Source organism: Engystomops pustulosus, chromosome 6 (assembly GCF_040894005.1).
Source record: "Engystomops pustulosus chromosome 6, aEngPut4.maternal, whole genome shotgun sequence".
Taxonomy (NCBI): Eukaryota; Metazoa; Chordata; class Amphibia; order Anura; family Leptodactylidae; genus Engystomops; species Engystomops pustulosus.
In genome coordinates this window covers 148,809,659-148,871,694 of record NC_092416.1, presented here as the reverse complement: position 1 = coordinate 148,871,694, position 62,036 = coordinate 148,809,659, and the positions used below count along the sequence as shown (strand labels likewise).

Genomic DNA, 62,036 nt, shown 5'->3' with positions numbered 1-62,036 from the left:
GTGCTATTTTGGTTGGTGGTGTGCCCCAGGATTTTCTAAGTATAAAAAGTGTGCCGCGGCTCAAAAAAGGTTGAAAATCACTGGTTTAGAGGACTATGCAGGAGGAGCACACATCATCCAGCTTACCTGCTCACACGTATTTCACAGACACTGCATCAGTCACTGGATGAGGGAAAGACATACCTGCCCGTTGTGTAGAGCAGACATGGTATTTATGCCGGCCTGGATGGATGGTGTTGGATACATCGAAATCCGCAGAAGTTTGACAATACCTCAGCAAGGGCCAATAATGATGTACTATGATAAAGAATGGCGAAATATCACCTTGTTGTGAACGACCAATTTATAATACAACACCTGTATCTATTCATCTTACTCTCTCTCCTATCTACCCTTCCCCTATATTTTTACCATTCCTCTATCTATCTATCTATCTATCTATCTATCTATCTATCATCTTTATCTATCTATCGTGTGTAATACAATATATAAATATGTTTTGAATTCAGAATTCTGTAGAATAAACTTCTGTTATGTGACTATGATTCTGTTTTAGTCTTTTTTCTCTGCTCTGTAATAAATTACAAATATTGCAAAAGTGGTTAACCCTCTATTAATTTTACCAAAGACTGGATTTTTAGCAGTAAATTTGCTTGAGCATCCATCTTAAAACTGGTACTAACATAATTGGTCCCATCATCTTTCAGCCAGGCCGGCACAAGCTGCTTAAAGGGTTGGCCATGTTTAGGCTTATTTTAAAACGGGTTCGAGAGGGGGGAGGGAGACTACCCATATACTGGAAGGGGTGGCTGAAGTGTGCCGGGACTAACTATATATTGGGTGGGCTGCATTGTGCTCGGGCTAGCTATATACTCGGGTGGCTGCAGTGTTCTGGTGCTACCTATATACTGGGAGATGGCTGCATTGTGCTTGGGCTACCTATATACTGGGGGAAGCTGCATTGTGCTAGAGCTACCAATATACAGGGGGGAGGCTGCATCGTGCTAGAGCTACCTATATACTCAGGGGTGGCTGCATTGTGCTGTGGCTACCTATATACTGAGAGGGGGTGACTTCAGTGTGTTGGGCTACTTATATACTGAGAGGGGGTAGCTTCAGCGTTCTGGAGCTACCTATATACTGAGGGGGTGACTGCATTGTGCTGGGGCTACCTATATTCTGGGGGGTAGGCTGCAGTGTGGTGGGTATACCTATATACTGGGGGGTGGTTGCAGTGTGCTCATTCCTATATACTGGGGGAGGCTGCAGTGGGTTGCGGCTACCTATTTACTGGGGGTGGCTGTAGTGTGCTGGGGCTACCAATATACTGGGGAGGTGGCTACATTGTGCTGAGGCTACCTATATACTGGGGGGGTTGGCAGTGTGCTGAACACATATATACTGGGGACAGTGTACAGTGCAATCGGCAATGAAGTTTGGTTCTAGTATTTATGTATTGTACTCTTCAGCTATTAGTTGCTTGTCACTGGTGGAAAACATTGCTCATTTACATACAAAACCTGCAACAATTTCAATTAATATGTCATTCAAATACATTGTAAAGCCTGATGGAATGGATGACGTATATGGGGGTTATTTATCATTGGTTTTCTTGGCCTTTTTGGCATAAAAATCAGTCGCATTGAGGTTTTTTTGAGACTTTTCACTGATAAAAAGTCTCACAGGACTATTTATGCCGCCTCATTAATTTGGCGTAAACACCGAACTACTGCTAATGCAAAGCCGGATTTTGCAAAAAGTCTCATAAAAAGTCTCACAGTTACTCCAGTCCCCTGCTGGTCTATGTGCTGGGATTTTTAAGCATTTTGAAACTATTTAAAGAAAAATCTCAGACAGAAAATAGACCATAAGAACATGTATTGTCCCAAGGAGCAGCCTAATGATAAATAACCCCCTATCTGTATATTTTGCTACTGAAATATGCAACATCCCCCTCCGGGGCCTTGCCTTTTCTTTGGGGCTTGGAGGCAGCGGGGGCCCAGAATACCGGAGTGGCTGCATTGGCGGTGGTGTTGCAAATAACTGGTTCTGGACACATAGCCACGGTTTGTCAATAGGGAGGACAAATGTTATTTAATTTTAAGTAATAATAATAATTCCTTTATTTACATAGGTCACATGCCAAATCGGTCCCTGTCCCCAATGAGGTTAACAATCTAATCAACCTACCTGTATGTTTTGGGGTGTTTGAGGAAACCGGAGGACCTGGATGAAACCCACAAAATATGGAGAGAACATACAAACTCTTTGCAGATGTTGACCTTGGGACTTGAACCCAGGACCCCAGCGTTGTAATGCTAACCACTAAGCCACCATGCCGCCCTCAAGAAATACAGTATTATTTCTTGTATTGTAAAGTATGTGTAGCCTCATTGAAATGTGAGTTAGCCAATGGTAAGTAAGGTTATGTGGGATACTATAACTGAATGACAGCTATGTACAGTATATGTCACTGTGTACTGTTATTATATATAGGATGTATGATATATAGAGGGCTTCTCTAAATTAAAAACAGAAGCCCTGTACAATTATGCCTGGGAACATACTCATACCCACTTCTATCTGCCAAAGACGTCATTGCAGAGATAACAATCTTGTCATTGTTTTTGCTAATTTTTTTTCTTTTCCTCAACGTAATACTATAATGAAATAATGAACAAAAAATTGGGACTGGATCATTATCTCCATGATGAAATGTGTATGTTTAACATCACTTGTGATCCCTGTTGATCGTATCACTTAAAGGGGTGTTAACCCTAAATTCTCCAGAAGTATTAAGATGTATATGTTGATGTTTGAGAAGGTTAAAGGCTATATCTACCTTTACAACATTGTAATTATTCCCCCAGTGAAACTATAACAGTAAGAGGTAAGAGGTATTTGGTAAGAGGTCGGATCGATTAAAACTAACTTTGCCAACCTAAATTTTAAAAAAAAATGTCATTGCTAGAATAGGGCTGGGGGAGGATTATGGGGGGATATTTGGTGAGGGTCTTTTGGGGGGTTGACAGGTCCTCTTTAAGAACACCTGACTTACGGACAACGCCTAGTTACAAACGGACCTCTGAATGTTGGTAATTTACTGTTCTTTAGCCCTAGGCTAATACAGTGCCTACAAGTAGTATTCAACCCCCTGCAGATTTAGCAGGTTTGATAAGAAGCAAATAAGTTAGAGCCTTCAAACTTCAAACAAGAGCAGGATTTATTAACAGATGCATAAATCTTACACACCAAATAGTTATGTTGCTTAGTTATATTTTAATACATTTTAAACATAAAAGTGTGAGTCAATTATTATTCAACCCCTAGGTTTAATATTTTGTGGAATAACCCTTGTTTGCAATTACAGCTAATTATCGTCTTTTATAAGACCTGATCAGGCCGGCACACGTCTCTGGAGTTATCTTGGCCCACTCCTCCATGCAGATCTTCTCCAAGTTATCTAGGTTCTTTGGGTGTCTCATGTGGACTTTAATCTTGAGCTCTTTCCGCAAGTTTTCAATTGGGTTAAGGGAAGGAGACTGACTAGGCCACTGCAACACCTTGATTTTTTCCCTCTTGAACCAGGCCTTGGTTTTCTTGGCTGTGTGCTTTGGGTCGTTGTCTTTTTGGAAGATGAAATGACGACGCATCTTAAGATCCTTGATGGTGGAGCGGAGGTTCTTGGCCAAAATCTCCAAGTAGGCCGTGCTATCCATCTTCCCATGGATGCAGACCAGATGGCCAGGCCCCTTGGCTGAGAAGCAGCCCCACAGCATTATGCTGCCACCACCATGCTTGACTGTAGGGATGGTATTCTTGGGGTCGTATGCAGTGCCATCCAGTCTCCAAACGTCACGTGTGTGGTTGGCACCAAAGATCTCGATCTTGGTCTCATCAGACCAGAGAACTTTGAACCAGTTTGTCTCAGAGTCCTCCAAGTGATCATGAGCAAACTGTAAACAAGCCTTGACATGACGCTTTGAAAGTAAAGGTACCTTACGTGCTCGTCTGGAACGAAGACCATTGCAGTGGAGTACGTTACTTATGGTATTGACTGAAACCAATGTCCCCACTGCCAAGAGATCTTCCCGGAGCTCCTTCCTTGTTGTCCTTGAGTTAGCCTTGACTCTTCGGACAAGCCTGGCCTCGGCACGGGAGGAAACTTTCAAAGGCTGTCTAGGCCGTGGAAGGCTAACAGTAGTTCCATAAGCCTTCCACTTCCGGATGATGCTCCCAACAGTGGAGACAGGTAGGCCCAACTCCTTAGAAAGGGTTTTGTACCTCTTGCCAGCCTTGTGACCCTCCACGATCTTGTCTCTAATGGCCCTGCAATGCTCCTTTGTCTTTCCCATGTTGACCATGTATGAGTGCTGTTCACAAGTTTGGGGAGGGTCTTAAATAGTCAGAAAAGTCTGGAAAAACAGATCCTTAATCCAAACATGTGAAGCTCATTGTTCTTTGTGCCTGAACTACTTCTTAATACTTTAGGGGAACCAAACAGAATTCTGGTGGTTTGAGGGGTTGAATAATAATTGACCCATACTTTTATGTTTAAAATTTATTAAAATTTAACTGAGCAACATAACTTTTTGGTTTGTAAGATTTATGCATCTGTTAATAAATCCTGCTCTTGTTTGAAGTTTGAAGGCTCTAACTTATTTGCTTCTTATCAAACCTGATAAATCTACAGGGGGTTGAATACTACTTGTAGGCACTGTAATAGGTTATCAAAGGTGCCTGCAATGAAGTTTTATTGTTAATCCTGGTTCTGATGACAATCCAACATTTTTAAAATCCACTTGTCACAGAGACCAAAAAAAAATCTGCCTGGGGTTACAATTATAAAATATACAGTTCAAACTTACATACAAATTCAACTTAAGAACGAATCTACAGAACCTATCCTGTACGTAACCCGGGGACTGACTGTAGTTTGTTGGATTTACTTATAGAAGCTGAAGCGGAGAAAGAAAATGAAGATTACAAGTCAAATAATATCCAGAAACAGTGTAAGTCCAGATAAACACAATGGTCCGGAGAGAAACTGGTCAGATGATAATGAGTCCATTTATTGTAAAGAAAATATGAGCTCCCTGCAATGTTACTTAGCTTGTACTCATCTTATATGTCCAATGCATCTATTATATAACAAAGTTCTCTGATAACGGAGACCATTCTTTTTGTTTGCCCATATTAACATTTTTAATAGAATAAATTTGACATATTACACAACATGATGCGGAATCATGCAAACTGTAAAAAATATGAATTTACCAAACATTTGGTGTCCAGCCAACCTTGTGATATGTCTTTGTGGGGAGATATGAATAATAAATGTCACTGTCAGAAGTTGTTATTCCTCCTTCATAATGTGACCAGATGACCATTATAATACATAATTTCTATGAGAGCCAGCAGTGTCGCAGGCAGCAGGACACAGTAATGCTCTGTGTGTGTCTCCGCATATGAGTCTACTGGTGAATGTATACAGAGGTTGGGAAATCAGATTGGGACATATCACTATGAATAGTAAAAAGCTTGTTTGTATGTGATAGAAACAAGATTTACACATCGAGCTTGGACCATCACAAATAATTGGATCGGTGAGTCATCCTGGCTCTGATATCATCTTACATTATTCCTCATGTTGGATATTGACAAAGGTTCAACTTAATATATCGCAAATATATTATGATATTATAATATAATATACACCTCAACCTCATTGCGCATGTGCCGTAGGTCCGGCACACTGAGGGTGGTGTGTACTCCAGTTCCAATGAGGCATTGTTGGATGCAGGGGTCTTATTCAGGGGCGTAACTGGGAGAGGTTGGGCCCATGGCAAGTTTTAGACAAAGTGGGGCCAAAAAATGAAACAATTTTATGAAAAGTCACAATCAGTAAGAGGCTCCTTTAGCCCTGCACAATAATAACAAATTATAGTTACACACAGTAGTGGGTAAGTATCTGTAATATAGGATTGTAGGAGGATGTTATAGGACATAGACAGATGATAGGTAGATTGATAATAGAAGATAAAAAAGAAATATGATACAGATGTATAGATAGATGCTATATTTATAGATGCAGAAATATAAAGTAGATGTTATATAGATACAGTATTTCGAAATAGATACAGTAGAAGGGAAATAGATGATCGATTGATAGATGTAAAGTGTGGCAGGGTAGCTGCCACTACAGTAGATTTGGGTGAAGGTAAAATATGTTGCCTAATGAAAAGCTGGATGGATGTGTTTACTCCTCAGTAATTTGCATCCCAATGGAAGTCCTGCATAACTACCTGGTGCAGACTTTCCTCAATGGCTCCACCCTGGGAAAGATTCAGACCATGCCAAAGGCCTGTTGTGGCAGTGAACTGATACTGTGAGTTATGGGGTGCCTGGCAGTAGTCCTTCATTTGGTGAGGTAGGAAACCTCTATGTCAGTGATTTTCAACCTTTTTTGAGCCACGGCACACTTTTTATACTTAGAAAATCCTGGGGCACACCACCAACCAAAATAGCACAAAATGACAATAAAACAGTCATATTATACATATAGTTAATAATACAGATTCTAAATTTATTTTACTCATTGTGAAACCTGGGCCTGTTTCGATAAACACAAAAGGGATATCCTGGAAGGAATGGTGGAAAGACACACACAAAGCTCTTCCTCAACAGTTCTCAGTTTCTCCCTGTTTTTAGTTTTTATCGCAGTCAAGCTTGAGAAGCCCAGCTCACATAGATATGTGGTTGAAAATGGGAGCAATGTCAAAACAGCTTTGTTGGCCAGAATGGGGAACTCCTTGGCAACAGATAACCAAAAACTGTCCAAAGGAAGATCAGCAAACTTTAGCTTTAAACCGCGATCTTGCTTCAGTTCAATGAGTTCCTTTTGCTCCTTTAAAGTCATGTCCTTTCCAGCAACGGATATTGAGCTGTATGGGTCCCTAACCCAGTCAAGGCATTCTGTGAAGGCTGAAGAGAAATAGAACGATAACTTCTCCTCAAGAGTGTTATCGTACACGGGAAACAAAACACAGGGGGCACCATAGTTTGTGGAACTTTCCCTGCGGCACACCCGACCATGTGTCGCGGCACACTAGTGCGCCGCAGGACACTGGTTGAAAATCACTGCCCTATGTGTAGTTAGACCCGGAGCGGTTTAGGATTTATTATGATGTTTTCTTTATTTTGTATTACTGCCGAATATAATAAGCCCTGAAACGACTAGAGAAGGGACGTTGGACTGTATGGGGTGGGTTTAAAGCCTAATGGTAGTTTTTGGGGCTTGGCCTTTTAACCCTCCCATGTGAGGACACCAGAGGCGGTCTTTGGGGGCGGGTAAGGACCTGCCTGGGGGATTTATAAAGTTCGAGAGCACGTGGGGGGGCCTCTTTCCTTCTGCCCCTGGAGCAAAGAGGCGAGAAGTCACCCTCCAACCCTGCCCTCTTATTTGGTTATTTTCAGTTTCTTCTTTCTTCGGTTCTGGCTGTTTCCTTCTGTCTTCCTGCAATAATGTCACTGCAAAGGCGTAAGTTACACTGGCCCTAAGGTATTGGAAGATGCCCACATGCCGGCTGCCGGGCCACAGCTGCCATTTTGGGCAAAGTTGGTTCCCAAGTTTCAGAAGAACCCAAGAGGGCCGTGGTGCAAGTTGTTAAATGTTTTAATTTATAATGTTATTTAATTTATTTTCCTGTTAATAAATGCTGTGGCCTTCCCACATTTCCCGTTCTTTTAATAGTAGTCTAACTTGTAGGCACAAAAGTCAAGTACCAGATTTAAGGTCTGGTTTGTCAATCCCTACAGTCCAACTGGCTGCAGTTAGTTGTACCCAAAGCTAGCTAAATGGTGAGATATACAGATATATAGATAGGAAATAGATATATAGATAGGAAATAGACAAATTATAGGAAATACAGGCGGTCCCCTACTTAAGGACACTCGACTTACAGACGCCCATAGTTACAGACAAACATCTCTGCCCACTATGACCTCTGGTGGTGCTCTTTGGATGTAACAGCTGTAAGGTGTCTGTAACGAAGCTTTATTGATAATCCTTGGTCCCATTACTGCAAAACATTTAGAAACTCCAATTGTCACTGGGACAAAAAATTCTTTTGTCTGGAACTACAATTATAAAATATACAGTTTCAATTTGCATACAAATTCAACTTAAGAACAAACCTATGGAACCTATCTTGTACATAACCCGGGGAGTGCCTGTAGATAGATAAACAGATAGGTGACCCCCAGATGAAGGCTTGACGGCTGAAACGTACTTCGGGGTCGGCATGTGGTCCTGTCCAGGGGTAAGGGCATCTGTGCCAATTAACGATATTTAATACATCCTATGTATATGTTGGCATTGACTACAGTACCCATAAAAGTGCAATATGTTGTACATTTGTTTGGTTCCCCCCCCCCCCATGTTTATACAGCATTTAAATGAATGTCTTTTCACTTGAAAGTTACATGTCAGTATATTTTGACTTTAATCCATGCCGTTTCTTGCCAGGGATATTGTCCTCTGAGCATATGTCTAATTGTAAAATGGCTTGTTTTAAGATGTACTTACAGTAAATTTGACTTTTAAACTTTCATGTGACTAATATGTGGTGGAATCTTTCTCTCTTGGTTTAGATAGGTGATAGGTACTGTATATAGACAGGAGATAGATGATAAGCATCTTCACCCAGGCATTCAAACAAGGGGTATTAATGGAGCAATAAATCCTCTGTCGACATGCAGGCTTTAGGACAGGAGGCCAGTTTTCCGCCCCCTAACGTCGACCCTGGTTGGACCCCATGGCAGACTTCTGCATGGGACCCCCCTACCCCATAAAAAATGTTATACAGATTTGTACACACACATGCGTATACCATCACACACATTTATAAAAATTTAGACATACATACATGCATGTTTTCAGTCATGCATACACATTTACGTACTCATATACACATATATACACTCTTACATACAGCATATATACATAATAAACACACATACAGTATGTAAACATCAAATACACAGAAATGAAGAATATACACATCATATACTAATACAATGTGCAGCATAATGGGGCAGATTTACTTACCCGGCCCATTCGCGATCCAGCGGCGCGTTCTTTGAGGTGGATTCGGGTCTTCCGGCGATTTACTAAGGCAGTTCCTCCAACGTACACCAGGTCGTGCTGCTGCGTTGAAGTTCCCCGAGGCCCGCCGGAATGCCCTGAAGTTCACAATCCTATTCCTGGTGAAGGTAAGCGCGAGTCCCGCAACATTTTTTTTTTTTATAAATGCGGCAGTTTTTCCAAATCCGTCGGGTTTTCGCTCGGCCACGCCCCCCCATTTCCGTCGCATGCATGCTGGCACCGATGCGCCACAATCCGATCGTGTGCGGCAAAATCCCAGGGCAATACAGGGAAAATCTGCGCAAATCGGAAATATTCGGGTAACACGTCGGGAAAACGCGAATCGGGCCCTTAGTAAATAACCCCCAATATGTATATAACAGTGCACATCCTCCATTCTTAATGTGGGCGCCATAGCAGGTTGTGTGGCTTCTACCCCTACACATGATAGGTCAGGGCCCCGTTACAGATTTTGCGTTATGCCTCTGTAAGAGCTCTTATGAGACACCACGTGTGTCCAGTTTTTACATCTCTTTTACGGAGGATCACAAATCTTTTTTGTAATAAAAGTTTTGTGACATTTCTGCTTGCAAACTATATTATGGAAATATGTTCCGTGGAGAAGAATATGTTGTGTCACTGACGCAGAAGCCCAAATTTATTGATATATTTGGGTCTATTTTCTGGCTGATGTCACTCCTTGGAACTGAACATACATAATAACACACTACGCTACTATTTGTAAAATAAAAGAGGGCATAACTTGCTGTTGGCCAATATTTGGACAACTTTTTAATGTTGTTTCAAAATTATATTACAGTAGTACAACATTAATTGAGTGGTGTAAAAAATTAAGAAACATCTCTAGAAATATTTTAAACATTATTGTGCATTAGCAAAATTGCCTTTTCCAAAACTGGCTTTAAAAATACACGTGGTAAATATATTAAACAGACAAAATGAGTAAAAAGTTTCGCATCTTTTTATAGGCTGAAGGCAGGAGAAACAGCTGACGCTATTGTAAGCATGCCCTGAGCGGATGTAAAGGGTTCATTGTGGCTACTCCTTTGGCTTTGATCCAGAAAACACAAACTTGTGCATGGCATGGACATACTCTGATCCACTGGCAGATTGTAACTTCAACTTTATCAGGGGCATGAAAAACTGGGTGGTGAAGTATCGAAGTGACGGAACCGAGGCCTCAATCGCTTCCACAAATACCTATAATATATAAGGAATATATGCAGGAAGATACCTGGAGTCATCTCTGGTGATGGCCTGAGTGCCCACAGAAAGGGCTCTGAGTGCCACCTCCGGCACCAGTGCCATAGGTTAGCCATCACTGTACTATAACATAGAACTATATTGTACTGTATAAAACACTATGTACACATGCATATCATTATGGAACCAGAAATGACCTCTGTTCATGGGGGTGGAGTTGGGTTAAATATGTGTATAAATGTTTGTTAGTTTTAGCTTTGATTAAGGACGGGTACAAAGTCTGAAACGCGTCGGCTAAGGATGCATGTCACAATGTTTTTGTATACCCGAATTGTACTACAATAAAAGGACTCAAATTTGCAGTTTGGCTAGACTGCAATTTTATTTCTTCTAATAAGGGTCTGGTCTACCTGAAAAACTAAATTGGTCACTGGTGGAAAAATTTATGAGGTCCCAGTTACCCTGATAAAGCAAGATGATACTTTACAGCCGCATAAAAAGGCTGTAGGTAAAACTAAGTCAGACTAAATGATTAGGCCAGATAACATATCGTTTTAGAATTTATTGTTTTACATTATCTGATGGGGATTTGGGATCTTGCTGTAGGACGGAAGGAGGGAAGACGCTAAACCAAAATTATATCCATACATTTAGAATAATTGGGGTTCCTAGAGGTCAAAAACTTTAAGGGTCCAAAGTTGTAGCTAAGTAGAACTAGAATATGATTACATTATCATTGTGAATACAGCCTATAACAAGGGTGATGCTCTTATGGAACAAAAATAGGGTATTTTTTGGATGCTGTATGCACAATTAATATCAGAAGGTCAGGAAAACCAACCTGAAGAATCTCATCTGTGTCCTGAGCAACATCTTGGAAAATTGTCTGACAGTGTTGCAGATACTGGGCATACAAAGAGCGGGTGTCGCTGTCCACGCTCTGTAGTTGACTGTCACTGGGGTCACTTGCATGTAGGTTGTTTATAAAATTGGTATTGACAGGTCCACACTCGATGAGGCTAACACTTCAGAGACGATAGAGAGAAAATATGTAAGAGTTAAATGTTAAAAACTTAAACTTGATCACCCCATCTTGATTCATGGAGTTTAGGTTTTGTAGAACAGGTCTTGGGGCAATAAACCTCATTTTGGTGCAGTAGACTCATAAGATGACATTCTATGGGTTGTGACCATAATATAGACTGTAGCAGTATTATATATGACCTATATATAAATACTTGTGATACTTACTGTATATTAAAATGCTGCAGAACGATGGCCATGCTCTCACAGAATCCCTCCACTGCAAATTTACTGGCACAGTAGACATCATTGAATGGGACACCTATAAAACGTTAGGGAGCCATGTGGGTATTCTGGGTACATCATATTAGATTTCTCAACAAGTTACCAGTGTTGGGGCATCATTTGGGATGATTTTCGGTACCTTGCAGACCACCCACACTGCTGGAAATAATGATCCGTCCTGATCTCCTCTGCTTCATCCCAGGGAGAAAGGCTTGGATGGTGCTGATTGTACCAAAGAGGTTGACATCAAATATCTTCTTCATTGTGTCATAAGTGTGACATTCCAGGGGCCCCATCAATCCAATCCCAGCATTACATACTGTGGTAGAAAAAAAAATGGATGGGAAGAAAGAAAAGGCAATCTGTTTCACAAATACAAACACAGATGTAGAGAAAATAGCCCACCTAAAATGTCTACTCGTTCTTCTTTTATTTTCTCTGTGGTTGCCAACACAGATTGCTGGTCTGTAACATCCATCTGAAGAATCTCAAAGGTGTCAGCATGGCAGTCACGTACACACTCCAGAAGATATTCTTTCTTGGAAAGATCCCTCATGGTGGCATAGACTGGAGGAAGAATAGGAGAATCAAAATGGAACTACTTTAAGATGACCACCCAACATTGCATCACAACATGGCCTTGTAAAGATTATCTTATTCTATAGAAGATGGCCAGTATATACAATATATAGTGGAGCTCAAAATCTGGATAAAGGAATGGTCTGATCGTAGCGGTGGTTATTTGGAGAGGTTTCAAAAACATAACTGCTCTCGAACTAGAACCTTGTGCTTGGAAAAAACAAATGTTTCCTAGAGAAAGCCATCAATGAGTTGAGTTGGGGTCCCATGTATTGAGGCTGCACAATGTGTCCACATATGTAGCTGTGTTTGTTAATGGAGCTGCCTTATCTTGTACAGAGAGTGCTTCTAATGTCCAGAGAGCTGCTATGCCTGGATATGCATTAAAGGGACTGTAAAAGAATCTAGAGGGCAAATCTCAAAAAGTGTCAAACCACAATTCTGCATTTGGACCAAATCCCATGCCCTAAAGTCTGTGTGTGTGTGAGTAGCTAGGCGAACCAGCTATCAGGATCAGATATCATAAGTCTCAGTGTCCTAATAATGAACATTTTTGTAGGTCCCTTACCCCCCAAAATTTCCAACCCACATGTATCATTACAATTTACCTTTAAATCTGTGTTGAGAGTCAGAAGCCAGTCGTACAGCAAGTCCGAGTCCGATTCCTGAGGAGCATCCTGTGATCAGAACCACTCTTTTCTCCATCTGAACTGTAATCTGGGGGTACAGACCTATAAAGTCTACTTTTCTTTTCTCTGGGAACTGTGAAATGTGATGCATAGTACTGAAAATCTCCCTGAGCTGGTATCTCTACTGTTTTGTCTACAGTTGGTACTTCAAGGACTACAGATGGCATTTCTTCCTCCTCTTTCCCTTTATATGTGTCTTAAAGGTATATACTATGCATATATAATTACATAAGGTGACTATAATTTTAAAGGAAATCTACCATCAAAATCAAGCATCCAAAACCAGGGACACTTACTCATAGATCCAGGCACTGTGGCTGTTGTAATCTTCTTTTGTTATCCATGGCCTCCTTCCATCTAAAATCAACTTTTAAAATGATGCTAATGAGCTTAAAGGGCTCCTGGGGTTGTTACAAGAGCCCCCTCCATGCTACAGATTCACAGATTGTTACAGGGTGCAAGGAGCACTTCCACTGTGTCCTGAGATTACATCAGGCAGAGTAAAGTGCTGAGGGAGCATAGGAGGAGGGTGAGACAGTCTAACAGCCTGTGAAGCTGCAGCACAGAGGGGCTCTGGCTACACTCCCAAGAGCCCTTCGGGCTCATTGGCATAAATGTTTTTAGAAGGAAGAAGACCATGGATAACAAGTATAAGAAGATTACCACGGTCATGGTACCTGGAGCTATGAGTACATGTCCCTGGTTTATCATGCTTGATTTTAATGGTAGATAATCTTTAATGTACAGTAAGTGGATGCAGGTACATTTGGTCCGACGGTCCGACTATCTAACAATCTTATGTATATTATATCAGAAGACAAAGAGGATCAGGTATGTTGGATTTCAACATGCCCGATCTTATTGATATAGAGAGAGGCTCCTACCAGTACTTTAACCAAAAACGGTCCAAACTGCTGCTAGACCTAAAAGAACTACCCCATTTTTGAGACAAGGTTGCAGCATAGTCATACCACATGGAGATACATGGCAGTGATTTCTATCTTTGAATTCTAATCCTGCAATAAATTTGTAAAGGTATTGCCAAAGTCTGCGTCTGTCCTAATCTGTAATTTAATAATCCTGGAACCTAACCTAACTTGTTAAAAACTTAATTTTAGTAATATGTAAATGAACTGCAGAGGCTACTGGGGCGTGTACTATCCTGGCCAGACACTGGTAGCTTAGGCTAATCCACCCCCCAGTAGCCTCTGCCGTTACTTTATATATTACTAAAATTAAGTTTTTAACAAGTTAGTTTAGGTTCCAGGATTATTAAATTACAGATTAGATTAGGGCAGAGGCAGGCAGGAGGAATTAACCTACCAACTTTCTGATGGTAGGTTTCCTTTAATTATAGGAACTATTTCATAGATTTAACCTATAGGGACATTGTCAGTTGTTGTCTTAGAAAATATCTGAAGAATTCACATGGCGATGGGTGACTGGACCCGTTCCAAAGTTTTATCAACTTTGATAAACATTAAATAGTCCCAAGGAAATGAATAAACTGTCCTTGGATTCTACAGAACATTGTGGAAGAGAGCAGTGACGACTCGGAGCGAATATCAGACCCTTCAGTCTAAATAAAACTATGTGCTTCATTTATCAGTAAAGTATTAGTATAGCGCACCCTATTATTCAGTGAGAATTTAATGCAAGTTATCACTCAATGAAGTAGCCATATAGTGAGTAGTGACCATCATCACTCAATGTAGTAGCCATATAGTGAGTAGTGACCATCATCACTCAATGTAGTAGCCACATACTGCACATCATTACTCAGTGAAGTAGCCACATACTGCACATCATTACTCAGTATCTATTTATCTATTGATAAATGGAGGAACTGTCTTCTTCCAACTATGTCCACAATGTAGCAGCTACACCCCCACCAGTCTCATTATATTGACGCCCTATGAGTAGATATATAGTACGCTCCTAAGGCCATCAAACATTTTTGACTTGAGACCCCCATTAAAAGCAGAAACAATTAATCAATGAATTTGCTGAAATTTTCTGGTTGTCCAGAAATTGTAAGTAATGGCCTATCCCCAGGATTGGGAATCAATCTCTGATCGGTGGGAGGCGGACATTACAATGTCATCAATCCAAATGTCATGTCCCATGTCAGTGTAAATGCTCTTTAATCTCAGTATATTTCATGTTTATGTCAAAACCTTTCTTTCAGACATGGTCTAGGCAGGAGGTCTATGTTACGGTGCAGTACTGTACTGCCGGATATGCTCATTGTAAGTGAGTGACATATATAATAAAAGCATAAAAACATAAAAAAAAAACCATTGGTATAAGAACATCAACAGAAAATAGAATGATTTTACAGATACTTTTTATCAACGGATCTGCAAAGGTTAATCTTCCTGTATGCTACACGCAGACTAGCCCCTAGAGTAAGGTAAGCACTGCGCACCAGATGGAGGCTACTTACTGATGCGTCTTATGTGGTGAGCAGGTGTATACATGAAATGAAAAGCGCAATCTACTGCCATTCTTTTATAACGAACAAAGCCGGATTTTCTAGGGAATGCAGTGCTTGACATTTCTAGTGAAAACTGGTCCCACTTAGCGCCCACCACTATCGCCTGCATATATATGTTTTCATTTTTATTGGTTTTATATTTGATGTATGGAATGGTTCGGACCAACAAAAGTGTCCAGACATAAACTGGTTCGGGCCTTCAGTATTGGCTCTGTTATCAGCTATGTCTGCCTCTTGTATGTAGTAGGATGCCATGGCTATTTCTCATAGGGATCCCTTTAATTATAACAAACCACCTACCCCTGCCTCCCGCCGAGTTTGGGTTCCCATTGGAGGCCCTGATATTCCAATTCATCCCAAAAAGTCACTCAAAGCTTCCTAACTCTTGTATTACGGGTTCTTAGTGCTGATGGGCTTGTGCCAAAACATTGGAAGCATACTATGTCTACAACGCCTTCATATGCTGTAGTATATTAAAATATATCAAATAAACTTCCAAATTCAATAAAATGTAAAATTTGTGGTTCTCACCCTTGGCAATGTCCAAAACAAATTCTTTAATCCAGCACTTTTAGGATCAGACACACTTTTTTTTTCATTCCTTGGTCTTGGGTTGAGAGCTATTGGTGTTTCATTTGGGAGAAATATAGGATTCTTAATTTAGTGGTTTTTATGGTGGGAATTTTCACCTTCAAACTAAATTTTAGACCTAAAAGCTATTAAAATAGTAAAATATATATTTTTACATTTAAGTTTTTTTTACTGACTGTAAGGCCTCTTTCACATGAACGTGTAAAGGACTGATATGCGGCTGCACACCGCCAGATATCAGTACCCATAGAAGCCTATGGCGCCATGCCTTGCTATAGACAGGGGAGGGATAAGCAGTGATCATCCCTCCGGCTCCCCAGCCAAATGTGTACCAGGCCCAGGACAGGCGTAGAACACGTCAGTCTAAAAGAAGCCTAACAGTCAGAAAACAAACTAACAGAGTTTATAGGAAATCAACCACATAAAAAACAAAAAAAGGCAGGAATACTCACCTCTTCTACTCACCTCAACCCTCATGGCCTGTCACCACTTTATATTCACAAAAAATGTGCTGAAAAACCCTAACTCTGCTCATACTCAAGTCTATGAAAAAACCCCCCTATGTACTCACCTTTCCGACGTCCCCTGCAGATCCTCTTATTTCTTCAGCTTTGACTCCGCCTTCGGGTACCCGCGGCTGCGTAGCACACACCATGACGTCAGCTGCTTGCTGACATCATAGTGTGTACACCGCCATCAGCACACTCTATGATGTCAGCAAGTGGCTGACATCATGGGGTATGCGACAGGACCACATGGGGAGCCGAAGACAGAAGAGGATCTGCGGGGGCTTCGGAGAGGTGAGCACAGAGTTTTTTTATTTTTAGGTTGGGCAGGGGGCTGCTGGCTGTATACGGGGGGGGGGGGCAGGCACTGGCTATATACTGAGGGGCAGGCACCTGCTATATATGAGGGGGCAGGCACCTGCTTTATACTAGGGGCAGACACTGGCTTTATACTGGGGGGCAGGCAATGGCTATATACTGGGGGTCAGGCAATGGCTATATACTGGGGGGCAGGAAATGGCTATATACTGGGGGGCAGGAAATGGCTATATACTGGGAGTAGGCACTAGCTATATACTGGGTGCAGACATTGGCTTTATACTGGGGGCCAGGTACTTGCTATATACAGGGGGGGCACTGACTATATACTGCGGGGCAGGCACTTGCTATATACTGGGGGGCAGGCACCTGCTTTATACTGGAGGCAGACACTGGCTTTATACTGGGGGGCAGGCAATGGCTATAAACTGGGGGGCAGGAAATGGCTATATACTGGGAGTAGGCATTGGCTATATACTGGGTGCAGGCATTGGCTTTATACTGGGGGCCAGGCACTTGCTATATATGGGGGAGGGGGCAGGCACTGACTATATACTGCGGGGCAGGCACTGGCTATATATGAGGGAGCAGGCACTGGCTATATACTGGGGGGCAGGCACTTTCTATTTACGAGGTTGAAGGCACTGGCTATATACTGGAGGGCAGGCACTGGCTTTATATTGGTGGCAGTCACTGGCTATATACTGGGGCAAGGGGTTACTGGCTTTATACAAGGTGCAGGCGCCATCTATATACTAGTGGGCAGAGGCTGGATATATACTGGGGGGCATGTTCTGGCTTTATACTGGGGGCCATGTGCTGGCTGGATATATACTGGGTGGTTCCTGTGGCCAATGCATTTCCCACCCTAGGCTTATAGTTGCGTCAATAGGTTCTGCCTGTTTTTGTGTTAAAATTAGTTATCTTGGCTTATATATACACACACATTATACTGAGCTTTATATTTTTAATATAGGTTCAATAGATATTTAATCTCCTCTATAAGACGGACGTAGTGACTCACGTGTGACTACAGCGCTATAGAGTAATCAGGTTTTCAGTATGGTGCTGTTACCCACAACGGTGCATCATATGTAACTAAGATGCTTGGATTCCTGACCCCGGGGCTGCATTTGGTCTGTGAAACGTGGCCACCATATGGATGATATTGTCTACAACCATCAAGATCGCCAGATTTTAAAACTTCCTGAACCAATTACTACATATTTCACCATTAAAGCTGCTCGTGAGGATAAAATAGATCATTATTTTATGTATGGTTCATAAGTAGCAAACCTTTGTTGGCTTAGTTAATGCCACCATAACCACCAAACCTTTGGCTCATTGGAACATTTTTGGCTCATGGTGTATCCCAGTCTAGGACCTGCTCTATTTTCTGTGACATCACACCCCTTTTTGTTGTAAAAGTGTATAAGAACCATGTACAACACTTGTTTCGGGGCATTTTGTTTAGTAAATATCCAGCAATATGGCTAAAAGTCATCCCTGGATGTAAGTTTGGACATCTTGTCCGATTCTCCAAGTGAACAGTCCCTGAATGTCCTTATATGAGACAGTAGCATATGATAATGTTCTATGTTCATCGTTACTTTTTCATTGCACTTGAAACAAAGTATAAGAAAATATAACAGGAACACGGTGACTCACTCATGTGAAGATGTCTTTAACGTGATTAGTAGGTCTTCTGTATAAAGTAATTGACATTTAGTGGTTTAGTGGTCATAATGACTTCCATTCTGGTTTCTAAAATAATCCCAGTAAAGAAAAGCAGCGTCTTGTCTGACCCGGGAAACCACCGGGCTGAAGCTCTGTTTGTGCTGCACAGATCACGTGTTCATTTTTGCCTTGATCTTTTCAGCTTAAAAATGTATGAACCCGGTAACTCCTTAAAGGACTAGTGATTTAGTGTCTGTCCCATTCATGCCACCACAGTTTTATTAAGTGATCAGTAAAGCCATTTTACCTGGCTTCACCAGAGAACTGTGATCGTATCAGGAACTGCAGAAAGGAGTCTTATGTTATTTTGGTATAGACAAAGACTGTGACAGGAATACTATAGTCTTATTGGGGACAATAATCTACAAGAATCCAATGACCTTAAAGTGGTGTTACCACAAGTTTGGCCCTAATCACAGGATAAGACCTAACTTGCTGATCGCTGGGGGTCTCGGTGATACTTTTTGAAACGCACTGCAAACACATCAGGCAAAACTCAACATTAATAATGATGCTAAAAACAGAACTCAATTTAAGCGCATCCAGAATATCTCCTCCCTGAACACACATATGTCCAAACCGAATGCTTGCATCCAGTAAGTAGCAAGGTTTTTATTTTTTGTTTAACATTTTACTACTAACTGAACACAAGGTTTGAGCAACGCGTTCAGGGAGAAGTTATTCGAGATGCCCTTGAAATTGGTTTCAAAGCACAATTCAGCTGCATCTTGTGAACGTGACCTTAATGTCAACATAAAGCAGGACCTCTTATTAAAGGCTATTTGTGCTCCCCCCATCATATTGTGGCCTCCTTATCTCCCCTTCATATTGTGGCCCTGCTCGTCTCCCCTTCATATTTGGCCCCCCTCTTCGCCTCGGGGGGCCAGTCTTACACTGCCTTTGTCCATCTAGAAGTTGCACGGGATCATGGGACTTGCTTTATCAACTGCGTGGTGTCCATGAACCAGGGGGTAACACAGGAAATTACATTTACTGGAAGAAGAAAGTGACATCCCATGCAAGACATTGGTTTTTAAACCAGAAGTGCCAGAAATCAAATAACAGATTGTAAGTATATAAAGAGGTGTACTCCAGGGTTCTCTGCTTGGCCCGCTATTATTTAACTTGTTTATTAATTTTATATAGGATGGAATTAATAGCACTGCAAATTTTTGCAGATGACACCAAGCTGTGTAGTGTAATACAGTCTATGGAGGATGTTCATAGGCTGCAGGGTGACTTGAACAAACTGAGTGTTTGGTCATCCACTTGGCAAATGAGGTTCAATGTGGATAAATGTAAGGTTATGCACCTGGGGGCTAATAATCCAAAGGCAAAATATGTCCTTCAGGGAGTAAATCTGGGAGAGTCCCTTGTTGAGAAGGACCTGGGGGTACTAGTAGATCATTGATCAGTGAACAGCATGCAATGTAATATAATCAAATGTTTATGGACTCTTGGAATAGGGATGTAATATAACCCCTGTACAAGGCATTGGTTCGACCTCACCTGGAACATGCCATCCAGTATGGAAGGTCTCAGTTATGAGGAAAGAATAAAACAACTAGATTTATTCAGTCTGGAAAAGAGACGACTACGAGGGGACATGATTAATTTATATAAATTTATGAATGGAAATATGGTGGGAAGTTATTCCAGGTTAAATAAAATGATAAAGGGGCACTTTCTACGTCTGGAGAAAACAAGGATTAATCAGGGTTTCTTATTTTTTTTAACTATGAGAACTGTAAACCTGTGGAATAGCCTGCCTCAGGCACTTGTCACAGCAGAGACAGCAGAGAGCTTCAAGAAGGCTCTAGATGCCTTTCTCCATCTAGATAACATTAACAGTTATTTTATAATGTATAATTGTTTCCCTTAAATCCTTTCCCTTCCTTGGTTGAACTTGTGTCTTTTTTTAACCATATACACTATGTACACTATGCAATTAAGTATGGTAGGTATGTGTTCTTTTCCCGCCCCACCCTGGAGGTATTTCATAGTCCTGGAAAACCCCTTTAAGTATAGCACTGTACAGCATGCTTTTTTTTGAAGGAACAGAAAATACACTTCCAAAAAGTACAAAAAGATTTTATTAAACCACTTTCCCGTAACAAGTTAGAAAATTGAAGATTAGTTAAATATTGTGCCAATTTAATTTTCTAAAGCTAATTAATTTAAACATTTTTTAAAAAATGAATATAATATTACAAAAAAAATTATTGTAGTTGAACAAGAGACGAGAAAAAAAAAAATTGTTCCCATGACAAAAGAAGGAAATTTGCGTTGGTCAGCTAAACTAACACCATGATGTTCCATGAATTGCACTATTAGTGTCCCCAACTTGCTCCTCGTGCCAAGATTAAGTTATGTGGCAGGATATAACTAGTGTGAATAGTATAACTTATAGTAGTATCGTGAGCTACGACGAGCCTGGATTCTAAATTCCCCTTGGAGTGTATCAGTCTTATTACATTGGGAACGTCACCTCGTCTTTGATTCTGTTTGCTTTAGGTTTGATAGACGACCTTCTGTTTGCAATCTTAACAGGTATAGTAAATCTCTTAGGGAAAATAACCATTTACAGTTTATTAAATGTCTTAACTTATATAATGCTGATACAGCAAATGAAAATATATTTGATCGGTTTCTGTTTTTAGACTGCGTTGAAGATGTTTGGCAAAAAGTTGAGATTTTCAGTACTTCTCTTAGAGAAACTTGTGTTTCTTCATGTAACTATAGGGCATTTTGAGCTTTAGATAATTGTTATCCTTTACATTTTCTGGATGGTACTTAATAAAAATATTTTTAACAATATCTAGTGTGTCCCCAGTAGGGGTTGTACTATATTTCTTGCCATTGTAAATGAATTCCTTTTCTACAATGGATACAGCCTGATTGAACTTATCTTGGTGGAAGGGTATTTCTGTATTAAGGCTCTCTATGAGGCACCACAAAAATAGACTCCAGCGCTCTGCATAGTAATCTTGTACTAGACCTCCAAATTGTTTGTTGGCATAGTCCAATATGTTGCCTGTAGGACCCCATAGAGTTATCTGGTTACGAGCATTCATGTCATAGAGAGAAGCCTCCTTTTCGGTTACTGCCATTTTACTGGCATCATCCAACCATTTGCCAAGCAAGAACTGGGGTTGGCTGGAAAGGAGATCATTGAAATCTGATAGAAGATCATACACCAAGACACCACCTGCAGTCATCAGTTTTTCCAGGTCTTCACTCTCATAAGCAGTCTTGATATCTAAATAATACACAGTTACCAACTGCTGCATAACTTCTCTGGTAACATCCACCAGATCATAGAGAAATGTGCTACTTTTCGACAGGGAAGGTGCTGCAAGATACATGTATTTCCAAGCTTTGAAGAGGTAGCTATCATTGTAACAGACATCGATATTCATCCTAAGCGATGGCCGTCTTACTAGGGGGCTGTGATTATGGTCCTTCCAATCTTGGGTACAATTGTAGACACTTGTTAGAAGGAGCTGCCATGCCGTTACAGCATTTAGGTTTCTCTGACCATAACGTCTGGTGGAATAACCCGAGATCCAGTCAGTAAGATTCAGGGGACTGGATCTCCAGCCAATCTCATTCATCAGTTCATAGATCATGTCATTCTGTTCAATGCCTTCTGGAGTCAGTCCTGTTCCAACCATGGTTGACTCTTTGAATGACATGGCTTCAAAGGGTCCAGTGTTGATGGTGTCAACTTTTCCATATAAACCATGGTTGCCACCAAAGTTATGCAGCATGCACCAAATAAAGGGTTGCCCATAGAAAGACTTTGTTTTCTGGTAAATAGGTGAATTCTCTGCAGCCAAGTCCAGGACAATCATTTTTCCTATAGGTGCCCCAAGAAGAAGTGCTTGAATCTGTTCTGGCTTCCAGAAGGAGGGATTATTAACAAACAACCAGCCCTGCATTAACCAGATGGCTCCTGGATCCACTAAAAATAGACAAGAAATAAAGGTTAATGAATATCTTTAATGGTCCTACCCATATGTCTTATGAATAATCGTTGTTTCCTGAAGATTACACAAGATGATATCAAAAGAACTGAATGATTTGTTCATACCATTATACATGGACTTAAAGATGGCCTTACTGACTGCAGACAAATAGGCAGGATCAGAAGAGGTTGGGGTCATCTCATTGAATGTGTCTGCATTGTAAATGTGGTCAGTTCCAAATTCCCGAATCATCTCAGTCATAAAAAGCCCGCCAATCTTCTGGAAAAGGGGATCCTCCGGGTCCAGCAGATAACTGCATGAGTATGTACAGTTGAAGTTGGCCCATCCACCAAGTCTGGTCACATTGACTTTAGGAAATACTCTGTAGTAATAGTAAGGAAGTAGAACTTTTTGACTCCAGTTTTTATTAAAACAAAACATTGAACAACATATAGGTAACATATAAAAGAAAGTATTATTGACGATTGTCTCTCTTTGTAGAGGCATATCTTGAGGTTTCTGAACCAACTGTAAGTTTGGGCACTATGAAAAAAATGTTCACCAAACCCTACATTTTTTTGGAATGGTAGAAGAGACGCCTTATGGATCCCTTAATTAAACCTAATGTGTCCTTTTAAAGTTATTTTTCAGGAGTTATAGAAAACACCTTCTGTGTTCTCTTAAAGATATTTTTCAGGACTTGTGGAAAACAGTGTGGGGGCCGGTGGAGAGTTGACAAAATATAAAAGGGGAAGTGCACATACCCTGCTCTGGCTCACAGTTTCTGAATTGTTATGGTACCTTCTAGTCTTCAGGACAATTTCCCGACCGGCAGTGGTAGTGGTAGGCAGTGGGTCATGACACCTAACTAGGACCATGATACCTCACTTGTGACGTAAAGACCGAAGCAGGTCCTGTGAACCACCACCACTTCCAGACTGGAGGAAACAGAAGGACTCAGGAAGCGGAAGCCACCTTAGTTTTTTCCCATAATTCCTGGGAAATGTCTTTAAATGACATCTCTGCCCGTCCAATATAGCCTATTTCTGAGCCCTGTGACTACACAGAACTTAGCAGTAACTGATTTACCGTAGTAAACCTTGAGGTATGTGTCCAGCAAATGCAGGCAGCACCGTGATCATCCCAAGGGACCTCATCCTCTCCACAATCTTGTTCTAAGATAAAAACATGAAATTTGTAGTCAAGCTTACAGAACATCTAGCTGTCGATACATGTTGATGATGAGAGAAAAATAAAATCAACTTATAAGTAGACAAAGGGGTGTTACCAACAGCAGCTTTACCATCCATAACCAAGGAGAATGGGAAAACCCAGGTAGTAATTTAATCTTAACTTTCAGAATTCATGTATATCGTAGGGAATACAAACATTGACTAAAACATTTTAGGAAAGCTGCCAAGTACATTTCACAGTGACTATAAAAATAATAAACCTCTTATAAACCCGTTCAGCTTTGGCACCACCTGTCACTTCTGATCATTGTATACAGAGGCTGGTGGTGTCATCCTGACCACAACCTGGCAATAAATTGGGGGCACCACAGCTGAATGGGAGCATATAGCAAAGTGAATATAAGCTGTTTATTATTTTTACAGCCCCCCTCCTTCATACATAAATTTAATTTTTATCCCTGGACAACTCAGCTAATACTTAATCTCAGTCCTAGGGGTAGGCATGTAGGGAGCCGGTAGGCAAGGGGGCCCACTCTCAATGTAAGTACCTTAATTTGGTCTATTACATTGTCTACCTGTGTCCTGCCAAAGTCTAAGACTGTGCTTTGTATCTGTCAATAGATCCCCTACGTAAAATCCCTTAGTATATTGGGAAGTCGTGGAAAACCAATTTATAGTGCAGGTGGTCCCCTACTTAAAAACACCCGACTTACATACGATCCCTAGTTACAAACAGACCTCCAGATGTTTGTAATTTATTACTGTACTTTATCCCTAGGCTATAATAATCAGCTATAACAGTTATCACAGATGTCTGCAATTAAGCTTTATTATTAATCCTGGTTCTTATGACAATGCAACATTTTTAAAATCCAATTGTCACAGAGACCAAAAAAATGTTGTCTTGGGTTACAATTATAAAAAAAATACAATTCCGACTTACATACAAATTCAACTTAAGAACAAACCTACAGAACCTATCTTGTACGTAACCTGGGGAACTGCCTGTATAATGATTTGTTCATGGATGGTCTGTGGACATTACCTGCAGAGAGAGCTGCTTCTGCATCCAGTTGGCGGACAACGGACCACCGAAAGTGTGAATATTCCCCATCCGACCCCAGGCTAGAAAAGCAGGACCCGTGAAAAAGTCATCAATCTCCGACTGATTCAATCCCAAAGTCAAGAACACCTGAAATTAACAAATACATAAATCTAAACATTATTTTATATGTTTAATTATATTATATTAATTATTTTATATTCTAATCTTGGTGTCTTACAACATTACAATCTCGCCTATAACTAAAGGCATCCGACCAGAAATCAGTATACAGTCATGTGATGTGAGCAAGCAAGGAATCATAGAACATATAGATATAGAGAATTATCCACTATTCTGATGGATGAATTCTACATGGTTTTGGATGGGCAATACTATACAAATCAATAAAACACCTGATCAGACACCAGGTGAGGCCCCTGGACAACATCTGCTCCATGATAATGTCCGAGGGTTTTCCATAGACTCATAGCAGCTTTACAGTAGTAAAACATTGGAACTGAGCAGCATAGAAGTAGCTGTATAACAGATTCCTTATGCTTTTAGCTTAAGAATAATGACCATCAGACATCAGGGCCTGGAATAAGTAGCATTATCACATTACTTATACCTGAATTCTGCTAAAATGTTGTACTGCCCTCTAGTGGTAGAGAAGTGGGACAAGGATAAATATGTCTAAACATAATTTAATAAGTATAATTTAATAAACGTAAATTAATCTAATGCTATTGTGGTAGATAGTTTTCTCTTTAAATTTAAATCCATATTGGAAGACATGTATTGGTATCATAACACAATGGAAAATCATTTAACATTGTTTGAAATACAAATAGATGATTTTACCCGTTGCCATATAGCCTCTTGGCCTGTGAATGCCAGGGGCATGTTAATTCCATTGAGGGCCATCCAATCTATCTCCTTCTCCCATCTAGCCCAGTCCCACCACACAAATGAGTAACTGGAAGTGCAGACATTTTGATAGTAACGAAATCTGTAGAAAGGGAAGAGAAACATTTATCACTTAGACGACAAGTGCACTGGCGATCAAAATTAGAGAACAGCACGCAATTTCATAAAATGTCCAAGTTATTGTGTAGACATCTAATCAGTGGGGTTTATCACAGGGGTCACGTTCACTACAGTCTCCTTGAATCAGGAACCTCAGTTATATTGTATAAGATAATGGCCCATTAATTATTGGATGCCTCACAGCCAAAATATTAATAGCTTAAAATGTATTTTTTATTCAAGTACATATTCATCTATAGTATATAGCTAACAAACCTAATGTATTTGTATAAGGAGTTACACAATGCCATGTCATGAGGCAATGTCTCCAGATGTATATCTAATCCTTACAAGACGCCAGGCTGTAATAACCTGCAGGGGGCCAGGAAGTTACAGCTACCCCCACCAGATGTCCCAGAACTGGAACATACTTCACAAATTAAACTACATTTATTCAGAGGCAATAGACATTTTTATGAGAAAAATGCTATTTTGTTAAGAAAAGCAATGTATTTTACAGTAACAGATTTGACATACAGTATATCCAAGTCCTTAATAATACATTGGACTTACCATTTGGGCATAAGAGTTTTTGTACATGGTAAGACCAAGCCCACAACACTTAAATCAGAGAATAAGTTGGTATAACAGGGGCCATTATTACGCATCATGCTTGTTTTGGGTACAAGTCCAATCATTCATGGACATATTCATGAGGTTTATGGAAATACATAACTACCCTGTTTCCCTGAAAATAAGACAGTGTCTTATTTTAATTTTTGCCCCTATAGATGCACTAGGTCTTATTTTCAGGTGATGTCTTATTTTTTCATGAACAAGAATTTACATTTATCGTTGAACAAAAAAACAACTTCTCTAACTTATAACTCTCCAAACTCTGAATTTCAGGCTGTATTCCTTCTAACTCCATTTTATTAGAATCATTGGCCCCAATCTCTCATGTTTAGTAAAAGCACTTTCCATAAATGACCATTATTATCCTGGTAGATGCTGGGGTCACATTTGCAGCATTTAATTCCAGTAATTCTTTCCCATGTCTCAACCTTCTGCAGCATCTAAAAGATTTACTAATACTAATGTATGGCTTGGGGGGAGCTGCCACAATGGCTGCCGCTAGGTCTTATTTTCAGGGGAAGCCTTATATTTCTAAGCCTTAGCAAAATTGTACTAGGTCTTATTTTGGGGGATGTCTTATTTTAGGGGAAACAGGGTAGATTGACTTCATCTGAAGACTGAGAGCAATGAAAGAGATGATGATTGTGGAGGTGCTGATAGCAAACAGAATTTATTGCAGGTCTTGGATCTGACCATAGTGAATATATAAACTATACAGCCAGCAATCTGCTTTGCATTAAATAATACTCTACCACCATGGGAGAGGTTTACCCCTCAATATGGTAGAGAAACATCTGTAGTCATTCAGTGAATGACCCCATGGAGTTTAAGATGAAGATTGAATCTACATTGGAGTTCACTTGGCGTTTTTTTTTTATTTCCCTAGGTGACCTCAAGGGTTGCTGATGTAAATCATAACCCCCTGCCTGTCAGATTCAGTCAATGTCATGGTTATCATAGGACTATGATGGGGACTGTGTGGTTAACTGGAGAAATGTAAATATACTGTATTTTTTGGACTAGAAGATGCACTTTTTAGCAAGAAAAAAAATATCTTTATAAAAAGTGCCTTTATTTCTAGTCCCAAGGTCAGGAGGATACATCAATGCCAGACCCTCCTGACCGCTGTCCTGGAGATCAGGTGAAATGCTAACAGAGCACTTCACCTGATCACGAAGAGACACTGAGGCCGCGGTCACAAGTACCGCTAGGCGTCCGTCATAACGCGACGCTAGCGCACAGGGGGAGGTCCTCGGCCCGAACGCACATACGTTTCCAGGGAAATGCATGCGATTGTTAAGCTGATGGCATGCGTTTCTCTGGAAACGTATGTGCGTTCGGGCCGAGGACCTCTCCCTGTGCGCTAGCGTCGAGTTATGAACGGACGTCTAGCGGTATGTGTGACCGCGGCCTGAGAGTGCACACTGCTCTCAGCCTCTTCCAGCTGTCCCAACATGTTTATTAACTACAGGACCTGGAGTGATGTCTCAACAATATTGCCAAAAAGCGGTACGGCCAGCATGCTGTGTGCCTGTATCAAAAGAAGAGGCACAACACTCACAAAAAGGGAACATACCATGCCCCCAAAAAAGTAGCAGTTCAGACAATGGAGAGGTGGGTGTCCGCAAAAATTTTTTATCTCAAAGTCTGACTTTTGAAAGTTCTCAAGTGAGATTAGAGAGCTAAGAGGTTCCCTTTTTATAAGGAAGTAAAGTCGATACTATCAGCATTATGATGTCCGCATGAGAGACAGTCATGTGCCTTTCTAATAAGAGGAATAAAAACCTGAATTAGATGACTATTACATAATGAACAACTTCAAGACAAAAACTTCAGCACAATCTGCAACAAGTTTGATCTATCACTTGTTACAGACGAATTCATTATAGCAGCTTTAATCTTTCTATAAAATATCCACAATTCACGTAATGATTTGACTCGTTTTATGCGCTATACTCATTCAGGTTGCATTGGTTCAGGTCAACTTGCTTGTGAATTGTGGCTATTTTGTGGAATGATTGGAAGCAGAAATAAAGTTTAATCCATCATTCCATAAAAATATTACTTGTTATATACCCTGTGTGGGGTTCCACTGCATAACCGGTAGTGGATCATAATATAGGATCATAATATAGGCCTAAACCATCTAGGGGGCCCATGGCCACCCACCAAATTTTATACAGAGATGAACTTTTACCCATAAGATGCTTGTACATTTGTCCATGCTCTCATTATACATGTACACAAGAGCCATCGAAAGGTCCTGAGATTGCAGGCAGAAGGGACATATCCGCCTTTCCACAAAAAGCTTGATTCTAGTACCATGTGTAGGAATTGAATTCCAGACTTGTAGCAGCTATAATATTCATATGGCCCAGGGCCCATGTCAGTCTCAATCCGCCTCTGTGCACAACTATAGACTTTCCATGAAGGAGGGGTGAGCTGGCTTGTTTTGTTTCATGGCCACAACCAGTTATACCTGTTTGTATAACATTACATGTAGATGTGGCACAGGCACATGACAGTTTTTGGAACAAATATTTTTAGAAACCTTCCAGGAGGTAAGACATCCGGGTTCACTACCATGCGGGGTCACTCAGTATTTACTAATTGTTACACTGGTTTGACCATCAATCAAATGTTTGCCAAATCCATAGGGGATAGAGAAAAGTTTGCTTTTCAGGTCACCAGGGATGTGCCTTTCATGCTGGTGTGCCAATTTTCGTCTTTCCACGTGCCACCATCTCCACCACTACTCCAACCACTGCAGATATGTCTAACCTCACATATTTGTCTTAAAATGTTTTATGTTGAAGATGGGCAGAACTATGGATCTATCATGTCATGAGGTGCATCCTGAGTTGAAAAAATGGTGAGCACCATCATTATATGACATAGAGCAGCATACGGTGTATACTCTTTCGAATGTCCATTGAGGAGTTTTTATAATGCAGGGGGTACAAAGGTAACCCATACGTCATGCTATGTGGAGGCTCCGCTGTGGGAGAAGGGGGTCATTACACTGACATTCCAGTTAATTGAAGCCAGATAATAGCTGAGCAAGTAGGGGCCGTATAGGGACCATTATACTGTGTGCAGGCACTATGGATGGCACAATTACTGATTACTAGGGGGAATTGAGCAGGTTCAGGGGGCATGGCCAGAGCTGCTAGTGTATAATCCCAGGTTCACCCCTTGAATAGTCTTTTTTTTTTACATCAGTTGGCATCAGAGGGGATTGTGGGGAAATAATTCAGTAGGAGACCGAGTCAAAAGTTTGCAATGGGACCCGGTTTTTCCTTTTTTGGCCTCAGTTTAGATAAAATTTATTATAAGAGAAAACAACTAATGTTCATGTGCTTCTCTAGGGCTCTGTGACATTGTAGTAATGAATATTGTTGTCTATGTCTTTAGAAATATGAGCACAGGCAGTTCCTGGGTTATCATTGTTTTGGTCCCTGTAACAAGCTTCATTGCAGACACCTCTTACAATTCATCATTGAAACCTGGGGCTAAAGTGCAGCATCCTGAGGCCTTAACCAGAAGTCATAATGGGCACACGTCCATCTCTAACTAGGTGTCGTCTGTAAGTCTAGTGTTTTCGGCTGGCCACTTTACTTCATGTACTTTATATTAGCTAGATAATCAATATACATCTAGTAAATGCTCAGCAATGTTTTCTTGATATGTAATTTAAAACCCAGGGTTCAGAAATCTACTATAACCTTTCCTGTCCATAAAGTGGCCTCAGATGGATGGTCATTTCATCCTAACTGTCCAAGGCCAATCTACCTTTCAGGACCTTATGATAATAATTAACCCCTTAACGACACATGCCGTATAGTTACGTCACACGCCGGTCGCGAGTATTCGGAGAGGGTTCATAGGTTGAGTCCTCTGCATACCCGGTGAGTGTTTGCTGCATATTGCAGCAAACACCCAATGGTAACATCTGCGATTGGTGCTAGCAGATTTTTCCGGCGGCGGTGTGCACCGCTATCTTGGCTTTGATTGTTGCTTTCCGTGACGTCGTCAGGGAGCAACAATCTGTCTCCATGACAGCCTCGGGTCTGTATGATTTCTGGACATTTACTGCCTGTGGCACATTGTAATAAATGAGTAGTAAAATCCCCATATACTGCTGTACTGTAGTATGGCAGTATATGGTAGGATCAATCAGACAACCTAGACAGATAGAGATCACATGATCCTCCATCTGCGGCCATTTTATGGACAGGAATGTTTGACTAATGAGGTAAAAGACAGGAGGCTTCACTTTACATATCAAGAAAGCAGTGTTATAAAACTCTTACTGACTCATGCTGTTTATGGTTATGTCTCAAAGGGGAACACTGGCATAGTTAATATCTTACATATTACCCTGAGCAAGAAAATTAATTCCCTCATCAAAAAAAATGTAAATCAGGGTCAACTTTCTTGCCACAGGGTAGTGGGTGACTTCATGCAGATGAGTTGTATTGACAGAGCTTGTATCTGGGATATGTTTGTGTGCATGGGTCCATTAAAATGAAAGTGTCAGTGTGACATCTGCAAAAAAAAAAAAAAAACAAACTATTACATCGATGAAAAAAAAAATCAGTGGGGATAATTTTTTTTCGCTCACTCTTTTCTTATGACTTTTTAGTGTACACTGTAATTGCGGCTAAATTTGCAACTTTTACACCCATTTTGTAAAGTTCGCTGCAACAGACTTTAACACCTGCTGTGTCTGATTCATCATAAAAATCCAGGAGTGGACATCTGAAAAATTGCGGTGAAAAGTTTTTTTGCACAAATAAGCTCCAGTCCAGAGCAGATGTAGGCAAGGGGTTGCTTAAACAGGCTTTTGTGTAACTTTTCAAACAAATGGGCGTGTTTATCAGGCCATCTGAAAGTCACGGCAACCAATTACAGCTCAGCTTTCATTTTACCAGTGCTCATGAATATTTTAAAGGGATGCTGTGATTGGTTGTCATGGGCATCTGAGAATATTCTGACTTTCAGACAGCTTGATAAATCTGTCCCATAGTCTCAGAAAAACCCAGACTCACACACTTTTTTAACAACCACTAAGATAGCTCAAGCAAGCCCATATCCTTACAAAAAATCTCAAAATCTAGACGCACAAGATAAATCTCCCCCAATACAGTATACTTAAATAGAGCTAGAATAGCAATGATCATTACATGGGTGCCATATAACATGTCCTTACATCTCAGTGATTGTAAAGAGATGCATTTGCTATGCAAGTTCCCCAGACGTGGATGCACTTACCTGTTAGGTGTCTTCACAGTGATAGTGTAGGGCACTCGTGGGAGAGGTGATGGAACTTGTAGCTGGACCCCTGACCATGAAATGTGGCAACCGCAGAAATATTTTAGATAGTTGTAGCATCCGGTGGCAGCTGCTACCCCAGTGCTGCCCACCACAGCCACTTTACCCGCACCCACAGAGCGCAGCTCATAGGTTTCCAGACCATCAGGTGCAGCCAACGAGTTGTTTACGGAGACCTGAAACTCAGCAGCGCGGTCGCCAATCAGCCGGTAAAGGAGATCTTGCACGGCGGCGCTCTGCACCGCATCCCTGTGCTGTGGCTTAAGGTGCGACAAAGTCTGGAAAACTTTTCCCGAAACCGACGCTCCAAGGAAGGAGAGAAGGAGAAAAGCCAGCTCAGCTACTTTCATCCTTCCAATATTCATGGTCATTAATGTCCTCCAGCAACGTGGAGAAGTTCCGGCTTTAATCCTGGGCGCTTCTTCAATTACATCTACAACTTGAAGGCGCACAAATTTAAGATAATCTTAAGACTCTATGTTTCTTAATGGGTTAATAGCTAAGATAGAAGAAGCTCAGCAGATACAAGCCTGGACCACTGCTGAGACTTTCTCCATTGTTTCTGCGTTACATGTCAGCTGAGGGAGACTTTAACATTTCCTGAATGTGGTAACATGAGACCTCATGCCTCATTGGCCTCCTGAGGTCTAGTGTTATTGGTGCACTGTCACGTGTCCGCTACCTCGAGGTGATTGGTTCTTGAAGTGTTTTTCACAAATGAGGGCGAGTGTTTGAACAGGCAGCGGTGCACAGGGCTGCTTGTTGTGAGCTGCAGAGATTTTGCAATCCTTCAGTAACTACTCCAGACTGTCAGAGCGGAGGATTACCACACCCGAAATTGTTATACATATGCAGCAGACATGTCACATCACACAGATAATTACCCTGTTTTTAGCTCTCTGCACCCGTGCACCAAGTGAAATATAGTTTACACCCAGTAATAATAAGCGATAATATAGACCTCAAGCTACTTTTACATTTCAGGAGTCCAAGCAGGTCAATACAGGCGGTCCCCTACTTAAGAACACCTGACTTACAGTCGACCCCTAGTTACAAACGGACCTCTGGATGTTGGTAATTTACTGTACTTTAGCCTGAGGCTACAATAAACAGCTAACAGTTATCACAGGTGTCTGTAATGTAATGTAATTATTGTTAATCCTGGTTATGACAACCCAACATTTTTAAAATCCGATTGTCACAGAGACCAAAAAAACTTTGACTGGGGTTACAATAATAAAGTATACAGTTCCGACTTGCATACAAATTCAACTTAAGAACAAACCTGCAGAACCCATTTTGTATGTAACTCAGGAACTGTCTGTATATTTCTGTTGCAGAAGCCAATTTAGTAGTAGGCAGCGATGTAACTAGGAGAGGCAGGGCCACTTAGTAAACATCTGAATGGGGCCCCCTACCCCCTCAGAAAATGTATATATTTGTATGCTGACACATTTATACACTCTTAGGCTACATTCACATTAAAGGAAACCTACCACTTCTGAAGGTAGGTATGAGATGCAAACACCGGGCACCAGCTCAGGGTGAGCTGGTGCCGGTGCTTAGTCTCGTTAGTGTTAAAACCGCGGTATCGTGGTTTTAACACTTTTTAAACTTTATAGCAGAAACTGCTTCGGCGCTGCGCGATCTTGCGCACGCAGCGCCGAAGCAGTTTCTGCTGTAAAGTTTAAAAAGTGTTAAAACCGCGATACCGCGGTTTTAACACTAACGAGACTAAGCACCGGCACCAGCTCACCCTGAGCTGGTGCCCGGTGTTTGCATCTCATACCTACCTTCAGAAGTGGTAGGTTTCCTTTAACGTGTTCCCGCTGTACCATAGTATGGAGTGCACACATTGGTGCCAGGGAGAGAAGGAGGGGATGAGCGCCGCTCATCCCGCCCCTCTCCATAGAGAAAAGTGGGGCACGGCGCTATATTCCAGGGAATTATATAAGACACTTCCAATCTTTCTCCCAGCTATGGAGCGGTATGGTGCCACACGTACAGCTCCCGTACGGCACTGCTCGCACATTGGCGTCTAAGGGGGATGTATATATGCTGTATATATGTCGGCCGTATATACGTCCCCCATACGGCAGTGTGAATGTAGGCTTACACATGTTTATATACTTGTGCGCACACCTTTATGAAAATGTAACCCACACACTTCTTCCCAAAGAACCAGAATAACCAATGAGTCCCAGATTTGAATGTAGAGTAAGAGTGTCCTATAAACCATCCCAGGTTCCAGTAGTGAGAGTCCATAATGCAATTGTAAACCCAACTGTAGGAAAGTCTGTTCTGTATGTGATTGTTTAAAAAGTTTTTTAGACTTTGTATTCTTAACACTAACTATGGGATGGTAATAAAGCAAAAAAATCCAAGGAAGCATTGTGTGGAATTACCTAGTAAGGATGGATGAAATGTCTGCAGGTACTAGCTAAACATATTTAATATGCATTGGAAAAGCAGGTACAACATCCCCCACTGGGGTCTAGCCTTTTCTTGGGGCCTGGAGGCAAACAGGGCCCATAACACTGGAGTGGAAGCGGTTGCGGCTTGGCAGGTCTCCAGCAGGTGGTGTGGAGGGAGAGGCTGATGTACTGGTTCTCCCTGGGGAAACCCCTGAGTGTCTGTAAGATAAGTCCCTGGGTAATGGATAGGGAGCCCGTGCTGGTAACAGCCGTATCCAGGGATCAGTCGGAGGCAACGTTGTGCAGTGCTTTATTGAACAACCGTAGGCAACAGGCCTAAACGGTCTCACAGCAGATTCGGATTACTGGTAGTGGAGTGGTCATGGAGAGTGGTCCTCAGGAATAGTGCACCAGTCTGCTAGTAGATGCACTGTGTCCAGAACTGGAAGCTGCAGCTCTGAGTCTCCTGACTCTGGTCCAGGGATTTGTTTCTGTGTCAATACTGATGGTGTACTCACACTGTCTCTCTCTTCACTCTGTCTGACTGGACAGACCATGAGGTCTGGACCTGTGCTATCCAAGAGAACTGGTGGTCCAAGGCCAAGCTCCTTCCTTCCCAGGGGTTTTCATCTCCTGGTCAGGTGGTAGCATCACTCCAATAACACTGTGTACATTGTAGAAACACAATTGGTCGATAACCCAATTAACCATTGCCTGTTCAGGCAGGATCTACCTAACGACCCAGTGCTAGAACCTTCTAGAGGGTTCATGACTCCCTCAGATAGCTCCTAACCTAGAGAGGGCGCTGTTCGCAACTACTCCCTTGCCAATATGTTGCAGGGTGTTGCATCGGCAGCACACCAGGCTTTAAAATGTGATCCATGGTGACACCTTAGAACACATATGAAAGCCTGGAGTGCTGCCTGCTTTACCAATGCACATTATAATAATGGAGGGTACTGGTGTGACTGTGAGCTATGGATGGAACTTCAGTCTCTATAACATTATTCCACAACTGTTGTGGAAATCTCTTCCATGCTTTCAGAAAAAAATGACTTTCTAAGTGGCCGAATGTTAGGCTGAAAGGATTTTTAAGTGGAGCTATGTGTGTCATGATCAAGGCTGCTGTAATCTGTCTCCCAACCTTATTTTTTTTTTAATCTATAGGCATCTGTGACTAACATGGCCTCTATTTTTTAAGGTCAAAGGTCATCCTCCAGATGTAACAGGCTACATGAAATATATTGGTATTTTCCTGAAAAGACAGTGTCCTCTTACCATTGATACTTACATAATCATAATTGTAAAATTTAACATTTCACAGTTTTCTGACAGTTTCAATCATTCAATTTCACCATCTCTGCTGGCAATTAGTGAATTGAAACCTTCTTCTTTACTTACAAAAGTCTTGACATAACTAAGGCCAGAAGATTGTAAAAAAAAAGCATTTTTATTTGGTCCTGCTTAAAGGGGTTGTCCACTTTCAGCAAATAATTGATACTGTTTGTGCAATGAAACGTTAATTAAATTTTGGCTATATTAACACGACCGTATGAAAATGACTGTATGCTACCGGTACTGTACCATTTTTTACGGGATGCATACCATTTATATTGCCTTTGTTAACACCGTATACTGGCCATATAAAAATAAATTTTCTCCCGTTTTTGAGTTCCGTATGACTTATGGGGATGTATATATACGGGTTAAGGCTACATTTACACGAACATATGGGGGACATATATATATGGTAATGGGCGCACGGCGACGTACGGGGGTGGTACGGTGCCGTATTCCGAAATGTCCTATCTTTCGCCGGAATACGGTGTCGTGCGCCATATATTACTATGCAGTGGGGCCGATGTGTGCCATGTGTGCTACGGTATGGTGGGCACACATTAATGTGAATGTAGCCTAAATAGGTGCTGCATATGGATGAAAAACGTCACCTATATATGGTCTCATACGGTACAGAAATATGGGACTGGAGAAATCACGTTTGTGTGAATACAGCCTTTCCAATATACTTTCTGTATCAATTCCTCAATGTTTTTTAGATCTCTGCTTGCTGCCATTCTATAGAAAGCTTCTATGTTTACTTCCAGTGGATAAAAATCTGTCCATGGTCACGTGTTGAACACACAGGTGTTATCACAGAAAATAATCAGAGCCGTGTGATGAGACTAACAGCTCGTGGACCCGCATGTCCATCACAAGACCAGGGACTGATTTCTATCCACAGGAAGTAAACATAGAAGCTTTCTATAGAAGGACAGCAAGCAGAGATATAGAAAATACTGAGATGTTGCTACCAAAAGTCCATGGAAAATTGTATAACTTTTACTCAATTATTTCCTGAAAATGAAAGCCCCTTTTACTTGAAACAAAGTTAATACCAGTTATCGTTGCAAAGCCTTATTCACACTTTCATTAGTGATCAATGTTCACAATAGTAACTCATTACAAGATTCCTGATAGCAATCACTGAGAATAACTTTAGATCTCTGCCGGGGTGGAGGTAGCTGGTCTGTTATTCTGCTCCATCATGGAAACAGAGACTGATTGCATCACCACCCCTGGGTTACATAAGTTTATATATCCAGGAAGAGTCATCAATGTATTATAAGGTCCACAGTGGTCTTGGCCCTTGTCCATTTGTTACAATGGACTTTGCTGAACAGAAGGTAAAGAATTCATATAAAACCCTTGCAGGTTTACTAAACTCCCTTGTAGTGACTTCCATTAAAGGTAACGATATCTCTCATACAAGATATGGAAACCACATCAAAGGATAATACAATACAAGCCATCAAATTGTGGTGACAGTGGATTAGCTTCCAAGGAGGCAGACATTGGGGCAGATTTACTTACCCGGTCCATTCGCGATCCAGCGGGGCGTTCTCTGCGCTGGATTCGGGTCCGGCCGGTATTTATTAAGGTAGTTCCTCCGCTGTCCACCAGGTGGCGCTGCTGCGCTGAAAAGCATCGGAACGCGCTGGAGGTCACCGAGCCAGGCTGAGTGAAGGTAAGTGCAAGCTCCGCAACAGATTTTTTTTTTTAAATGCGGCGTTTTTTCCGAATCCGTCGGGTTTTCGTTCGTCCACGCCCCCGATTTCCGTTGCGTGCATGCCAGCGCCGATGCGCCAAAATCCGATCGCGTGCGCCAAAATCTCGGGGCTGTGACTGACATTGTATACTAGATCTGTGGAGGACATTATATACTGGGAGCTGTGGGGACATATATATTGCAGCTGTGGGGGACATTACTTAGTGGCAGCTGTTCGGGACATTATATGCTGGAGCTGTGAGGACACTATATACTGGGGGCTTTGGGGGACATTATATAAAGGGCGCTGTGGGGAACATTATATACTGGAGCCATGAAAGACAATATATACTGGGGGTTTTGGGGGACATTATATACAGGGGGCTGTGGGGAACATTATATACTGGAGCCATGAAGGACAATATATACTGGGGGCTTTGGAGACTTTATATAGTAGAGGTATGGGGGACACAATATATTGGAGCTGTGGGGGACACAATATACTGGAACTGTGGGGAACACAATATACTGGGGCTGTGGGGGACACTATATACTGGAGTTGTGGGGGACATTTACTTACTTGTGAGAATTATTTAGTGAGGGGGAAATATTCAGTGGGGGAGGTATTATTTAGTGAAGGGGCATTGAAGGCATTAGCACCATTAGGCCACAGGTATTAAGTGTGGATTGTATTACTACATGGTCTTGGTCCTAGAATGGGGGTTGGTTTAAACATTTTATTCTGGGAAGCATTTATTATTTGTGTATTATTTTCAGGAGGACTTTCTGTGAAGCTCTACTACAGTATTTGAGGGAGAGTTTTGGGATAGCAGCAGTTTAACATTGTTAGGGGACCAAGATGTAGGGACAATGATGAACATAAGATGGCTTTGTGGTCAACTCCACAGGGGTGACATGAGGCTGGATGAGGAGAACTGGTGATGCTTGGCCTGATGGAGACGATAGAGAACAATTACAATCCGAGGACACATCACCTGTAGTCAATGGATGTAACCAGTAAGGATTTGTCCTGTTTTCTGAAGTACAAACATATTTGGTTCCATAAATTGTGCCGATCTCATGGCCATGTTGGCTGACCAAATCTGGCCCGCACCAATTTGGTTGTGATGACCTATGCTAAGCACCTTTTGACACTATGGGGCACATTTACTTAGGAATCAGAATGTCCGACGAGGATGAACTCTGTTGCGCTTCACTTGGATTGTGCGTACGATTTCCTGCATGTGTCCCTTCCCCGCTCAGGTCCGCCAGAGTTCATCATTTTCTACCCGGTGCATGTAAGTGCTTGGCTTGTGACACAATTTAAATGTTAAATTCCGCGCTCAGTCCAAATCAGTCGGATCGTCCGACGGCCCACCCCCCGATTTGTGTCGCATGAAACCAGGCAATTGCGGCAAAATCCAATCATGTGCACTACAATACCCTTTTAAATGCCCGCAAATCAGTAATCATTGGGATATCGTTTGTGCGGTCCGTGGACCCTTAGTAAATGAGCCCCTATGTTTTTAGCCGCTTAGTGTAACATACCTAACAACACTTTGATCCTGTAACATAGGTGCTCAATTGTGTTCATTCAAGCATTCCATACTATTTTATGCTGTAATGGATGGAGTCACATGATTGTAAGTAATATAGATATTACATTTCTTTCCAGATGCAGGTCCAATGTCCTTATCATAGCATGTGCTGTCAAGAAAAAGGTGCAGGCCCTAATTTTACCCATTAACTCTATCCCACAGGTGGCAGCTTTTTGACATGGCCTACTCTCAGCTTGTGCTCAGAACAGGTGAGAAACAAATGGAGAAACAGATAGACAGATGCAATTATGTCAGGTCAAAACTAAAATGGTGGCGAGGTACAGAATCATTAGGCATAGAATAGTTAAGAAAGTAGCGAGGGTCAGAATTCACAACAATAGCTCAATTGAAGAATAAGTACAACAGGTATCAGTACACCAGTATAATTGAGGAGTAGATAAATGCGGAGTTCCTGGATGCCGCCCGAGACGCTGATTGGTTTGGTTGTCCATCAATAAATCCACACACACTCAGATCAACAAGAATTCTCTGCTCACAGCAGGGCAAAAGACCTGGATGAAACTTCCAAAAATGGGTTTGAACAGCACCAGTTCTGACAGCAGTGCTTTATTCGTTATGGGGTATAAGTAAAATAATAAATTGCAGAGTCATAACAATGTCTGAGGAAACAATAGATATCACGATCACAAGATCTTACAATCCTAATAAATATTTACATGACCAGTAACGCTGTGTGATGTGGAATTTGGCAATCAAGAATGCTATTATTCTAACATATTTACCTTGCCACACCCAGCTTAGGTGATATGGGCACTGTCATTGTGAACGTGCTCAGTAGAGATTTAGTCAGCATGGGCGCATATAAAGGGGTCTTTCAGTTTGTAAATCAAGATCAGTTTGTCATTAAACAGGAAGTTTATGTATAGAAGCTAAAAAAGACCTACAGAGACTTAGTATCTCTAAAAGATGAGAGTTTGCTGCTCAAGCAGATAATTTATCTGTGAACCAAATACATCAGCAAAATAGTACTTTCATTTCCTGATGGTTTGCTATTCGAGATGAGCGAGCACTAAAATGCTTGGGTACTCGTTATTCGAGACAAACTTTTCCCGATGCTCGAGTGCTCATCTCGAATAACGAGCCCCATTGAAGTCAATGGGAGACTCGAGCATTTTTCAAGGGGACCAAGGCTCTGCACAGGGAAGCTTGGCCAAACACCTGGGAACCTCAGAAAAGGATGGAAACACCACGGAAATGGACAGGAAACAGCAGGGGCAGCATGCATGGATGCCTCTGAGGCTGCATAATCGCACCATTATGCCAAAATTATGGGCAACAGCATGGCCATGACAGAGTGACAGAATGAAGCTAGATAGCATCTAAAACATCCAATAATTGACCCTGACACTATAGGGGACGGCATGCAGAGGCAGCGGCAGCAGCGGCAGGCTAGAGAGTGTCATGGCGACATACCCTAAATGGACTCAGGCTTCAAACCAATGGGTGGCAGAGAGGAACCAAAGGAGGTGAGCAAGAAGCGCTCAAATAATATCGGTACATGATAAAAGTTTGCCAGTATATTTTGTGGATTACACAGCAGGGTGGCGACAAAGTTGACATGGAAGCCATGAAAACAACCCAAAATTCTGCCTGACACAGCTCGTTTGATAAGGGGACCATGTATGGAGGCAGTGAACTAGTAGTAGATTAAAGGTGCTGCAGTTAAAACTATGTTAGTTGGATCTTGGGATGGAGCTGGCGCTCCGCTGCCAGGCGAGCTTTCGCCAATCCAAGCCCCTGTCTCTAGGCTACTCCCCAAACAGCACTTCTAAGAACCTTTTGTATAAGATCAAGTGTAGTAGCGTTCTTATAAGTTTAGGATATGGCGGGTGAGGGGAATGTAAACAGATGCGCAAGAAGCGCTGAAATAATATCCGTAAATGGTAAAAGTTTGCCAGTATATTTTGTGGATTACACAGCAGGGTGGCGACAAAGTTAACAAGTTTGTTGTGGAAGCCATGAAAACAACCCAAAATTCTGCCTGACACAGCTCGTTTGATAAGGGGACCATGTATGCCTACAGTTCATGCCAGTCGCTGCACTGGCTGCCAGTCTCCTTTCGAATACAGTTTAAAATAATAACCCTCATCCATAAAGCTCTGTATAATGCTGCACCCCCCTACCTCTCCTCTCTTATCTCAGTCTATCGCCCAACCCGTGCTCTTAGATCCGCCAGTGATCTTAGATTAACCTCTACCCTAGTGCGGACCTCCCACTCTCGTCTCCAAGACTTCTCTAGAGCTGCACCAATTCTATGGAATGCTCTGCCCCGGACTATCAGACTAATACCTAACCTCCAAAGTTTCAAACGTGCTCTTAAAACCCATTTCTTTAGGCAAGCCTATAACACTCATTAACTGCATGAAGTTTTAACTCTTCTACTAACCCGTCCTGTGTCGTCCTCCCATCTGTTATCCAGCAACCAACAGGCACCAGACTTCTCTGCAGTCCCATTCACCCTGGACCTGGTATATAAGATGACGGCTGAGTGGTTCAAGCGACAACAATTCCATTTATTATATTTTGTTCTATTCCCTAAGAAGAATGGCTTGACCATTAAATATTCTTTTACCTCGTGTTACCTCATCATCTTCATAAACCGTAAGCTCTGGCGAGCAGGGACCTCACTCCTGTTGTTCCATACAAATGTTGTGCTCTGTTACATTACATTTGTATTTGTTTCCTATGATTTGTAAAGCGCTACGGAATATGATGGCGCTATATAAATAAAGATTATTATTATTATTATTATGGAGGCAGTGAACTAGTAGTAGATTAAAGGTGCTGCAGTTAAAACTATGTTAGTTGGATTTTGGGATGGAGCTGGCGCTCCGCTTCCAGGCGAGCTTTCTCCAATCCAAGCCCCTGTCTCTAGGCTACTCCCCAAACAGCACTTCTAAGAACCTTTTGTATAAGATCAAGTGTAGTAGCGTTCTTATAAGTTTGGGATATGGCAGGTGAGCGGAATGTAAACAGATGCGCAAGAAGCGCTGAAATAATATCGGTAAATGATAAAAGTTTGCCAGTATATTTTGTGGATTACACAGCAGGGTGGCGACAAAGTTAACAAGCTTGATGTGGAATGCCCTGTAATAGCTCTTGGGCGGTGTGCCTTTTATCGCCTAGGCTCAGCAGTTTGAGCACCGCCTGCTGTCGCTTAGCGACGGCACTGCTGCTGTGCCTAGAGCTACCGACTGATGGCGCCATGCCCACGGATGGTAATTCGGAGGAGGAGGAGGTGGAGGAGGGGTGGGAGGAGGAGGAGGTATAGTAGGCCTTTGAGACCTGGACCAAGGTAGGCCCCGCAATCCTCTGCGTCGGCAGTATATGACCAGCCCCAGGGTCAGACTCGGTCCCAGCCTGCACCAAGTTAAGTGTAGTAGCGTTCTTATAAGTTTGGGATATGGCGGGTGAGGGGAATGTAAACAGATGCGCAAGAAGCGCTGAAATAATATCCGTAAATGGTAAAAGTTTGCCAGTATATTTTGTGGATAACACAGCTGGGTGGTGACAAAGTTAACAACTTTGATGTGGAATCCATGAAAACAACCCAAATTTCTGCCTGACACACCTCGTTTGATAAGGGGACCATGTATGGAGGCAGCTATATGGACGACTTTTGGAGGTAGCAATGGAGACAACGTGTGGAGGCTGCTATGGAGACAATTTAATTTGGATAGTGCCTGTATGTGGCAGTCCAAAAAAGTTTTCAAACCAGAGGAGCAGGTAGGTGGCCCTCCAGAAAAATGAAATAGATTGAGTGCCTGTATGTGTCAGTCCAAAAAAGTTTTCAAACCAGAGGAGCAGGTAGGTGGCCCTCCAGAAAAATGAAATAGATTGAGTGCCTGTATGTGGCAGTCCAAAAAAGTTTTCAAACCAGAGGAGCAGGTAGGTGGCCCTCCAGAAAAATTGAATAGATTGAGTGCCTGTATGTGGCAGTCCAAAAAAGTTTTCAAACCAGAGGAGCAGGTAGGTGGCCCTCCAGAAAAATGAAATAGATTGAGTGCCTGTATGTGGCAGTCCAAAAAAGTTTTCAAACCAGAGGAGCAGGTAGGTGGCCCTCCAGAAAAATGAAATAGATTGAGTGCCTGTATGTGGCAGTCCAAAAAAGTTTTCAAACCAGAGGAGCAGGTAGGTGGCCCTCCAGAAAAATGAAATAGATTGAGTGCCTGTATGTGGCAGTCCAAAAAAGTTTTCAAACCAGAGGAGCAGGTAGGTGGCCCTCCAGAAAAATTGAATAGATTGAGTGCCTGTATGTGGCACTCCCAAAAATTGTTTAAAACAGAGGACCGGGTAGGTGGCCCTCCAGAAAAATTAAATGCATAAAGTACTATAGCTAGAGCCAGTGGGCCCTGTCAAAAAATAGCCAGTTTCCTCTGCTTTAGTGTACAAAGAGGAGGAGAAGGAGGAAAATGAGGAGGAGGAGGAGTGCATAAATTATTCAGGTTGAGCTTCCTTCACCTGGTGGAGATTGGAAATTATGAGAAATCCAGGCTTTATTCATCTTAATAAGCGTCAGCCTGTCAGCGCTGTCAGTCGACAGGCGTGTACGCTTATCGGTGATGATGCCACCAGCTGCACTGAAAACCGCTCGGACAAGACGCTAGCGGCAGGGCAGGCAAGAACCTCCAAGGCGTACAGCGCCAGTTCGTGCCACATGTCCATCTTTGAAACCCAGTAGTTGTAGGGAGCTGTGTGATCATTTAGGACGATGGTATGGTCAGCTACGTACTCCCTCACCATCTTTCTGTAAAGATCAGCCCTACTCTGCCGAGACTGGGGACAGGTGACAGTGTCTTGCAGGGGTGACATAAAGCTGGCAAAAGCCTTGTAAAGCGTATCCTTGCCAGTGCTGGACAAGCTGCCTGCTCGCTTACTCTCCCTCGCTCCTTGTCCCGCAGAACTACGCACTCTGCCGCTAGCGCTGTCAGAAGGGAAATAGTGTTTCAGCTTGTGCACCAGGGCCTCTCTGGGGTATGGAGAGCTGAACGCTGGTGGATGCTGTGGAGGATCGTGGAGGCGACGATGGGGTTTTTGTGACAGGGTCCTGGGCAGGGGGCTGACTATCAGCTGACACAGGGGAAGGAGCAGTGGTGTGCACGGCCGGAGGTGAACGGGCTTGGTGGGGTGTTTAGCATTCATATGCCTGCGCATACTGGTGGTAGTTAAGCTAGTAGTGGTGGAACCCCTGCTGATCCTGGTTTGGCAAAGGTTGCACACCACAGTCCGTCGGTCATCTGGTGTTTCTTTAAAGAACCTCCAGACTTCTGAAAATCTAGCCCTCGCCACCTGCTCTGGCCCTGCCTCTCCGTCTGGCCCAACCACTGCCTCTTCCAACCTGTTCTGGTCGAGGACTCTCCTCCGTCTCAGAAGCACTGTGTTCACCCGGCCTCTCAACCCAGCTTGGGTCTGTCACCTCATCATCCTCCGATCCCTCAGTCTGCTCCCACCTCGGACTTCCTGCCCTGACAACAACTTCACCACTGTCTGACAACCGTGTCTCCTCATCGTCGGACACCTCTTTACACACTTCTTCCACTACGTCAAGAAGGTCATCATCACCCACAGACTGCGACTGGTGGAAAACCTGGGCATCGGAAAATTGCTCAGCAGCAACCGGACAAGTGGTTTGTGACTGTGGGAAGGGTCCAGAAAACAGTTCCTCAGAGTATGCCGGTTCAAATGCCAAATTTTCCTGGGAGGGGGCAGACTGGAGGGGAGGAGGCTGAGGTGCAGGAGCTGGAGTGCCGATTTCGGTGACATGGGTGGACTACGTGGAAGACTGACTGGTGGACAAATTGCTCGAAGCATTGTCGGCAATCCACGACATCACCTGTTCGCACTGTTCTGGCCTCAACAGTGCTCTACCACGAGTCCCAGTAACTTCAGACATGAACCTAGGGAGTGTAGCTCTGCGGCGTTCCCCTGCTCCCTCATCAGCAGGTGGTGTCTCACCCCGCCCAGGACTACGGCCTCTGACCCCTGCAGTAGTTGGACGCCCACATCCCCGCCCTCGTCCTCTACCCCTAGCCCTCGGGTTAAACATTTTGAAAATGAAAGTTATAACTTTAATTTTTTTTTTACTTTTTTTTGTGTTTTTTAGTTTTTAAAACCAAACGATGCTATCCTATTGCTATGGCTATTTTCTAGCCAAGTATGAAAGCACACTGCTATGCCAGATGAGATGACGCTGAGTTATGAAAAAATAAACGTAAAATAAAAAGGAAATGGCAGACTGTGCCTAATTGAAATCCAACCCCTAATAAATTTTCCCACTTCGGTCTTTGCGATGGATATGTGCGTCACTAAGCACTAAACACAAAGGTTGCAAGTCTCACTACAAATTCCTCACACTTTGGTAGTAGATGCACTGCAGCAAGGACAGCCACCAGCAGATCAACCAGAAATAAAATATATAACGCTATTGTAGGCGTAAGTAAGCCGTTTGGATTCTCCTATGGCTATTTTCTAGCCAAGTATGAAAGCACACTACTATGCCAGATGAGATGACGCTGAGTTATTAAAAAAATAAACGTAAAATAAAAAGAAACTGCCAGACTGTGCCTAATTGAAATCAAACCCCTAATAAATTTTCCCACTTAGGTGTTTGAGGTGGATATGTGTGTCACTAAGAGCTAAACACAACGGTAGCAAGTCCCCCTGCAAATTCCTCACAATATGGTACTAGCTGCAAATAAAAAAAAAAAAAGTATAACGTTATTGTAGCCCTAAGAAGGGCTGTTGGGTTCTTGTAGAATCACTCCTGCCTAACACTATTCTAATTGAACACCCTAACGCTTTCCCTGACCAGCAGCAGCTCTCTCCCTAGCGGCATCCAGACACAGAATGATCCGAGCAGCGCGGGCAGGGGCTAGTCTATTCCGGGGTCACCTGATCTGGCCAGCCAACCACTGCTATCGACGTGTAAGGGTACCACGTCATGCTGGGTGGAGTGCAGAGTCTCCTGGCTTGTGATTGGCTCTGTTTCTGGCCGCCAAAAAGCAAAACGGCGGGAGCTGCCATTTTCTCGAGCGGGCGAAGTATTCGTCCGAGCAACGAGCAGTTTCAAGTACGCTAATGCTCGAACGAGCATCAAGCTCGGACGAGTGTTATCGCTCATCTCTATTTGCTATGATGTATTAATATAATACAATATGGGATTATACTACAGTCCAATAAAGAAGTATTTTGATATAGCTACAAAGTTATTATGCTTTTTTTTAAGATTATTTTAAAGGACATCACCAAATGCATGCTTGTTACTTTAGAGGTGATGGGGGAGTCCTCCTGCCACGTTACGGCACATCCGCTATACTAAATACTTTTTAAGTTTATGCAAATTAGCTGGAGGTGCTCACCTATCCACTAGCCGAAAGCCTCCTGGCTCCATTGCAAGATAATTTATGCACAACCCCCCCCAATGATATTCCCCTGCGTTGCCGGCCGCAAGCGCTGCAGACAGCCAGTGACGTCACTCGGCTGTCTGCTTATCTCGCACATGCGCGTGAGCCAACAACCTTGCGCATCCAACTGGAGAGAAGTGCGGCTGCGCAAGAGGAGGATATTACCAGAGAGCCGCGTGACATCATGGGCTGTCTTCAGCGCTTGCGGCTGGCAACATGGTAGAATATCAATGAGGGGTAATGTAAGGGTAGTGTAGTAATACTACTACTACTACATACTACCATTAAAAGTGAAGTTGGACAGATCCCCATGGCCGCTACCTTATTCTTACAGGTGAACTATTTTGTTTTAATGTGTCTCTCAGTGGCGTAACTAGAAGCTGATGGGCCCCAGTGCCATTCATAAGTGTCATCGCCGTTACAATCACAGCAACTAGTTTTTGACCCAGTCACTTCCTCACTCAAACTTTTGGTCTGTTTTACTGGCACCATCCTTTTTTATTTTATTTTTTTGTTTATTTGTATTGCAAGTATGATTGAAATTGGTCATACTGGCCACAGTGATGAGTGGAATATCAGTGGAATGATATGGACACTTACTCATAGATCCAGGTACTGTGGCTGTAGTCAGTGGCGTAACTAGAAGCTGATGGGCCCCAGTGCAAAGTCTGTGCCAGGCCCCGACTATAATGTATTGTCACGGGTGCCTCTGTGACCGGTCCCCCGGCATCTTACTCACCCCGTCCCGTTCCCACGCCGACTCCGGCAGCAGGGCGCGCGCGTCCCCGCCTCCTAGGGCGCGCGCGTGCCAACCTTTGGCAAATTTAAAGGGCCAGTGCGCCACTAATTGGCGCTGGCCATTTTCACCAAATTTACTTAAGCCTGCCTCTTCCTGTATCTCTTGCCGGATCTTTGTGCCTCACAGCCTGAGAGAAAGCTTTACTGCGATTTGCCTGCGTTCCTGTGTATCCTGCGTTCCTGTGTCTCCTGTGTCCCTCCGTGTTCCAGTGTTATCTGAGCTCCTCTGTGTTTCCGTGTTCCTGTGTTCCTCCGTGCTGCTGTTCTGTGTTCCCGTACCCCTCTGCTTGGACCTCCTGTTGCTGACCCCGGATTGAACCCTGACGTTGCATCTCTGCCGCCTGCCCTGACTCTGTGCTTGGACCTTGACCACGAGATTGACTGCCGTTCTTGTACCTCAACCTTAGCCGCCACTGCAGACAAGTCACGCCTGAGGAACGACCTGGTGGTACCACGCCGCAGCTTGTCTAACCCGCTTTGCGGCGGGCTCTGGTGAAAACCGGGTACCACTTAGACTCCGGTCCCAGGTAGTGACTTGAGTCATCGTCTGCAGTGGTCCAGTGGATCCACCACCCGCAAACCTGACATGTATGGTTTATAGTAATAATCTTCTCATATAGGAAAGTGACACCATAAGGGCCCCCTAAACCTCTTGGGCCCAGGGGCGATCGCAACCTCTGCCCCCCCTCAAGTTACGCCTCTTATCAAGTCCTACTCTTCCCCGGGACCCTGTACAAAGGTTTCAACTTATTATCAGACGTCTTGCTAGCCTGATTGTACTCTGGATGGGTGATTTTAATTTTATCCGGATAGGCTATCCCCCACTAAGAGGTCACTGATACAGGCCGTATTGTGTGAATTTGAATCAGTAGTTATTTGGCGGGAATATCACGGCACAGGGTATTCCTATTTCTCTTCAGGGTGTTGCTTGTATTCACACATAAATCTACTTTTAACCTCGGTCCCTGTTATCCCTAACTTAGTCCAGACAAGATTTATCCTATGCGCTTGGTCATGCTATGATTTCTTTCTTAATCAATTCCTCCTTGCACCACAGAATCTAAGAGGGCCCTGGAGGTTGAATGAAGGCAGCACTACTCGAGGACGCTGTCCTGAGACCCCAAATTGAGGGATCATGGCCATTGCAGCGCTGCACTGCATTGGCAAATAAATTTCCTTTATTTTCCAACTACTATAATAAAAAACAACATTGATGCTACAATCTGGAGGAAGATAATAGATATCCTAAACATTAGAGATGGTGTAGTGTATACTGCAATTATCAGGCATCTCCTGGTTAGAAGATTTGCAACAGCTGGGGCTCAGATGTGCAGTGATCCTAGTACATGGGTCAGATTTCAATACATTTGAGCTTGGTTAACATGTGTAGGTTTTGTAAATGCATTTTTCAAGCTGAATATTAAAGCTGATGATAAAGGGACGATGGATTGATACCACGGTGAGAAGCAGCTCAAGTTTCCTAGATACAACACCCATTTTTTGGGTTAGAGACACGTTACTGACGGAATCAGACAGTATTTCCGGACCGGAGTATGGCAGCAGCGGCTGTGACCACACCTGACCACAAATTTTGCTAGTAATTACAATAACACAGTTTAATATTTGCCTATAATCATAGACATTACTGCTGTCATGGAGGCAAGCTGACCAATCTCCATTACCCTCAGAGGCACTTCTGGGACTCTTCCGTGCCCTTTTACACTTGGGTAAAAATAATACTTCTCACCATACATTATTTTTTTCATCCTTCTCCGTCACAATATTTGATTCCAACAGAAATACACAACATAGGTCAAATGACCAATAAAATGATATTGTTTTTGCTTAATGATTGATGGAGTTTTCTTATGGAATATGGAATTCTCCAAATAAACCACAAAGAAAAGAATGGCTACTTTTATGGTGAGTTGTGTGATCTGGAGTTATTGGGGTGGCAAGCCCCCTTGCCAAAGACTTATTAGGGGTGGGTTGTGGGCGGATTGTTTCTATTTAAAATATATGATGGTGAGATTTGTATTATTTTGAGTATTCATTTATGTATAGAGTTGTATGATGGCTTGTTTTCTGCGTGACAAATCATACTTCCTAGTGATTGTGTTTCATATTCCATGCAATGTCATGGCGATGAACCATTGCCCAAAATAATCCCACAAGGGGGTGACAATCCAAACCAAGCCAAAGCCAGCATTGCCGGAGGCATATAAATATTGCAAACACCCTTGCTGGTGGCAGCATTGTTTACATTATAATGCTACAAACAACCGCCCTGTCTGGAGGACATAGGTTATTTCTTCCCTCTGGAACACATCACCAAACTTTTTTTTTCCATTAGATGACAAGTAGCCTTTTATTTTTAATAAGATTTCTTTTCTATATTTTCCTCAGCTGATTCCTTTACCTCACTAATATTTGTATCTCTCTCTCTTTATAGTTTCTTAAGTCTCCACTGAATGATCTTCCTTCTCTCTAGTTTCTTAGGCTTCATCTCTGATGTATAAATCAATTTATGGCACGGCTGCCGGAGGAGGCACTCAGAGCCCTCTCTATGGGCACTCTTGCCATCACCCCAGAGTAGAGTTTGCCAAACAGGACTCAAGGCCTCTTGCAGTCCCAGGAAGCCCAGGACCCTATAAGGAAGCTACAATGATAATCCAAATTTCTTCTCCTTCTTTCTACTGTTTTGGTGTCCTTAGGTGCCTATACAATTTAAACCTATGACAGAGCAGGGAGTAATATGTTACTGCTTAAATTGTCGCATTGACACTTTGCGAAAAATATGCAGGTTTTGGTTATAGTTTGGGCACTCGGTGTCTAAAAGGTTTGCCATCACTGATCTATAGAATGATGGTAGCCTCAGGTTTACAGTTGTTGTAGATGGTGACATATGGAGCCTGAAAGGCAAAAGTTCATGACATTGTTACTATTTTGCTTGCCACTATATGTAGTTCCTAGGATTTGTTCACATCTCTTGAGATCAGAATAAGATGAAGATAACACAAGATGAAGTCCTATTCTGGGTTCTCAATACAGAACTGTGAGCAGACCTCTATTCTCTTATTAATATTATTAATATCCATTATAGTAATCACACATTTTCTTTTTCTCTTGGACAAGATGACTTTATTTGGGAAATGTTTGTGATTTTATGGTTTTTGGTTTAGGAGGAATAATGATGAAGAGCGGCCACTAGATGGAGCTCTAGGCATGTGTTACTGAGTCTGTTCTCAGAATACAGACTACATGGACTTCAGTATTATCATATACTTTATATTGAATAAAACAACAGGACAATATTCTTTCCCACCCCAAATGTGAACAATTGGGAAACAATTGGGATGCCCCCTAATTCTGTGTTCAGTTCTCAAAGATGATAAAGCATGAGCTAGTTTCTTGTATTGACCACATACATATCTATAAATGTAATTCAGATCACCTCTAAGGCGCCTCATCAGCCTCTAGTATAAAAATTTTTCACCGTTTGAGGAATTTATTAATATGTGACACTAGGTCTGTTTTTTGGCACCCAACTTTAGTATTTTTTGGGACAGCGATTTTATATTTTGGCGCACACCTGTAATGTATTTGGTGTACTGTAAAAAGAACAAAGGAGCAGCAGAAATGACACTCCACATTCATGAAAAGGTTTTGAAGTTGGTAGAAGTTGGCATGGTTATGTGCCAAAATTGCTCCAATAGTGTCCAGAAACTCGAAGTGCAGGAAAAGTGTCTGGATTCAAAACCTGCACCCAAATTGAGCAACCAAAAAATAGGCACCAACCCTTAGTCGAAACAGGTATAAAAGAAAAAATCCTTGGACTGCATGACAAAAAACAGACGCAAAACCATTAATAAATGTGCCCCAATGTCCTGTATTATGTTAAATTGCTCAGTCTTTCTCTTATTCAGGTAAGTATATCTATAGAAGCCATTGATAGTGAGCAGGGGCAGTCGTGGCCAAAGCATTGTAGGGGGCCCATGGCCACCCAATCCACCCACCAAATTTTAGACTAAGAAGGAGCTTCACCTGTGAAATCCTCATATATCTGTTCATGCACTCAATACACATGTACACAATAGCCACCTTTGGGGGACCTTCAAAGGTCCTAAAACCCTAAATTGAAAACAGTCAGAAGGGACGCATCCTCCAATCTCCAAGAAGTTTGATTCTAAAACCAAATGTAGGAAGTGAATTCCAGACTTGAAGGGGCTACAATATTCATGCAGCCCAGGACTCATGGCAGTCCTTGGGTAGGGGCACTAGGTAAGTATGCATAGCTCCCAACCGTCCCGATTTTGACGGGACTTTCCCGTTTTTCGTACCTCTGCCCCGCGTCACGGGCAGCTATGATATTGTCACGGATTCTCCCCCCAGGTCCCGCTGTGTCCCGGCGCTGTGTCCCCATAGTAAATACTTTGAAAGTCTGAACTCACAGTACAGAATGGCTTCTACAGACATCGGGAGGGAATCCTTTTCAGAGAAGTGTCGGGCTTAGCGGAGAGAGACCACGTCATCAGGTCAGATCAGCATCTGTCCATATATGGTCACTGCATCTCCTAGGGTTCCCCAGAGCAGGCATCGGGCAGGGAATCCTTTTCAGAGAAGTGTCGAGCTTAGCGGAGAGAGCAGGGACCACGTCATCAGGTCAGATCAGTATCTGTCCATATATGGTCTCCAGGGCTTCCCCAGTCACAAGCTATTTATATAATTAAATTAAATAAAGTTTTGGCCAGGCTGAGGGGGATCGCGTGCCGCCATTTTGTCCCTCTTTCCTTTTCACAAATGTTGGGAGGTATGAGTATGTCCCCTGCCAGGGGCTTATCTACAGTGGTAGCAGCTATAGCAGCTGCTATGAGTGCCACAGTGTCAGGGGCCCCTGGGGTATTGAATGTGAATTGCTGTATATGTGTGTATATGCTGTGTTTATGTTGTATGTGTGTGTATGAGGTGTACAGGGGCGTAAATACAGTGGTAGTAGCCATAGAAGCTGCTATGATGCGGGCAGTGTCAGGGCACATCTGGGATATTGAATGTGAATATGCTGTATGTGTATATTTGTGATGTGTATATGCTCTAAATGAGTCTGCATATGTGATGGATATATGATGCATGGGTGTATATGGTACTGTATATATATGCTGTATGTATATATGTTTGATGGGACCATTTTAGAAGTTTGCTATGGGGCCCTGCTTCTCCTAGTTATGCCCCTGCCCCCTGTCATCCCACTTGTTTGCTCTACAAGAATTTAATTCTTCAGCAATTGAATGAATGTTGTAGTACCATAAGATCATATTGGGTAGAGTATTGTTTTTTTGGACTGCAGGGGAAGCGGAAAAAAATAATTACAAATTATTATTCCAGAAAATGTTTTGAATTTCCTTTCAAGTGAGAAAGCTACCAGATTATTATTGGATGGACCGTGACTTCCAATCGCAGCTATAGGGTATTGGCATATTTGAAATGAAATATGTTATCCACTTTGAGTGGTTATAGTAAAGAGGCCCTAAATAGAATGGGGTTGTTTTGACATCCCCCTATAGCAGTGATGGCGAACCTTTTAGAGACCGAGTGCCCAAACTGTAACCCAAAACCCCCCATATTTATCGCGAGCTGCCAACCAAAAATTAAAGCAGTAACTTATTGCTCCCTGTTCTTCAACAAGATGGAAAATTTACATCATTTTGTCCTACTCAGGGAGGCCTCTATCCAGTCCATACGCATTATATACATGGGTTTATCTAAAAACAATCTGAACGGGGGTGCGGTGGGGCTGAGACAGGTTTGGAGGATGCTTTTACAGCCCGCTGTCTCCACTGCCCAAAGATAGCCCACAGCGGGTCTCTAGGGGCATAATTTGTACGATATTTAGCTGTAAAGACCATAATTGTCTGCCAGAAAGGCTGGATGACCGGGCATGCCCACATACCTCACTGTGACATCTCCAGCATGCTGTTGTGTGGTATATACCCATATGAAACCCTCTAGTTGGAGTAATATAGGAGCGATGTCACAACTGGAGGTAGCTCCAGGCATTGACCATGGCCTTCAGGAGCTGCGATAGACGGGTCTGAAACTTAGTCAAGGGAGTAGGCAAGGTAATATAGTCCAACAGGGGGTGAAGGAGGGCATAAAATTAAAGCAGTAACTTATTGCTCCCTGTTCTTCAACAAGATGGAAAATTTACATCATTTTAGCTTCTTTCCAGTGTCCCTCTGTCCACAGAGAATTGTGGGGCCAGCAGAAGGTCTTCCAAAGATAATTTGGTCATGTCTACTCCTTCTCCCTCTTCCTACATACCTGGGTAGTGAAGTAAGTATCACTTAAATATATTACTGAAAGCTGCATTTTTTAAGGTGCTTGGAACTGCAGGAAGATTCTTTGAGTCCTGTCTGGTGCACTGGGGTGATGGCCTGGGTGCCCACAGAAAGGGCTCTGAGTGCAGCCTCTGGCACCCGTGCCATAGGTTCGCCACCACTGCCCTATAGTATACTAGTGAAGGATTCATTGCTTACAGCTTGGATTTTCTTACTCTTGAACTTCTCTACCACTTGTGCTCACCGCTTCTTCTTATTTTGTGCTCATTTAACATTTCAAGTACTTCTTACAGTGCTTGGTGTCCTTTTCCTTGGTTGGCCCAAGATAACTGGCCTGACATTGGAAACAACTCTGCTTAAAGTGTTTGAATCAATAGACCACTAGGGGGCATTTTCTTCATACTGTGTTATGGGCCGTGCCGATGGCTGTAGACAAAAAGTAATATGAGGTAAGCTGACCTGAAGCTTCTGGACACCAATGCAAAGTCTGTAACACAGTAGAATCAATGCTGGCTGAGATGTAGACCCGAATGTAATAAGCTATTCTCAACTTAAAGGGGCTAGCCACTTTATTAAACTTTTTTTTTTTGCTTAACTGTGTTTATTGAGAAATTTTCAATTTTATAAGAGAACAAGACCCTAACATAGGGTTATCAATGCAAACATTGGATCTGGGACCCACAGGAGAAATGGGCAGGGAATAGAAGGGGTATGGAAGAAGAAGGAAGGGAGAGGTTGTATCAGGTCACTAAGTTCCATTTAATTCAGAATGGCAACTCCCATTCTCTCCAGCCGTTAGTGGGATCCTTTTCCAGCTTAAAGGTCGGAATTCATAAAGTATTGGCTGGTAAAATGACGGCCTTGCAGGATAGTTTTACCCAGTTCTGGGGGAAAAAATCAGTGTGGTGTGTGTGTGTGGGGGGGATCATAATATAATTAACACAGAACTAAACCAAAGAACCATGGCACTTGCTCATCATCTCATCCCGAAGGTTACGCCACCCCCACCCAGCCCAAGCATGGTGTATTATAAGATGTTACCACATATATGTGCTAGGCTACAAATACTATCATTCCTGATCCAATTTCAATCCAGTTCTGTCGGGGCATCTCCCACAAGCTGTCGCTCCTGGTACCACACTGTGCTCAGAAATCAATTTCTGATATCTCGTCTCATCTCTGGTGACAGCACACTAATAAAACTTTCCCAAGTGGCAAAAAAAAGATTGTACTCGTTTTGTCCTACTCAGGGAGGCCTCTATCCAGTCCATACGCATTATATACATGGGTTTATCTAAAAACAATCTGAACGGGGGTGCGGTGGGGCTGAGACAGGTTTGGAGGATGCTTTTACAGCCCGCTGTCTCCACTGCCCAAAGATAGCCCACAGCGGGTCTCTAGGGGCATAATTTGTACGATATTTAGCTGTAAAGACCATAATTGTCTGCCAGAAAGGCTGGATAACCGGGCATGCCCACATACCTCACTGTGACATCTCCAGCATGCTGTTGTGTGGTATATACCCATATGAAACCCTCTAGTTGGAGTAATATAGGAGCGATGTCACAACTGGAGGTAGCTCCAGGCATTGACCATGGCCTTCAGGAGCTGCGATAGACGGGTCTGAAACTTAGTCAAGGGAGTAGGCAAGGTAATATAGTCCAACAGGGGGTGAAGGAGGGCATAGTTTAGGGAGATCTGTTTGTATTGTCTGCTGTTCCTATTAAACCAGGCTCTGTACACTTTATTGAACTTATGCTATGTGGCATGAAAACAATTGTAAATTACCTTCTGATGGAATTCTCAAGCATTGTCCTGATCCTCCAAGTTGATCCGGCGGCATCCTCTTAATCTTCTGTCATCTTGTCCTCGCTGCTTGTGCAGGCTGACCCCAGACAGGAGGAACATGTGAATATTTTTGTTCTCAGTGGTAAGAGATATTGGCAGAACCATACATTAAAAAGGAAGATTTGGAAAGCTTTTCTAAAATAAAGAAAAAAAATCAGGCAGTCACAGTACAGATGTATAAAGCTGTCTTAAAAAAGTTAGCAACCAATCAATGTCCAGCTTTGATTTTTTTTTTAAGGGAGCAGATTGAAATGTATGATGTATACAGGGAACCGTGAAATAAAAGTAATCCACCTATGAACATAACTGGCAGAGTTGTACCAACCCTATATATTAGACATATGGGAACATTCATCACTATGGTATATACAGTGACAGTCTGTATACAGGGGGTCCCCTACTTAAGAACACTCGACTTACATACGACTTACATACGACTTACATACGACCCCTAGTTACAAACGGACCTCTGGATATTGGTAATTTATTGTACTTTAGTCCTAGGCTACAATAATCAGCTGTAACAGTTATCAGTGGTGTCTGTAATGAAGATTTATTGTTAATCCTGGTTCTTATGAGAATCCAACATTTTTAAAATCCAATTGTCACAGAGACCAAAAAAGTTCTGGCTGGGATTACAGTGATAAAATATACAGTTCTGACTTACATACAAATTCAACTTAAGAACAAACCTACAGACCCTATCTTGTATGTAACCCGGGGACTGCCTGTACATGCTGCTGACACTATGGCAATTATGATGACATCACATCTGGTGCATAGCCGGAGACATCTTGACAGCCTGAAGGGGACAGGTCCAGGTAAGTAGCTCATGGACACATATTATTCCTTCTCTGACAGTTTTCTTGCAGATAAGGCATCTAATGAGACCCTTCTCTACCAGTTTTTAGACTTTTCCACCCACGTCTCAGGAGAGCCGGGTGAGAGTGGGGCAGGGTGGAGACTATACCACATCAGACTTGGTCTACACAAGTTGACCTGATAGAGATGCCTTCCAGATCAGAGCCTCCAAGTAGATCCGGTGGCGGGGTGGGGAGAATATTAAAATGTTAGTCTTCGTAAATTGTGAAGCTGTGGAGTATCTGATGAGAGTTTGAACTTTTAGGTTCGGAGGAAAGGTGTGATTTGGCACAGCTTATATTAGACAGACTGGAGCAGTTTTATTAAAGTTGTTGTAAGGTGAGACAGTGCAATGTTGTGCAACATCCCTGCCAATGCAAGGCAGAGGAGTTGTTGCGAATAAGCCCCTTAAATGTGTGTCCCCCTGGTAGTGAGTCTGATCAGCTCCCCTGCATGACACTACACATATGCTCAGGTAATTGTGCAGCGGTAGATTCTGCCTGAATAGGCAAGGGTTAAAGCAATGTTAATGTCATCATCCAATGATGTTCCACTTTTGTAACAGGAGTGTGATTTGAGAAGCAGACCACCTGACTAGGGAGTAACTCAACCCTTAGTCAGGGGAGGAGTTAGAGAAGAGTTCCGGAAACTTCAGAGAGATTAAGGCTATATTCACACTGCCGTTGCCCGCCCGTACCGTACCGTAGCGGGCAACGGCAGTGTACGGGGAGAGGAGGAGGAGGTGAGCGCAGCTCACCCCCGCCCCTCTCCATAGCAACCTATGGCGCACGGCCCCGTATTACGGGAAAAGATAGGACAGGTCCTATCTTTTTCCCGGGTACGGAACGGTACGGTGCTCCGTAGGGTGCCGTGCGCCCATAGGAGTGTATGGGGGACGTATATCGGCCGTATATACGTCGGCCGTATATACGTCCCCCATACGTTCGTGTGAATATAGCCTAACTCTGGAGATCAAGCTCTCAACACAGCTCATGCTCTGCTCATAGGCCTCCTAGGCCTCAGCAACCATATACAGAGTGACACAGGACAAAGCTGCAGCTTCCAGGATTGGACACAGCTACATCCCAGCCTGCCCCTGCTTCCAGGCTGGTGACACAACTCCTGAGGTTCCTCTCCACAATCACTCCAGTACTGCACTTGTACAGAATCGATTACCGTTGGTTGAATAAAGAACTGTAAGTTACTTTTATACACAACATTGCCTCCGTCTGGTCCCTGCTAAGGCTGTATCACCACCAAAGGTCTACCAGGAACACACTACAGACTCTAAGGGTTGCCCCAGGGAGAACCAGTACCACAGCCTCTCCCTTTACATTATTTCTTGCCAACACCACCTGCTGGAGACCTGCCAGGCTGTAGGACTGTCCTCGGTCCCCAGACCAAGCACCGTGACACTAGCGTGCCTAGGCCACAACCGCCAGCCACTCCGGTATTCTGGGACCCGGCTGCCTCCAGGCCCCAAGAGAAGGCTAGGCCCGGTGGGGGATGTTTCAGTTGTGTCTGGATGTGATGGATATCACTGTGTCTGGATGATAAATTTGGTGTCATAGCCTGTCTAGCCGCACTTTACAACTCCTATTAGTTTGCTTAGTTTACTTTATAAAGCAGCGCCAAAATTCTGCCACTTTAATTCTTTTTGGTACACTGACTTTTTATTGCTAAGCCTCGCCTCTTTCACCGGCCACACACCCTTGCCATACTAGTCGTAAAAACACCTAAAACTGTCTAAAACCCTTAATAGCTACTATGGAAAGTAAAAGGTACAGGATGAAACAATGTACAGTGTGGGGGGGGGGGATATGGAAAGGGGATATTATATGTAAGAGGTACAGGACAGGCCATTGTAGCATGTAGCTTAGCGCTTAGTCAGGGAATGAAGAGATATAGGGACAGATCATTGGTTTGCGCCCGCATATACGTCCCCATAGACAGCAATGGCGCCCCGCATGGGGAAAAGTCCCAGTCCAGCTGTTCCGGTAGTGGTTATTCCAGAATACATTCCTTTATGCATCCTCCAGGGGTAGATACAGTTGACTGCAGTGGTGAAGCAGGGAGACATTGGGGCACATTTACTGAGGGTCCGTCGGTCCGTCAGGTTTCCCAAATGTTTTCGTTTTGTGCTGAACTGCCCCGGGTTTTTGGCGCATGCGATCAGATTGTGGCATTGGCGCTGGCTTTCATGCGGCACAAATTGGGGGACGTGGTCGTCGGACAACCTAACGGATTTGGACAAACCGCGGAATTTAAAAATAAAATTGTGTCGCAAGATCAGCACTCCCATCCAGTGGGAAGAAGAAGGTGAACTCCAGCGGACCTCCGCGGGGGAAGCGACAGATGCATGAAATTGGACGCACGATCTTAGTGAATTTCGGCAGCACCGAATCCTCGTCGGACATTCCGGATCGGTGGTGTCAACGGGACGGGTAAGTAAATGTGCCCCATTGGCTCCACAGGGGGATATTTATCATGGCTTCAGCTGGCACTTGCGATTATTTTTACTAATCTGCCATCTTTACCCCAGGGGGTGTGGAGGGGCATGAAGGGGGGCCATGGCCAGCCGGACATTCCTGTCCCTGCTCCTGCGCAAAAAATATCAGAAACCTCTTTTTTAAATTCCTGTTAAGTTCTTTTAACATGAATCTTGATAAAGTTTATTTCAGGCTGAGACGTTTATTTGCATGTCCTGGATTGACCTACATATAAATTTAGAGAAAATGACCCATTTATTGCTACAAATTCCATTATTAATCAGTCTTAATTTGCAAGCGCGCTTATGCTGATTAATAGATCACAGTGAATAGTGCACAGACAGATGTACAGTAAGTCGCTTTGTCTGCAGAGATCTTCTCAAACAGTAGTCATATTCAGGAATGCCCAAATTTCTACAAGTTTCTATTAGGGTGTGGGAATCTTTCAATACACATAAAATGCAATAACTATGCCAAATAATCTGTGCATATATCTTTTTAATGGATTCCTTTAAGAATTTGCAAAGGGCATAGTTGAGTCTAGACAACTTCTAACAGCTGGATTAACATGGGACTTAGCTAATAAAAAGTCATTCAGAAGCTGCAGCATAATACTGTAACCCAATCTTCTGGACGCAGAGTAATTATAGCATCCTAATAAATAAGAAAAGAACTATGAAGAAAATGTTAACTTGTAATAGTTATGTAAAAATGGCTCTTCATGTGAACTGCTGTAGTCAATGTAGCCATCAGGAATTTTGGGGCCCGTACAAGCATTTTTTTTCACTCCCCCATCCCAGTACAACCATTAGAGTTTACCATCATGAACCATATGACGTACCATTGTCACACACTTTAGGAGGTTAGTCAGTGACCACAGTACTGATCAAGAATCAGAGACATCTGGCAACTCACAGATGAAGATCTGCTTATTCAGCAATATAAATGAATATGATTTATTACTGCTGTAGATCCTTTATTTTATATAAAAATAAAAAACATAACAATACAAACCAAACATAATATACAATATATATATACAATAACTTACCTGCTGGGCCAGCCCCATTCACATTGAGCAAAAACAATAACTTAAAATACACCAAAATGAATAAACACCAAATACCACAACCCCCACCCAACCGAGTGTCACATCCTAATCCAAACCAATAAACAAAGACAAGCCACACCCACAAACAAACATAAATGACCATAAATATACATAAACCCACCCCACACCCTCTAATAACAAACCACCCCACACCCATTTCTTTTTAAATATATAATAACAAACACATAATACACATATCACTACACTGCACTAGATCCCTCGCCCGCACCCTCCCCTTCCCCCCAGACACTGGTCTAACGTCCAAAGTTTGCGTAAGTAGTCTAGACCAGTGTCCAAGGTTAGTTCATAAATCCCACCACCATCACCCCCCTCCCGACCTAACACTAGATCCCAAACCCAACTACATGCAATATATACAGCATAACTTGAAGAAACATAATACAAATAAAATCTGAACAACATCAAAACCACATAAAGCCCAGGTTCGGCGCTTGCAAGCCCAACATCACTACATGCTCAGAACACAAAACAAAAATCTACTGTGCAGCATCAGCCCAACACCAGGAGCGGACATGACAGACTAAGGGACACTAAAGGAGAACCCCCTCCAAAGGAGAGAGGCCCTCCCCGTGCCAGCCTCTCATACTCCAGAGAGCGCACCTTCACCAGGTCACCCAGAATGTTCCTAACCACCTCATCCACAGGGAGGATTTTACGCTGCGTCGATACTAAACACTGCGCGTTCCACGTGTGGTACCTAACCACTAGGCTAACTAGAAATAACGTGCAGCGATCCCAGCCACCCAGGCCTCTGAATGCTCCATAGGCCCACTCGGGATAGGAGAGACCGGCCAACCCGGGCCAATGGATGGAGGTTGTACACCTCTGTGTTAAAGGGGCACTGAAGCAGGAAGTGGTCCATGCTCTCCAGCAGGCCACCGCGGCACTGTGGCAGATTTACTTACCCGGTCCATTCACAATCCAGCGTCAGGTTCTCCGACGCTGATTCGTGTCTTCCAGCGGTTCACTAAGGTAGTGCGCCCGATGTCCACCAGGTGTCGCTGCTGCGCTGAAGTCCGCTGAGGTCCGCCGGAGTTCACCAAGCTACGCTGGGTGCAGGTAAGCGCGTGACAAGCGACACATTTTTTGAAAAAAATACGACGACTTTTCCGAATCCGTCGGGTTTTCCGATTTCCGTCGCGTGCATGCCGGGGCCGATGCGCCACAATCCAATCGCGTGCGCCAAAAACCCGGGGCAATTCAAGGAAAACGGTAATATTCGGGTAACACGTTGGAAAAATGCGATTCGTGCCCTTAGTAAATGACCCCCACTGTGTTCATAAAAATACCACAAGCAATTACAGAATATTGTCTCCTGGATAATATTTTGTCCTGCAATTTACAACTGACCACACTGCGCCCCTGCATATATAAATTATACATTGTGAATCCTTCATGAATTATAATACATATTACACCCCTTGAATATATATACAACAGTTGAAAAAAATCATGTGGCCACTAAATGAATATGTATATCTATATTAATATATATCTATCAATATTATTCATTATGCTAAATATAGTTCGCCCTGACTTTATTAGAAAAAAAACCCTATTTTATGCCACCCAAATAAAATGCCCGGTTTTGACCATGCAGGTGTCCTGATGAAGATTGTTCCAGGTGGAATGCATTGGGGCAAATTTATCAAGCTGTCTGAAAGTCAGAATATTCATAGTTGCCTATGGCAACCTATTACAGCTCAGCTTTCATTTTACCAGTGCTCATGAATATTTTAAAGGGAGCTGTGATTAGTTGCCATGGGCAATTAGGAATATTCTGACTTTCAGACAGCTTGATAAATCTGCCCCATTGTGTCCCAATGCATTGTGTACCGTATATACTCGAGTATAAGCCAACTCAAATTTAAGCCGAGACTCCTACTTTTACAACAAAAACCTGAGAAAACCTATTGATTCGAGTATAAGCCTAGTGTGGGAAATGCATTGGTCACAGCCTCCTCCCAGTATGTAGCTATTCAGCCCCCTGCCCTCCGGTATATAGCCAGCCAGCCAGCTCCAGGTTGCCCCCAGTATGATGAGGACGCTTTGAGCGTCTGAAACGCGTTGGAAATTTTTGCTGTTTCCCATGTCTTTTAAAATGGACTAAATAAAGAAGTTATTTTATGCTGTGACCAACTTGGATTTGAGCCGGATCATTTATTTGTTCCTATTGGATATCACTCGTCTGGGGCGAGGACCCGTGCTCTCCAATACTCAGCGTCTCACACATGGTATGAGCTGGACTTTATTTCTTTATTCCATACAGTCAGCCCCTACATTGGCACACATATT

The 62,036-nt window shown here is 42.7% G+C and overlaps 2 protein-coding genes across 2 annotated transcripts; both read right to left on the bottom strand.

The window, feature by feature from the left end:
- Positions 1 to 9,953: 9,953 nt before the first annotated feature.
- On the bottom strand, positions 9,954 to 13,067 carry HSD17B1 (hydroxysteroid 17-beta dehydrogenase 1). The gene is made up of 6 exons (XM_072113668.1): positions 12,865 to 13,067; positions 12,083 to 12,244; positions 11,817 to 11,996; positions 11,621 to 11,714; positions 11,211 to 11,394; positions 9,954 to 10,366 (listed from the first exon to the last, which is right to left on the bottom strand). Exons 1-6 carry the CDS (start codon positions 13,034 to 13,036, stop codon positions 10,205 to 10,207), a joined length of 954 nt encoding a protein of 317 aa, XP_071969769.1. The 5' UTR covers positions 13,037 to 13,067; the 3' UTR covers positions 9,954 to 10,204.
- Positions 13,068 to 20,669: 7,602 nt separating this feature from the next.
- NAGLU (N-acetyl-alpha-glucosaminidase) lies at positions 20,670 to 32,411 on the bottom strand. Its single transcript, XM_072111729.1, has 6 exons — positions 31,737 to 32,411; positions 25,662 to 25,809; positions 24,801 to 24,947; positions 23,652 to 23,737; positions 22,688 to 22,944; positions 20,670 to 22,558 (listed from the first exon to the last, which is right to left on the bottom strand). The coding sequence occupies exons 1-6, from the start codon at positions 32,165 to 32,167 to the stop codon at positions 21,303 to 21,305; spliced, it is 2,325 nt and encodes a 774-aa protein (XP_071967830.1). The 5' UTR covers positions 32,168 to 32,411; the 3' UTR covers positions 20,670 to 21,302.
- Between the last annotated feature and the right edge of the window lie 29,625 nt (positions 32,412 to 62,036).

Bases quoted from the DNA above. Each gene is read 5' to 3' on its own strand.
- HSD17B1 (XM_072113668.1), bottom strand. From the start codon at position 13,036: ATGCATCACATTTCACAGTTCCCAGAGAAAAGAAAAGTAGACTTTATA. The intron at 11,997-12,082 runs GTGGGCTATTTT...TTTCTACCACAG, and splicing joins AGAACGAGTAGACATTTTAG to TATGTAATGCTGGGATTGGA. The intron at 10,367-11,210 runs GTTGGTTTTCCT...TATATATTATAG, and splicing joins ACACAGATGAGATTCTTCAG to GTATTTGTGGAAGCGATTGA.
- NAGLU (XM_072111729.1), bottom strand. From the start codon at position 32,167: ATGACCATGAATATTGGAAGGATGAAAGTAGCTGAGCTGGCTTTTCTC. The intron at 22,945-23,651 runs GTAAATCAGTTA...CTATTACTACAG, and splicing joins ATACCTCAAGGTTTACTACG to AGTATTTCCTAAAGTCAATG. The intron at 22,559-22,687 runs GTATGAACAAAT...GTCTATTTTTAG, and splicing joins CTTTAAGTCCATGTATAATG to TGGATCCAGGAGCCATCTGG.